At 56.4% G+C, this 71200-nt stretch overlaps 1 long non-coding RNA gene across 2 annotated transcripts; it reads left to right on the forward strand.

The window, feature by feature from the left end:
* Positions 1-7587: 7587 nt before the first annotated feature.
* LOC125754755 (uncharacterized) lies at positions 7588-57240 on the forward strand. 2 transcript variants are annotated; one of them, XR_007409561.1, is made up of 3 exons: positions 7588-7610; positions 46723-46759; positions 57166-57240. It is a non-coding gene; the product is annotated as an uncharacterized LOC125754755 (long non-coding RNA). The 2 variants fall into 2 exon arrangements; XR_007409562.1 differs by lacking the exon at positions 7588-7610 and adding an exon at positions 20271-20310 and having other exon boundaries at positions 46740-46759.
* Positions 57241-71200: the final 13960 nt, after the last annotated feature.

Genomic DNA, 71200 nt, shown 5'->3' on the forward strand with positions numbered 1-71200 from the left:
AAACTAGAAACACTGCAGCCACTAGGTCCACATGATGTCCATGTGGGAACGAGAATCACCAGTTACAGGTGAGGACCAGGTGGGGATCCGACTCACCATGTCCAGGTGAGACCCAGGTGGGAACCAGTGTCACCATGTCCAGGTGTGGCTCAGGTGAAGACCAGAGTTAATAGATCCGTATGGGTCACTGTTAGTGAACAGTGTAACCATATCCTGATGCTACCCAGGTGGGGAACGGAGACATCAGTTCAAGGTGTGGTCCCGATGGGAACCACAGTCACCAGGTCAGGTGAGGCCATGCTTAGGATCATAGTCACCAGTTACAGGTGAGGCCCAGGTGGAGCCAGAGTCACCTGGTACAGAAGAGGCCAAAGTCAGGACCAGAGTTACCAGGTTCAGGTCAGTCCCAGTGGGGAATAGAGAAACCATGTCCCGATGATGCCCAGGTAGAACCAGAGTCACCAGGTCCAGATGAGGCGCAGGTGGGGAGCATGTTCACTAGGTCCGAGTGAGGCCCAGTTGAGGACCAGAGTCACCAGGTCAAGTTGAGGCCGAGAGGGGTACCAGATTCACCTGGTCTAGGTGACTTCCAGATGGGGTGCAGAGTCACCATGTCAGACTGAGGCCCAGAGAGGTTCCAGAGTCATCATGTCCAGTTGAGGCTCAGGTGTGGAACAGAGTAACCAGGTACCAATGATGCCAAGGTGAGGACCAGAGTCACCAGATCTGGGTGAGGCCCAGATAGGATCAGAGTCACCAGTTCCAGGTAAGGCCAAGAATGAGTCCACAGCAATCAGGTCAAGGTGGGGTGACAAAGTAACCAGGACTGGATGAGACCAGCCGGGGACCAGATTAACCAGGTTCATGTGATTCCCAGGTGGTGACCCGAGTTAGGAGTTCCGGGTGAGGACCAGGAAGGGACCAGATTCACCAGGTCCAATTGAGGCCCACGTGGGAACCTGTGTCACCAGGCATGAGTGAGGCCAAGGTGACAACGCCACTCACCAGGTCCAGGTGAGGCCATCCTGCAGGCCATGCAGAGGAAACATGTGCCGATGATGCCCAGGTAGGGACTAGAATTACCAGGTCAAAGTGATGCCAACCTGGAGGCCATGTTTCGAACCATGTCCCGATGATGCCCAGGTAGGGACCAGAGTTACCAGGTCCAGATGAGGCAAACCTGCAGGCCATGCAGTGGAACAATGTCCCGATGATGCCCAAGGAGTGACCAGAGTCACCATGTCCAAATGAGGCCCAGATGGAGCATATTCACTAGGTCCAGGTGAGGCCCTGTTGAGGACCAGAGTCACCATTTCCGGTTGAGGCCTAGAGGGGTACCAGAATCACCTGTTCCAGGTGACATCCAGATGGGGACCAGGGTCACCAGGTCAGGGTGAGGCCCAGAGAGCTTCCAGAGTCATCACGTCCAAGTGAGGCTCAGGTGTGGAACAGTGTCACCAGGTACGAATGATGCCCAGGTGAGGACCAGAGTCACCAGGTCTCGGTGACGCTCAGATAGGATCAGAGTCACCAGTTCCAGGTGAGGCCAAGAGAGAGTCCACAGCAATCAGGTCCAGGTGGGGAACAAAGTCACCAGGACTGGGTGAGGCCCAGATGGGTACCAGATTCACCAGGTCCATGTGAGGCCCAGGTGGTGACCAGAGTCCCAGGGTCTGGGAGAGGACCAGGTAAGGACCAGATTCACCAGGTCCAAGAGGCCCACGTGGGGACCTGAGTCACCAGGTATGGGTGAGGCCCAGGTGGCAACCCTACTCACCAGGTCCAGGTCAGTCCAACCTGCAGGCCAGAGTCACCAGATCCAGGTGAGGGCCTAGTGGGGACAGGAGTCACCAGGTAAATGTGAGTCTACAAGAACACAACAGTGAACAGGTCCAGGTGTGGTTCATGTGGGAACGAGAGTCACCAGGTCCAGGTGAGACCCAGGTGGGGACCACAGTCACCAGGTCCAGATTGAGGCCTAGGTGGGGGGACCAGAGTCATTGGGACCAATTGAGGCCAAAGTGTGGAGCAAAGTTATCATGTCCATGTGAGGCCCAGGTGGGGAACAGAGGTACAATGTCCGAAAGATGCCAGGTGGGAACAGAGTCACAATGTCCAGACGAGGCCTAAGTGAGGAGCAGATTCACCAGATCCTGTTGAGGCCCAGTTGAGGACCAGTGTCCCCAGCTCCGGGTGAGTTCCAGAGGGGGACCAGTGTCACCCGGTTCTGGTGATATCCAGGTGGGGACCAGAGTCACTACGTCAGGGTGAGGCCCAGAGTGGGACGAGAATCACTAGCTCCAGATGAGACCCCGATGTGGAACTGAGAACCCTGGTCCCATGATGCCCATATGAGGACCTGAGTCACCAGGGCCAGGTGAGGTCCCCGTGGGAACCAGTCACCTCGTCCAGGTGAGGCCCTGGTGGGACCACAGTCACCAGGTCCAGGTGAGGCCCAGGTATATAGAGAGTATCCAGGTCCCAATGATGCCCAGGTAAGGACCAGATTCAACAGGTCCAGGAGAGGCCCAAATATGGATCAGAGTCATTGTGTTCCAGGTGAGGCCCGATGGAGACCACAGGAACCAGGTCCAGGAGTGCCCCTTATGCGAAACAGAGCCGCCATATCCAGGTGAGGTCCAGGTGGGACCACAGTCAAAAGGTCCAGGTGTGGCCCAGGTGGCGACCAGTCACCAGATCCAGGTGAGGACCAGCTAAGGACCAGATTCACCAGGCCCAAGTGAAGCCCAAGGGGTGACCAGAGTCACCAGCTAAGGGTGAGGTCCAGAGGGGGAACCAGAGTAACCAGTTTAGTTTGAGGCCCAGAATGGGACCAGAGGTCCCTGGTCAAAGTGAGGCCCAGATGTGGAATAGAGTATCCAGGTCCAAATGATGCCTGGGTGAGGACCAGAGTCACTAGGGCCATGCAGGCCCAGATGGGGAACAGAATCACTAGGTCCTGGTGAGGCATAGAATAAGACCACAATCACCAGTATCAGGTGTTACCCTTCTGGGAACCAGAGCCACTCTATCCAGCTGAGTACCAGGTCCATGTGAGCCCCACGTCAGGACCAGATTCATCAGGTCGAATTGAGGTATAGCTGGGGAGAAAAGTCACCAGGTCTGGGTGCGGCCTAGGTCGGGAAAGATTCAGCAGTTCTGAGTTAGGTCAAAGTGGGGACGAGAGACACCAGGTCCAGGTGAGGCCAAAATGAGGACCAGAGTCACCAGATCCAGTTGAGGTCCATGTTGGAAAGAGAGTCACCAGGTCCAGGAGAGGTCCAGGTGGGGACCAGAGTCACCAGTTCCAGGTGAAGTCCAGGTGGGTACCAGAGTCACCAGATCCAGGTGAAGCCCAGGTGGGGACCAGAGTCTCTAGGTCCAGTGAAGCCCAGGGGAGGACCAGAGTTACCAGGTAGACGTGAGGCCCCGGTGGGGATCAGAGGCAACAGGTCCACGTGAGGCCGACTTCGGGACCATGGACAACAGGTCTACCTGAGGCCCAGGTGTGGAACACAGTAATCATGTCCAGGTGAGTCCTCGGTGGTGACAAGAGTCACCACGTCCACGTGAGGCCCAGGTGGGGACCAAAATCACCAGGTACAGGGGAGGCCCTTGAAAGAACCAGAGTCAACAGTTCGAGGTCACGCGCAGGTGGCAACCTGGGTCAGCACGTCCAAGTCAGGCCAAAGTGGGGTTCACAGTCACTAGGGCACGGTGACCCCCAGAGGGGAACAGAGTCACCTGGTCCAGGTGAGGTCCAGTTGTGGAACACAGCCACCGGGTCCCAATTTTGCCCAGTTGAGGACCATGGTCAACAGGGGCAGCTGATGCCCAGATGGGTACCGGAGTCCCCAAATCCAGGTGAAGCCCAGTGGGGACCACAGTCACCAGATCCAGGGTAGTCACAGATGCAGACCAGAATCGCCAGGTCCAGGTGAGGTGCAGGTGGCAACCACACTCACAAGGTCCCGGTGAGGCCCTGGTGGGGACCAGAGTCACGAGGTACATGAGAAGCTAGAAACACTGCAGCCACCAGGTCCCCATGATGTCCAGGTGGGAACGAGAATCACCAGTTACAGGTGAGGACCAGGTGGGGATCCGACTCACCATGTCCAGGTGAGACCCAGGTGGGAACAGTGTCACCATGCCCAAGTGTGGACCAGGTGAGGACGAGAGTTAATAGGTCCGGCCGGGTCACTGTTAGTGGACAGTGTAACCATATCCTGATGCTACTCAGGTGGGTACCAGATACAAGGTCCTGCAGAGTCCCAGTTGGGTCCAGAGACATGAGGACCAGGTGAGGTACCGATGGAAACCACAGTCACCAGGTCAGGTGAGGCCATGCTTAGGATCAGAGTCACCACTTACAGGTGAGGTCCAGGGGGAGCCAGAGTCACATGGCACAGAAGAAGCCAAAGTCAGGACCAGAGTTACCACGATCAGGTCAGTCCCACTGGGAATAGAGTAACCACGTCCCGATGATGCCCAGGGAGAACCACAGTTACCAGGTCCAGGTGCAGCCAACCTTAAGGCCATGCAGTGGAACGATGTCCCGATGATGCCCAGGTAGTGAAGAGAGTCACCAGGTCCAAATGAGGTCCAGATGGTGCATATCCAATCTGTCCAGGTGAGGCCCAGTTGAGGACCAGAGTCACCAGACCTGGTTGATGCCTAGAGGGTTACCAGAATCACCTGGTCCAGGTGACATCCAGATGGGTCCAGAGTCACCAGGTCAGGGTGAGGCCCAGAGAGGTTCCAGAGTCATCATGTCCAGGTGAGGCTCAGGTGTGGAACAGAGTCACCAAGTACCAAAGATGCCCAGGTGAGGACCAGAGTCAACAGGTCCAGGAGAGCCCCAAATATGGATCAGTGTCATTGTGTTCCAGGTGAGGCCAGATGGATACCACAGTAACCAGGTCCAGGAGAGCCCCATATGGGAACCAGAGCCACCAGATCCAGGTGAGTCCAGGTGGGACCACAGTCACAAGGTCCAGTTGAGGCCCAGTTGGGACCAGAGACATTAGGTCCAGGTGAGGTCCCGATGGGAACCACAGTCACCAGGTCAGGTGAGGCCATGCTTAGGATCAGATTCACCAGTTACAGGTGAGGCCCAGGTGGAGCCAGAGTCACCAGGTCCAGATGAGGCAAAGGTGGGGAGCATATTCTCTACGCCCCGTTGAGGCCCAGTAGAGGACAAGAGTCACCAAGTCTAGTTGAGGTCTAGAGGGGCTACCAGATTCACCTGGTCTAGGTGCCGTCCAGATGGGGACCAGAGTCACCATGTCAGTGAGAGGCCCAGAGGGGATCCAGAGTCATCATGTCCAGGTGAGTCTCAGGTGTGGAACAGAGTATCCAGGTCATAACGGTCCAGCAGGTGAGGACCAGAGTCAACAGATCTGGGTGAGGCCCAGTTAGGATCAGAGTCAACAGTTCCAGGTGAGGCTAAGAAGGAGTCCACAGCAATCAGGTCCAGGTGGGGAAAAAAGTCACTAGGACTGGGTGAGGCCCAGATGGGGACACAGATTCACCAGGTCCAGGAGATTCCCAGGTGGTGACCAGAGTTACCAGATTCACCAGGTCCAGGTGATTCCCAGGTGGTGACCAGAATTACCAGATACACCAGGTCCAAGTGAGGCCCATGTAGGGGCCTGTGTCACCAGGTATGGGTGAGGCCCAAGTGGCAACCCCACTCACCAGGTCCAGGTGAGGCCAACCTGCAGGCCATGCAGTGGAACCAGGTCCCCATGATGCCCAGGTAGGGACCAGAGTAACCAGGTCCAAATGAGGCCAAGATGGAGCATATTCACTAGGTCCAGCCGAGGCCCATTTGAGGACCAGAGACCAGATCTGGTTGAGGCCTAGAGTGATACCAGAATTACCTGGTCCAGGTGACATCCAGATGGGGACCAGAGTCACCAGGTCAGGGTGAGGCCCAGAGAGTTTCCAGAGTCATCATGTCCAGGTGAGGCTCAGGTGTGGAACAGAGTCACCAGGTACCAATGATACCCAGGTGAGGACCAGAGTCACCAGGCCTGAGTCACGCGCAGAGAGGATAGAGTCACCAGTTCCAGGTGAGGCCAAGAAAGAGTCCAAAGCAATCAGGTCCAGGTGGGGAACAAAGTCCCCAGGACTGGGTGAGGCCCAGATGGGAAAGAGATTCACCAGGTCAAGGTCAGGCCGAGGTGGTGACCAGAATCCCCGGGTCTGGGAGAGGACAATGTAAGGACCAGTTTAACCAGGTCCAAGAGGACCACGTGGGTTCCTGAGTCACCAGGTATGGGTGAATCTCAGGTGGCAACCCCACTCACCAGGTCCAGGTGAGGCCAACCTGCAGGCCACAGTCAGCAGATCCAGGTGAGGCCCTAGTTGGGACCGGTGTCACCAGGTAAATGTGAGTCTACAAGAACACCACAGTCACCAGGTCCAGGTGTGGTGCATGTGGGAACGAGAGTCACCAGGTGCAGGTAGGACCCAGGTGGGGACCACAGTCACCAGGTCAAGATTGAGGCCTAGGTGGGGGGACGAGAGTCATCAGGAGCATTTGAAGCCAAAGTGTGGATCAAAGTTATCATGTCCAGGTGAGGCCCAGGTGGGGAACAGAGTAACCATGTCCCATTGATGCCAGGTGGGAAAAGAGTCACAAGGTCCAGATGAGGCCTAAATGAGGAGTAGATTCACCAGGTCCTGTTGAGGCCCAGTTGAGGACCAGTGTCCACAGCTCCGGGTGTGTCACCCGGTTCTGGTGATATCCAGGTGGGGACCAGAGTGACCACGTCAGGGTGAGGCGCAGGTGGCAACCTGTGGGAACCAGTCACCTCGTCCAGGTGAAGTCCAGGTGGGACCACAGTCACAAGGTCCAGGTGAGGCGCAGGTGGCAACAGGATTCACCAAGTCCAGGTGAGGCCCAGGTGGCGACCAGTCACCAGATCCAGGTGGGGAACAGCTAAGACCAGAAAATCCAGGCCCAAGTGAAGCCCAACGGGTGACCAGAGTCACCAGGTCAGGGTGAGTCCCAGAGGGGGAACCAGAGTAACCAGTTTAGTTTGAGGCCCAGAATGGGACCAGAGGTCCCTGGTCAAAGTGAGGCCCAGGTGTGGAATAGAGTATCCAGGTCCCAATGACGCCTGGGTGAGGACCAGAGTCACTAGGGCCATGCAGGCGCAGATGGGGAACAGAATCACTAGGTTCTGGTGAGGCATGGAATAAGACCACATTCAGCAGTGTCAGGTGAGCCCCTTGTGAGAAGCAGAGCCACTCTATCCAGCTGAGTCCCAGGTCCATGTGAGGCCCACGTGAAAACCAGATTCATCAGGTCGAATTGAGGCATAGCTGGGGACAAGCGCCACCAGGTCTGGATGCGGCCTAGGTGGGGCAAGATTCAGCAGTTCTGAGTTAGGTCAAAGTGGGGACGAGAGGCACCAGGTCCAGGTGAGGCCAAACTGAGGACCAGAGTCACCAGATCCAGGTGAGGTCCATGTTGGAAAGAGAGTCACGAGGTCCAGGAGAGGTCCAGGTGGGGTCCAGAGTCACCAGATCCAGGTGAAGTCCAGGTGGGGACCAGAGTCACCAGATCCATGTGAAGCCCAGGTGGGGACCACAGTCACTAGGTCCAGATGAGGCCCAGGTGAGGACCAGAGTTACCAGGTATACGTGAGGACCCGGTGGGGATCAGAGGCAACAGGTCCATGTGAGGCAGGCTTGGGGACCATGGTCAACAGGTCTACTTGAGTCCCAGGAGTGGAACACAGTAAGCAGGTCCAGGTGAGTCCCCATTGGTGACAGGAGTCACCACGTCCAGGTGTGGCCCAGGTCCGACCAGGATCACCAGGTCCATGGAAGGCCCTTGAAAGAACCAGAGTCAACAGTTCGAGGTCAGGCGCAGGTGGCAACCAGGGTCAGCAGGTTCAAGTCAGGCCAAAGTGGGGTTCACAGTCACTAGGGCACGGTGAGACCCAGAGTGGGACCAGTGTCACCTGGTCCAGGTGAGGTACAGTTGTGGAACACAGTCACCGGGTCCCAATTTTGCACAGTTGAGGACCATGGTCAACAGGGCCAGGTGAGGCCCAGATGGGGACCGGAGTCCCCAAATCCAGGTGAAGCCCAGGTGGGGACCACAGTCACCAGATCCAGGGTAGTCTCAGGTGCAGACCAGAATCACCAGGTCCATGTGAGGTGCAGGTGCCAACCACACCAACCCGGTCCCGGTGAGGCCCTGGTGGGGACCAGAGACACGAGGTACATGAGAAGCTAGAAACACTGCAGTCACCAGGTCCACATGATGTCCATGTGGGAACGAAAATCACCAGTTCCAGGTGAGGACCAGGTGGGGATCTGACTCACCATGTCCAGGTGAGACCCAGGTGGGAACCATTGTCACCATGTCCAAGAGTGGACCAGGTGAAGACGAGAGTTAATAAGTCCGGCCGGGTCACTGTTAGTGGACAGTGTAACCATATCCTGATGCTACTCAGGTGGGTACCAGATACAAGGTCCTGGTGAGTCCCAGTTGGGACCAGAGACATGAGGACCAGGTGAGGTACCGATGGAAACCACAGTCACCAGGTCAGGTGAGGCCATGCTTAGGATCAGAGTCACCACTTACAGGAGAGGTCCAGGGGGAGCCAGAGTCACATGGCACAGAGGAGGCCAAAGTCAGGACCAGAGTTACCACGATCAGGTCACTCCCACTGGGAATAGATTAACCACGTCCTGCTGATGGCCAGGTAGAACCACAGTTACCAGGTCCAGGTGCGGCCAACCTAAAGGCCATGCAGTGGAAACATGTCCCGATGATGCCCAGGTAGGGAAGAGAGTCACCAGGTCCAAATGAGGCCCAGATGGTGCATATTCAATAGGTCCAGGTGAGGCCCAGTTGAGGACAAGAGTCACCAGACCTGGTTGAGGCCTAGAGGGGTACCAGAATCACCTGGTCCAGGTGACATCCAGATGGGTCCAGAGTCACCAGGTCAGGGTGAGGCCCAGAGGTTCCAGAGTCACCATGTCCAGGTGAGGCTCAGGTGTGGAACAGAGTCACCAGGTAGCAGTGATGCCTAGGTGAGGACCAGAGTCACCAGGACTGGGTGACGCGCAGATAGGATCAGAGTCACCAGTTCCAGGTGAGGCCAAGAAAGAGTCCACAGCATTCAGGTCCAGGTGGGGAACAAAGTCACCAGTACTGGGTGAGGCCCAGATGGGGACCAGATTCAACAGGTCCAGGTGAGGCCGTGTTGGGGACCAGCGATCCCGGGTCTCGGACAGAACCAGGTAAGGACCAGATTCACCAGGTCCAAGTGAGGCCCACGTGGGTACCTGTGTCACCAGGTATGTGTGAGCCCCAGGTGGCAACCCCACTCACCAGGTCCAGGTGAGTCCAATCTGCAGGCAATGCAGAGGAACCGTGTTCCGATGATGCCCAGGTAGGGACCAGAGTCACCAGGTTCAAATGAGGCCCAGATGAAGCATATTCACTAGGTCCTGGTGAGGCCCTGTTGAGGACCAGAGGCACCAGATCTGGTTGAGGCCTAGGGGGGAACCAGAATCACCTGGTCCAGGTGACATCCAGATGGGGACCAGAGTCACCAGGACAGGGTGAGGCCCAGAGTGGTTGCAGAGTCATCATGTCCAGGTGAGGCTCAGGTGTGGAACAGAGTCACCAGGTACCAATGATGCCCAGGTGAGGACCAGAGTCACCAGGTCTGGGTGACGCGTAATAGGATCAGACTCACCAGTTCCAGGTGAGGCCAAGAAGGAGTCCACAGCAATCAGGTCCAGGTGGGGAACAAAGTCACCAGGACTGGATGAGGCCCAGATTGGGACCAGATTCACCAGGTCCAGGTGATTCCCAAGTGGTGACCAGAGTTACCAGTTCCGGGTGAGGACCAGGTAAGGCCCAGATTCACCAGGTCCAAGTGAGGCCCACGTGGGGACCTGTGTCACCAGGCATGGGTGAGTCTCAGGTGACAACCCCACTCACTAGGTCCAAGTGTGGCCAACCTGCAGGCCATGCCGAGGAACCATGTCCCGATGATGCCCAGGTGGGGTCTAGAGTTATCAGGTCAAGGTGAGGCACACCTGCAGGGCATGCAGTGGAACCATGTCCCGGTAATGCCGAGGTAGGTATAAGAATCACCATGTCCAAATGAGGCCCAGATGGAGCATATTCTCTAGGTCTAGGTGAGGCCCAGTGGAGGACCAGAGTCACCAGGTCTAGTTGAGGCATAGAGGGGTACCAGATTCACCTGGTCTTGGTGATATCCAGATGGGGACCAGAGTCCCCATGTCAGCCTGAGGCCCAGAGGGGATCCAGAGTCATCATGTCCAGGTGAGGCTCAGGTGTGGAACAGAGTATCCAGGTCATAGTGGTCCACAGGTGAGTACCAGAGTCACCAGATCTGGGTGAGGCCAGTTAGGATCAGAGTCACCAGTTCCACGTGAGGCCAATAAAGATTTCACAGCAATCAGGTCCAGGTGGGGAACAAATTCACCAGGACTGGGTGAGGCCCAGATGGGGGCCAGATTCACAAGGTCCAGGAGATTCCCAGATGATGACCAGAGTTACCAGTTCCGGGTGAGGACCAAGTAAGGACCATATTCACCAGGTCCAAGTGAGGCCCACGTGGGGACCTGTGTCACCAGGTATGGGTGAGGCACAGGTGGCAACCCCACTCACCAGGTCAAGGTGAAGCCAAACTGCAGGAAAAGCAGAGGAACCGTGTCACGATGATGCCCAGGTAGGGACCAGATTTACCAGGTCCAGGTGAGGGCACCTGCAGGCCATCCAGAGGAACCATGTCCCGATGATGCCCAGGTAGGGACTAGAGTTACCAGGTCCAGGTGAGGCCAACCTGCTGGCCATGCAGTGGAACCATGTCCCGATGATGCCCAGGTAGGGACCAGAGTTACCAGGTCCAGGTGAGACCAACCTTCAGGTCATGTAGTGGAGCCATGTCCCGATGATGCCCAGGAAGGGACAAGAGTCACCAGGTCCAAATGAGGCGACAGATGGAGCATATTCACTAGGTCCAGGTGAGGCCCAGTTGAGGACAAGAGTCACCAGATCTGGTTGAGGCCTAGAAAGGTACAAGAATCAACTGGTACAGGTGACATCCAGATGGGGACCAGAGTCACCAGGTCAGGGTAAGGCCCAGAGAAGCTCCAGAGTCATCATGTCCAGGTGAGTCTCAGGTGTCGAACAAAGTGTCCAGGTCATAGTGGTCCACAGGTGAGAACCAGAGTGACCAGATCTGGGTGACGCGCAGATAGGATCAGAGTCACAAGATCCAGGTGAGGCCAAGAAAGAGTCCACAGCAATCAGGTCCAGGTGGGGAACACAGTCACCAGGACTGGGTGAGGCCCAGATGGGGAGCAGATTCAACAGGTCCAGGTGAGGCCCAGGTGGTGACCAGAGTCCCCGGGTCTGGGAGAGGACCAGGTAAGGACCAGATTCACCAGGTCCAAGAGGCCCACGTGGAGACCTGAGTCACCAGGTATGGGGTGGCAACCCCACTCAACAGGTCCAGGTGAGGCCAACCTTCAGGCCAGAGTCACCAGATCCACGTGAGGCCCTAGTGGGGACCGGAGTCACCAGGTAAATGTGCGTCTACAAGAACACCACAGTCACCAAGTCCAGGTGTGGTTCATGTGGGAACGAGAGACACCAGGTCCAGGTGAGAACCAGGTGGGGACCACAGTCACCAGGTCCAGATTGAGGCCTACGTGGGGGGACCAGAGTCATCAGGACCAGTTGAGGCCAAAGTGTGGAGCAAAGTTATCATGTCCAGGTGAGGCCCAGGTGGGGAACAGAGTAACCATGTCCCATTGATGCCAGGTGGGAAAAGAGTCACAAGGTCCCGGTGAGGCGCAGGTGGCAACAGGATTCACCAAGTCCAGGTGAGGCCCAGGTGGCGAACAGTCACCAGATCCATGTGCGGACCAGCTAAGGACAGGTTCACCAGGCCCAAGTGAAGCCCAAGGGGTGACCAGATTTACCAGGTAAGGGTGAGATCCAGAGGGGAACCAGAGTAACCAGTTTAGTTTGAGGCCCAGAATGGGACCAGAGGTCCCTGGTCAAAGTGAGGCCCAGGTGTGGAATAGAGTATCCAGGTCCCAATGATGCCTGGGTGAGGACCAGAGTCATTAGGGCCATGCAGGCCCAGATGGGGTTACAGAATCACTAGGTCCTGGTGAGGCATAGAATAAGATCACTGTCAGCAGTATCAGGTGAGGCCCTTGTGGGAACCAGAGCCACTCTATCTAGCTGAGTCCCAGGTCCATATGAAGCCCACGTGAGGACCATATACATCAGGTCGAATTGAGGCATAGCTGGGGACAAGAGTCACCAGGTCTGGGTGCGGCCTAGGTGGGGCAAAATTCAGCAGTTCTGAGTTAGGTCAAAGTGGGGACGAGAGACACCAGGTCCAGGTGAGGCCAAACTGAGGACCAGAGGCACCAGATCCAGGTGAGGTCCATGTTGGAAAGAGAGTCACCAGGTCCAGGAGAGGTCCAGGTGAGGACCAGAGTCACTAGGTGCAGATGAGGTCCAGGTGAGGACCAGAGTTACCAGGTACACGTGAGAATCCGGTGGGGATCAGAGGCAACAGGTCCATGTGAGGCCGGCTTAGGGAACATCGTCAACAGGTCCACTTGAGACCCAGGTGTGGAACACAGTGAGCAGGTCCAGGTGAGTCCCCCGTGGTGAGAAGAGTCACCACGTCCAGGTGAGGCCCAGGTGGGGACCAGGATCACCAGGTACAGGGGAGGCCCTTGAAAGAACCAGAGTCAACAGTTCGAGGTCAGGCGCAGGTGGCAACCAGGGTCAGCAGGTCCAAGTCAAGGCAAAGTGGACTTCACAGTCACTAGGGCACGGTGAGACCAAGAGGGGGAGCATAGTTACCTGGTCCAGGTGAGGTCCAGTTGTGGAACACAGTCACCAGGTCCCAATTTTGCCCAGTTGAGGACCATGGTCAACAGGGCCAGGTGAGGCCCAGATGGGGACCGGAGTCCCGAAATCCAGGTGAAGCCCAGGTGGGGACCACAGTCACCAGATCCAGGGTAGTCTCAGGTGCAGACCAGAATCACCAGGTCCAGGTGTGGTGCAGGTGGCAACCAAACTCAACAGGTCCCGGTAAGGCACTGGTGGGGACCAGAGTCACGAGGTACATGAGAAGCTAGAAACACATGGGATCCCTGGGTGGCGCAGCGGTTTGGCGCCTGCCTTTGGCCCAGGGCGCTATATGGAGACCCGGGATCGAATCCCACGTCGGGCTCCCGGTGCATGGAACCTGCTTCTCCCTCTGCCTGTGTCTCTGCCTCTCTCTCTCTCTGTGACTATCATAAATGAATAAAAATTAAAAAAAAAGATGCTAGAAACACTGCGGCCACCAGGTCCACATGATCTCCTGTGGGAAAGAGAATCACCAGTTACAGGTGAGGACCAGGTGGGGATCCGACTCACCATTTCCAGGTGAGACCCAGGTGGGAACCAGTGTCACCATGTCCAGGTGTGGCCCAGGTGAAGACCAGAGATAATAGGTCCGGGTGTGTCACTGATATTGAACAGTGTAACCATATCCTGAAGCTACCCAGTGGATTCCAGAGACACCAGGTCCTGGTGAGGCCCAGGAGGGACCAGAGACATGAGGTCCAGATGAGGTCGCGATGGGAACCACAGTCACCAGGTCAGGTGAGGCCATGCTTAGGATCAGAGTCACCAGTTACAGGTGAGGCCCAGGTTGAGCCAGAGTCACCTGGTACAGAAGAGGCCAAAGTCAGGACCAGAGTTACCAGGATCAGGTCAGTCCCAGTGGGGAATAGAGTAACCATGTCCCGATGATGCGCCGGTAGAACCAGAGTCACCAGGTCCAGATGAAGCACAGGTGGGGAGCATGTTCACTAGGTCCCGGTGAAGCCCAGTTGAGGACCAGAGTCACCAGGTCAAGTTGAGGCCAAGAGGGGTACCAGATTCACCTGGTCTAGGTGACTTCCAGATGGGGACCAGAGTTACCATGTCATACTGAGGCCCAGAGAGGTTCCAGAGTCATCATGTCCAGGTGACGCTCAGGTGTGGAACAGAGTATCCAGGTCATAATGGTCCACAGGTGAGGAAAGGAGTCACCAGATCTGGGTGAGGACCAGTTAGGATCAGAGTCACCAGTTCCAGGTGAGGTCAAAAAAGGGTCCACAGCAATCAGGTCCAGGTGGGGAACAAAGTCACCAGGAATGGGTGACGCCCAGATGGGGACCAGATTCACCAGGTCCACGTGATTCCCAGGTGGTGACCAGACTTACCAATTCCGGGTGAGGACCAGGTAAGGACCAGATTCACCAGGTCCAAATGAGGCCCACGTGGGGACCTGTATCACCAGGCATGGGTGAGGCCCAAGTGCCAACCACAGTCACCAGGTCCAAGTGAGGCCATCTTGCAGGCCTTGCAGTGGAACCATGTCCCGATGATGCTCATCTAGGGACCAGAGTTACCAGGTCCATGTGAGGCCAAACTGCAGGCCAGAGTCACCAGATCCAGGTGGGGACCGGAGTCACCAGGTAAATGTGAGTCTCCAAGAACACCACAGTCACCAAGTCCAGGTGTGGTTCATGTGGGAACGAGAGTCACCAGGTCCAGGTGAGACCCAGGTGGGGACCACAGTCACCAGGTCCAGATTGAGGCCTAGGTGGGGGGACGAGAGTCATCAGGACTATTTGAGGCCAAAGTGTGGAGCAAAGTTATCATGTCCAGGTGAGGCCCAGGTGGGGACAGAGTAACCATGTCCTATTGATGCCAGGTGGGAAAAGAGTTACAAGATCCAGACGAGGCCTAAGTGAGGAGTAGATTCACCAGGTCCTGTTGAGGCCCAGATGAGGACCAGTGTCCCCAGCTCCGGGTGTGTCACCCGGTTCTGGTGATATCCAGGTGGGGTCCAGAATCACCAGTCAGGGTGAGGCCCAGAGGGGGACGAGAATCACTAGGTCCAGGTGAGGCCCCAATGTGGAACTGAGAAACCCGGTCCCATGATGCCCATATGAGGACCTGAGTCACCAGGTCCAGGTGAGGTCCATGTGGGAACCAGTCACCTCGTCCAGGTGAGTCCCAGGTGGGACCACAGTCACCAGGTCCTGGTGAGGCCCAGGTATATAAGAGAGTATCCAGGTCTCAATGATGCCCAGGTAAGGACAAGAGTCAACAGGTCCAGGAGAGGACCAAATATGGATCAGAGTCTTTGTGTTCCAGGTGAGGCCAGATGGAGACCACAGGAACCAGGTCCATGAGAGCCCCATATGGGAACCAGAGCCACCAGATCCAGGTGAACTCCAGTTGGGACCACTGTCACAAGGTCCAGGTGAGGCGCAGGTGGCAACAGGATTCACCAAGTCCAGGTGAGGCCCAGGTGGTGACCAGTCACCAGATCCAGGTGAGGACCAGCTAAGGACCAGATTCACCAGGTCGAAGTGAAGCCAAAGGGGAGACCAGAGTCACCAGGTAAGGGTGAGGCCCAGAGGGGGAACCAGAGTAACCAGTTTAGTTTGAGGCCCAGAATGAGACCAGAGGTCCCTGGTCAAAGTTAGGCCCAGAATTAGAATAGAGTATCCAACTCCCAATGATGACTGGGTGAGGACCAGAGTCACTAGGGCCATGCAGGCCCAGATGGGGTACAGAATCACTAGGTCCTGGTGAGGCATAGAATAAGACCACAGTCAACAGTATCAGGTGAGCCCCTTGTGGAAACCAGAGCCACTCTATCCATCTGAGTCCAAGGTCCATGTGAGGCCCACGTGAGGACCAGATTCATCAGGTCGAATTGAGGCATAGCTGGGGACAAGAGTCACCAGGTCTGGGTGAGGCCCAGGTGGGGCAAGATTCAGCAGTTCTGAGTTAGGTCAAAGTGGGGACGAGAGACACCAGGTCCAGGTGAGGCCAAACTGAGGACTAGAGTCACCAGATCCAGGGGAGGTCCAGGTGGGGACCAGAGTCACCAAATCCAGGTGAAGTCCAGGTTGGGACCAGAGTCACTAGGTCCAGATGAGGCCCAGGTGAGGATCAGTGTCCACAGCAATCCGGTCCATGTGGGAACGAGAATCACCAATTACAGGTGAGGACCAGGTGGGGATCTGACTCACCATGTCTAGGTGAGACCGAGGTGGGAACCAGTGTCACCATGTCCAGGTGTGGACCAGGTGAAAACCAGGGTTAATAGGTATGGCTGGGTCACTGTTAGTGAACAGTGTAACCATATCCTGATGCTACTCAAGTGGGTACCAGATACAAGGTCCTGGTGAGGCCCAGGTGGTACCAGAGACATGAGGTCCAGATGAGGTCACGATGGAAACCACAGTCACCAGGTCAGGTGAGGCCAGTTCTTAGGATCAGAGTCACCACTTACAGGTGAGGCCCAGGTGGAGCCAGAGTCACCTTGTACAGAAGAGGCCAAAGTCGGGACCAGAGTTACCACGATCAGGTCTGTCCCACTGAGGAATAGAGTAACCACGTCCCTATGATGCCCAGGTAGTACCAGAGTCACCAGGTCCAGATGAGTCACAGGTGGGGACCTGAGTAAAGAGGTACACGTGAGGCCCCGGTGGGGATCAGAGGCAACAGGTCAATGTGAGGCTGCCTTGGGGACCATGGATAACAGGTCTACTTGAGGCCCAGGTGTGGAACACAGTAAGCAGGTCCAGGTGAGTCCCCGGTCTTGACAAGTGTCACCATGTCCAGATGAGGCCCAGGTGGGGACAAGGATCACCAGGTACAGGGGAGGCCCTTGAAAAACCAGAGTCAACAGTTCGAGGTCAGGCGCAGGTGGCAACCAGGGTCAGCAGGTCAAAGTCAGGCCAACGTGGGGTTCACAGTCACTAGGGCAAGGTGAGACCCAGAGGGGGACCAGAGTCACCTGGTCCAGGTGAGGTCCAGTTATGGAACATAGTCACCGGGTCCCAAGTTGCCCAGTTGAGGACCATGGTCAACAGGGCCAGGTGAGGCCCAGATGGGGACCGGAGTCCCCAAATCCAGGTGAAGCCCAGATGGGGACCACAGTCACCATATCCAGGGTAATCTCAGGTGCAGACCAGAATCACCAGGTCCAGGTGAGTTGCAGGTGGCAACCACACTCACCAGGTCCATGTGAGGCCAACCTGCAGGCCATGCAGTGGAAACATGTCCCGATGATGCCCAGGTAGGGACCAGAGTCACCAGGTCCAAATGAGGCCCAGATGGATCATATTCACTAGGTCCAGGTGAGGCCCAGTTGAGGACCAGAGACACCAGATCTGGTTGAGGACTAGAGGGTTACCAGATTCACCTGGTCAAAGTGACATCCAGATGGGGACCAGAGTCACCAGGTCAGGGTGAGGCCCAAGAAGATACAGAGTCATCATGTCCAGGTGAGGCTCAGGTGTGAAACAGAGTCACCAGGTATCAATCATGCCCAGGTGAGGACCAGAGTCACCAGGTGTGGTAGACGCGCAGATAGGATCAGAGTCACCAGTTCCAGCTGAGGCCAAGAAAGAGTCCACAGCAATCAGGTCCAGGTGGGGAACAAAGTAACCAGGATTGGGTGAGGCCCAGATGGGGACCAGATTCACCAGGTCCAGGTGAAACCCAGGTGGTGACCAGAGTCCCCGGGTGTAGGAGAGGACCAGGTAAGGACCAATTCACCAGGTAGAAGAGGACCACGTGGGGACCTGAGTCACCAATTATGGGTGAGGCCCAGGTGGCAACCCCACTCACCAGGTCCAGGTGAGGCAAACCTGCAGGCCAAAGACACCAGATCCATGTGATGCCCTAGCGGGGACCAGAGTCACCATGTAAATGTGAGTCTACAAGAACACCACAGTCACCAGGTCCAGGTGTGGTTCATGTGGGAACGAGAGTCACCAGGTCCAGGAGAGACCCCGGTGGTGACAAGAGTCACCAGGTCCAGGGGAGGCCCAGGTGGGAACCAGGATCACCAGGTATAGGGGAGGCCCTTGAAAGAACCAGAGTCAAAGTTCGAGGTCAGGCACAGGTGGCAACCAGGGTCAGCAGGACCAAGTCAGGCCAAAGTGGGGTTCACAGTCACTAGAGCACGGTGAGACCCAGAGGGGGACCAGAGTCACCTAGTCCAGGTGATGTCCAGGTGTGGAAACAGTCACCGGGTCCCAATTTTGCCCAGTTGAGGACCATGGTCAACAGGGCCAGGTGAGGCCCAGATGGGAATCGGAGTGCCCAAATCCAGGTGAAGCCCAGGTTGGGACCATAGTCACCAGATCCAGGGTAGTCTCAGGTGCAGACCAGAATCACCAGGTCCAGGTGAGGTACAGGTGGCAACCACACTCACCAGGTCCCGGTGAGGCCCTGGTGGGGACCAGAGTCACGAGGTACATGAGAAGCTAGAAACACTGCAGCCACCAGGTGAACATGATGTCCATGCTGGAATGAGAATCACCAGTTACAGGTGAGGACAAGGTGGGGATCCGACTCACCATGTGCAGGTGAGACCCAGGTTGGAACCAGTGTCACCATGTCCAGGTGTGTCCCAGGTGAAGACCAGAGTAAATAGGTCCGGCTGGGTCACTGTTAGTGAACAGTGTAACCATATCCTGATGCTACCCAGGTGGGTACCAGAGACACCATGTCCTGGTGAGACCCAGGTGGGACCAGAGACACTAGGTCCAGGTGAGGTCCCGATGGGAACCACAGTCACCAGGTCAGGTTAGGCCATGCTTAGGATCAGAGTCACCAGTTGCAGGTGAGGCCCAGGTGGAGCCAGAGTCACCTGGTACAGAAGAGGCCAAAGTCAGGACCAGAGTTACCAGGATCAGGTCAGTCCCAGTGTGGAATGGAGTAACCATGTCCCGATGATGCCTAGGTAGAACCAGAGTTACCAGGTCCAGAATAGGCGCAGGTGGGGAGCATATTCACTAGGTCCCGGTGAGGCCCAGTTGAGGACCAGAGTCACCAGGTCTAGTTGAGGCCTAGAGGGTTACCAGATTCACCTGGTCTAGGTGACATCCAGATGGGGACCAGAGTCACCATGTCAGGCTGAGGCCCAGAGTGGATCCAGAGTCATCATGTCCAGGTGAGGCTCAGGTGTGGAACAGAGTATCCAGGTCATAATGGTCCACAGGTGAGGACCAGAGTCACCAGATCTGGGTGAGGCCAATTAGGATCAGAGTCACTAGTTTCAGGTGAGGGCCAAGAATGAGTACACAGCAATCAGGTCCAGGTGGGAATAAAGTCACCAGGACTGGATGAGGCCCAGATGGGGACCAGATTCACCAGGCCCAGGTGATTCCCTAGTGGTGACCAGAGTTACCAGTTCCGGGTGACCACCAGGTAAGGACCAGATTCACCAGGTCTAAGAGGCCCACGTGGGGACCTGTTTCACTAGGCAAGGGTGAGACCCAGGTGAGAAACCCACTCACCAGGTCCAGGTGAGGCCAACCTGCAGGCCATGCAGTGGAACCATGTCCCGATGATGCCCAGGTAGGGACCAGAGTTACCAGGTCCAGGTGAGGCCAACCTGCAGGTCATGCAGTGAAACCATGTCCCGATGATGCCCAGGTAGGGACCAGAGTCACCAGGTCCAAATGAGGCCCAGATGGAGCATATTCACTAGGTCCAGGTGAGGCCCATTGAGGACCAGAGTCACCAGACTTGGTTGAGGGCTAGAGGGGTACCAGAATCACTTGGTCCAGGTAACATCCAGATGGGGGCCAGAGTCACCAGGTCAGGTTGAGTTCCAGAGAGCTTCCAGAGTCAAGATGTCCAGGGGAGCCTCAGGTGTGGAACAGAGTCACCAGGTACCAATGATGCCCAGGTGAGGACCAGAGTTACCAGGTACACGTGAGGCCCCGGTGGGGATAAGAAGCAACAGGTACATGTGAGTCCGGCTTGGGGACCATGGTCAACAGGTTTACTTGAGGACCAGGTGTGGAACACAGTAAGCAGGTCCCGGTGAGGCCCCGGTGGTGACAAGAGTCACCACGTCCAGGTGAGGCCCGGTGGGGACCAGGATCACCAGGTACAGGGGAGGCCCTTGAAAGAACCAGAGTCAACAGTTCGACGTCAGTCGCAGGTGGGAACCAGGGTCAGCAGGTCCAAGTCAGGCCAAAGTGGGTTTCACAGTCACTAGGGCACGGTGAGACCGAGAGGGGGACCAGAGTCACGTGGTCCAGGTGAGTTCCAGTTGTGGAACACAGTCACCGCGTCCCAATTTTGCCCAGTTGTGGACCATGGTCAACAGGGCCATGTGAGCCCCAGATGGGGACCGGAGTCCCCAAATCCAGGTGAAGCCCAGGTGGGGACCACAGTCACTAGATCCAGGGTAGTCTCAGGTGCAGACCAGAATCACCAGGTGCAGGTGAGATGCAGGTGGCAACCACATTGACCAGGTCCCGGTGAGGGCCTGGTGGGGACCAGAGTCACGAGTTACATGAGAAGCTAGAAACACTGAAGCCACCAGGTCCACATGATGTCCATGTGGAAACGAGAATCACCAGTTACAGGTGAGGACCATTGGGAATCTGAGTCACCATGTCCAGGGGAGACCCAGGTGGGAACCAGTGTCACCATGTCCAGGTGTGGCCCAGGTGAAGACCAGAGTTAATAGGTCCGGCTGGGTCACTGTTAGTGAACAGTGTAACCATATCCTGATGCTACCCAGGTGGGTACCAGAGACACCAGGCCCTGGTTTGGCCCAGGTTGGACCAGAGACATGAGGTCCAGGTGAGGTCCCGATGGGAACCACAGTCACCAGGTCAGTTGAGGCCATGCTTAGAATCAGAGTCACCAGTTACAGGTGAGGCCCAGTTAAAGCCAGAATCACCTGGTACAGAGAGGCCAAAGTCAGGACCAGAGTTACCAGGATCAGGTCAGTCCCAGTGGGGAATAGAGTAACCATGTCCCGATGATGCCCACGTAGAACCAGAGTCACCATGTCCAGATGAGGCGCAGGTGGGGAGCATATTCACTAGGTCCCGGGGAGGCCCACTTGAGGACTAGAGTCACCAGGTTTGGTTGAGGCCTAGAGGGGTACCAGATTCACCTGGTCTAGGTGACATCCAGATGGGGACCAGAATCACCATGTCAGGGGGAGGCCCAGAGTGGATCCAGAGTCATCATGTCCAGGTGAGGCTCAGGTGTGGAAAGAGTATCCAGGTCATAATGATCAACAGGTGAGGACCAGAGTCACCAGATCTGGGTGACGTGCAGATACGATCAGAGTGACCAGTTCCAGGTGAGGCCAAGAAGGAGACCACAACAATCAGGTCCAGGTGGCGAACAAGTCACCAGGAATGGGTGAGGCCCAGATGGGGACCAGATTCACCAGGTCCAGGTGAGGCCCAGGTGGTGAGCAGAGTCCCCGGGTCTGGGAGAGGATCAGGTAAGGACCAGATTAACATGTCAAAGATGCCCACGTGGGGACCTGAGTCACCAGGTTTGGGTGAGGCCCAGGTGGCAACCCCACTCACCAGGTCCAAGTGAGGCCAACCTGCAGGCCAGAGTCACCAGATCCAGGTGAGGCCCTACTGGGGACTGGAATCACCAGGTAAATGTGAGTCTACAAGTACACCACAGTCACCAGGTCTAGGTGTGGTTCATGTGGGAACGAGAGTCACCAGGTCCAGGTGAGACCCAGGTGGAGACGACAGTCTCCAGGTCCAGATTGAGGCCTCGGTTGGGTGACCAGGGTCATCAGGACCAGTTGAGGCCAAAGTGCAGAGCAAAGTTATCATTTCCATGTGAGGCCCAGGTGCGGAACAGAGTAACCATGTCCCATTGTTGCCAGGTGGGAAAAGAGTCACAAGGTCCAGACGAGGCCTAAGTGAGGAGTAGATTCACCGGTCCTGTTGAGGCCGAGTTGAGGATCAGTGTCCCCAGCTCCAGGTGAGTCCCAGAGGGGGACCACTGTCACCCGGTTCTGGTGATATCCAGGTGGGGACCTGAGTCACCACGTCAGGGTGAGGCCCAGAGCGGGACGAGAATCACTAGGTCCAGATGAGGCCCCGATGTGGAACTGAGAAACCAGGTCCCATGATGCCCATATGAGGACCTGAGTAACCAGGTCCAGGTGAGGTCCTTTGGGAACCAGTCACCTCGTCCAGGTGAGGCCCAGGTTGGACCACAGTCATAATGTCCAGGTGAGTCCCAGGTATATAAGAGAGTATCCAGGTCCCAATGTAGCCCAGGTAAGGAGCAGAGTCAACAGGTCCAGGAGAGGCCCAAATATGAATCAGAGTCATTGTGTTCCAGGTGAGGCCAGATGGAGACCACAGGAACCAGGTCCAGGAGAGGCCCAAATGGCAACCAGAGCCACCAAATCCAGGTGAGGTCCAGGTGGGACCACAGTCACAAGGTCCAGGTGAGGAGCTGGTGGCAACAGGATTCACCAAGTCCAGGTGAGAACCAGGTGGGGACCAGTTACCAGATCCAGGTGCGGACCTGCTAAGGACCAGATTCACCAGGCCCAAGTGAAGCCCAAGGGGTGACCAGAGTCACCAGGTAAGGGTGAGGCCCAGAGGGGAACCAGAGTAACCAGTTTAGTTTGAGGCCCAGAATGGGACAAGAGGTCCATGGTAAAAGTGAGGCCCAGGTGTGGAATAGAGTATCGAGTTCCCAATGATGCCTGGGTGAGGACCAGAGTCACTAGGGCCATGCAGGCCCAGATGGGGAACAGAATCTCTAGGTCCTTGTGAGGCATAGAATAAGAACACAGTCACCAGTATCAGGTGAGCCCCTTGTGGGAACCAGAGCCACTCTATCCAGCTGAGTCCCAGGTCCATGTGAGGCCCACGTGAGGACCAGATTCATGAGGTCGAATTGAGGCATAGCTGGGGACAAGAGTCACCAGGTCTGCGTGCGGCCTAGGTGGGGCAAATTCAGCAGTTCTGAGTTAGGTCAAAGTGGCGACGAGCGACACCAGGTCCAGGTGAGGCCAAACTGAGGACCAGAGTCACCAGATCCAGGTGAGGTCCATGTTGGAAAGAGAGACACCAGGTCCAGGAGAGGTCCAGGTGGGGACCAGTGTCACCAGATACAGGTGAAGTCCAGGTGGGGACCAGAGTCTCCAGATCCAGGTGAAGCCCAGGTGGGGACCAGAGTCACTAGGTCCAGATGAGGCCCAGTGAGGATCAGAGTTACCAGGTACAAGTGAAGCCCCGGCGGGGACCAGAGCCAAAAGGTACACGTGAGGCTGGCTTGGGGACCATGGTCAAGAGGTCTACATGTGGCCCAGGTGTGGAACACTGTAAGCCTGTCTAGGTGAGTCCCCAGTGGTGACAAGAGTCACCACATCCAGTTGAGGCCCAATTGGGGACCAGGATCACCAGGTACAGGGGAGGCCTTTGAAAGAACCTGAGTCAACAGTTCGAGGTGAGGCGCAGGTGGCAACCAGGGTCAGCAGGTCCAAGTCAGTCCAAAGTTGGGTTCACAGTCACTAGGGCATGGTGAGACCCAGAGGGGGACCAGAGTCACCTGGTCCAGGTGAGGTCCAGTTGTGGAACAAAGTCACCGGGTCCCAATTTTGTCCAGTTCAAGACCATGGACAACAGGGCCAGGGGAGGTCCGGATGGGGATCGGAGTCCCCAAATCCAGGTGAGGCCAGGTGCGGACCACAGTCACAAGATCCAGGGTAGTCTCAGGGGCAGACCAGAATCACCAGGTCCTGGTGAGGTGCAGGAGGCAACCACACTCACCAGGTCCCGGTGAGGCCCAGGTTCGGACCAGATTCTCGAGGTACATGAGAAGCTAGAAACACTGCAGCCACCAGTTCCACGTGATGTCCATGTGGGAACGAGAATCACCAGTTACAGATGAGGACCTGGTGGGCATGTGACTCACCATGTCCAGGTGAGACCATGGTGGGAACCAGTGTCACCATGTCCAGGTGTGGACCCGGTGAAGACCAGAGTTAACAGGACTGGCTGGGTCACTGTTAGTGAACAGTGTAACCATATTCTGATGCTACTCAGGTGGGTACCAGATACAAGATCCTGGTGAGGCCCAGGTGGGACCAGAGACATGAGGTCCAGGTGAGGTACCGATGGAAACCACAGTCACCAGGTCAGGTGAGGCGATGCTTCGGATCAGAGTCACCACTTACAGGTGCGGTCCAGGTGCAGCCAGAGTCAAATGGTACAGAAGAGGCCAAAGTCAGGACCAGAGTTACCACGATCAGGTCAGTCCCACTGGGGAATAGAGTAACCACGTCCCGATGATGTCCAGGTATAACCAGAGTTACCAGGTCCAGGTGCGGCCAACCTGAAGGCCATGCAGTGGATCCATAGCCCGATGATGCCCAGGTAGGGACCAGAGTCACCAGGTCCAACTGAGTCCCAGATGGAGCATATTCACTAGGTCCAGGTGAGGCCCAGTTGAGGACCAGAGTCCCCAGACCTGGTTGAGGCCTAGAGGGTTCCCAGAGTCACCTGGTCCCGGTGACATCCAGATGGAGATCAGAGTCACCAGGTCAGGGTTAGGCCCAGAGTGGTTCCAGAGTCATCATGTCCAGGTGAGGCTCAGGTGTGGAACAGAGTCACCAGGTACCAATGATGTCCAGGTGAAGACCAGAGTGACCAGGTCTGGGCGACGCGCAGATAGGATCAGAGTCACCAAGTCCAGGTGAGGCCAAGAAAGAGTCCACAGCAATCAGGTCCGGGTGGGGAACAAAGTCACCAGGTCTGGGTGAGGCCCAGATGGGGAACAGATTCATTCACCAGATCCAGGTGAGGTCCAGGTGGGACCAGAGTCACAAGGTCCAGGTGAGGCGCAGGTGGTAACAGGATTCACCAAGTCCAGGTGAGGCCCAGGTGGCGACCAGTCACCAGATCCAGGTGAGGATCAGCTAAGGACCAGAATCACCAGGCCCAGGTGAAGCCCAAGGGGTGACCAGCGTCACCAGGTAAGGGTGAGGCCCAGAGGGGGAACCAGAGTAACCAGTTTAGTTTGAGGCCCAGAATGGGACCAGAGGTCCCTGGTCAAAGTGAGGCCCAGGTGTGGAGTAGAGTATCCAGGTCCCAATGATGCCTGGGTGAGGACCAGAGTCACTAGGGCCATGCAGGCCCAAATGGGTAACAGAATCACTTGGTCCTGGTGAGGCATAGAATAAGACCACAGTCAGTAGTATCAGGTGACCCCCTTGTGGAAACCAGAGCCACTCTATCCAGCTGAGTCCCAGGTCCATGTGAGGCCCACGTGAGGACCAGATTCATCAGGTCGAATTGAGGCATAGTGGGGACAAGAGTCACCAGGTCTGGGTGCAGCCTAGGTGGGGCAAGATTCAGCAGTTCTGAGTTAGATCCAAGTGGGGACGAGAGACACCAGGTCCATGTGAGGCCAAACTGAGGTCCAGAGTCACCAGATCCAGGTGAGGTCCATGTTGGAAAGAGAGTCACCAGGTCCAGGAGAGGTCCAGGTGGGTCCAGAGTCACCAGATCCAGGTGAAGTCCCGGTGGGGACCAGAGTCACCAGATCCAAGTGAAGCCCAGGTGGGGCCCAGAGTCACTAGGTCCAGATGAGGCCCAGGTGAGGACCAGAGTTACCAGGTACACGTGAGGCCACGGTGGGGATCAGAGGCAACAGGTCCATGTGAGGCCGGCTTGGGGACCATGGTCAACAAGTGTACTTGAGGCCCATGTGTGGAACACAGTAACCAGGTCCAGGTGAGTCCCTGGTGGTGACAAGAGTAACGAGGTACATGAGAATCTAGAAACACTGCAGCCACCAGGTCCACATGATGTCCATGTGGGAACGAAAATCACCAGTTACAGGTGAGGAACAGGTGGGGATCCGACTCACCATGTCCAGGTGAGACTTAGGTGGGAACCAGTGTCACAATGTCCTGGTGTGCCCCAGGTGAAGACCAGAGTTATTAGGTCCTGCTGGATGAGTGTTAGTGAACAGTGTAACCATATCCTGATGCTACCCAGGTGGGTACCAGAGACACCAGGTCCTGATGAGGCCCAGGTGTAACCGGAGACATGAGGTCCAGGTGAGGTCCCGATGGGAACCACAGTCACCAGGTCAGGTGAGGCCATGCTTAGGATCAGAGTCACCAGGTTCAGGTGAGGCCCAGGTGGAGCCAGAGTCACCTGGTACAGAAGAGGCCAAAGTCAGGACCAGAGTTACCAGGATCAGGGCAGTCCCAGTGGGTAATACAGTAACCATGTCCCAATGATGCCCAGGTAGAATCAGAGTCACCAGGTCCATCGAGGCGCAGGTGGGGAGAATATTAAGTAGGTCCAGGTGAGGCCCAGATGAGGACCAGAGTCACCAGGTCTAGTTGACGCCTAGAGGGGTACCAGATTCACCTGGTCTAGGGGACGTCCAGATGGGGACCAGAGTCACCATGTCATGGTGAGGCCTTGAGTGAATCCAGAGTCATCATGTCCAGGTGAGGCTCAGGTGTGGAACAGAGTATCCAGGTCATAATGGTCCACAGGTGAGGACCAGAGTCACCAGATCTGGGTGAGGCCCAGCTACGATCAGAGTCACCACTTCCAAGTGAGGCCAAGAAGGAGTCCACAGCAATCAGGTCCAGGTGGGGAACAAAATCACCAGGACTGGGTGAGGCCCAGATGGGGACCAGATTCACCAGGCCCAGGTGATTCCCAGGTGGTGACCAGAGTTAGCAGTTCCGGGTGAGGAGCAGGTAAGGACCAGATTCACCAGGTCCAAGTGAGTCCCACGTGGGCACCTGGGTCACCAGGTATGGGTGAGGCCCAAGTGGCAACCCCACTCACCAGGTCCAGGTGAGGCCACCCTGCAGGCAATGCAGAGGAAGAGTGTCCCGATGATGCCCAGGTAGAACCACAGTTACCAGGTCCAGGTGCGGCCAACCTAAAGGCCATGCAGTGGAACCATGTCCCGATGATGCCCAGATAGGGAAGAGAGTCACCAGGTCCAAATGAGGCCCAGATGGAGCATATTCAATAGGTCCAGGTGAGGCCCAGTTGAGGACCAGCGTCACCAGAACTGGTTGAGGCCTAGAGGGGTACAAAAATCACCTGGTCCATGTGACATCCAGATGGAGACCAGAGTCACCAGGTCAGGGTTAGGCCCAGAGTGGTTCCAGAGTCCAGAGCCTCATGTCCAGGTGAGGCTCAGGTGTGGAACAGAGTCACCAGGTACCAATGACGCCCAGGTGAGGACCAGAGTCACCAGGTCTGGGTGACACGCAGATAGGATCAGAGTCACCAGGCCCAGGTGAGGCCATGAAAGAGTCCACAGCAATCAGGTCAAGGTGGGGAACAAAGTCACCAGGACTCGTGGAGGCCCAGATGGGGACCAGATTCACTAGGCCCAGGTGATTCCCAGGTGGTGACCAGAGTCCCCAGGTCTGGGAGAGGACCAGGTAAGGACCAGATTCACCAGGTCCAAGAGGCCCACGTGGAGACCTGAGTCACCAGGTATGGGTGAGGCCCAGGTTGCATCCCACTAATCAAGTCCAGGTGAGGCCAACCTGCAGGCCAGAGTCACCAGGCCCAGGGGAGGCCCAAGGGGTGACCAGAGTCATCAGGTAAGGGTGAGGTTAAGAGGGGGAACCAGAGTAACCAGTTTAGTTTGAGGCCCAGAATGGGACCAGCGGTTCCTGGTAAAAGTGAGGCCCAGGTGTGGAATAGAGTATCCTGGTCCCAATGCGCCTGAGTGAGGACCAGAGTCACTAAGGCCATGCAGGCCCAGATGGGGAACAGAATCACTAGGTTCTGGTGAGGCATAGAATAAGACCACATTCTGAAGTACCAGGTGAGCCCCTAGTGGGAACCAGAGCCACTCTTTCCAGCTGAGTCCCAGGTAAATGTGAGGTCCACGTGAGGACCAGATTCATCAGGTCGAATTGAGGCATAGCTAGGGACAAGAGTCACCAGGTCTGGGTGCGTAATAGGTGGAGCAAGATTCAGCAGTTCTGAGTTAGGTCAAAGTGGGCAAGAGAGACACCAGGTCCAGGAGAGGTCCAGATTCGGACCAGAGTCACCAGATCCAGGTGAGGTCCCTGTTGGAAAGAGAGTCACCAAGTCCAGGAGAGGTCCAGGTGGGGACCAGAGTCACCAGATCCAGGTGAAGCCCAGGTGGGGACCAGAGTCACTAGGTCCAGATGAGGCCCAGGTGAGGATCAGAGTTACCAGATACACGTGAGCCCCCGGCGGGGATCAGAGTCAAAAGGTCCACGTGAGGCCGGCTTGGGGACCATAGTCAACAGGTATACCTGAGGCCCAGGTGTGGAACAAAGTAATCATGTCAAGGTGAGTCCCCGGTGGTGACAAGAGTCACCACGTCCAGTTGAGGACGAGTTGGGGACCAGGATCACCAGGTACAGGGGAGGCCCTTGAGAGAACCAGAGTCAACAGTTTGAGGTCAGGCGCAGGTGGCAACCAGGGTCAGCAGGTCCAAGTCAGGCCAAAGTGGGGTTCACAGTCACTAGGGCACAGTGAGACCCAGAGGGGGACCAAAGTCACCTTGTCCAGGTGAGATCAACTTGTGGAATACAGTCACCGGGTCCCAATTCTACACAGTTGAGGACCATGGTCAACAGGGCCAGTTGAGGCCCAGATGGGGACCGGAGTCCCCAAATTCAGGTGAAGCCCAGGGGGGGACCACAGTCACCAGATCCAGGGTAGCCTCAGGTGGACACCAGAATCACCAGGTCCTGGTGAGGTGCAGGTGGCAACCACACTCACCAAGTCCTGGTGAGGCCCTGGTGGGGACCAGAGTCACGAGGTATATGAGAAGCTAGTAACACTGCAGCCACCAGGTCCACATGATGTCCATGTGGGAACGAGAATTACAAGTTACAGGTGAGGACCAGGTGGGGATCTGAGTCACCATGTCCAGGTGAGACCCTGGTGGGAACCAGTGTCACCATGTCCAAGTGTGGACCAGGTGAAGACGAGAGTTAATAGGTCCGGCCGCGTCACTGTTGGTGAACAGTGTAACCATATCCTGATGCTACTCAGGTGGGTACCAGATACAAGTCCTGGTGAGTCCCAGTTGGGACCAGAGACATGAGGTCCAGGTGAGGTACCGATGGAAACCACAGTCACCAGGTGAGGAGAGGCCATGCTTAGGATCAGAGTCACCACTTACAGGTGAGGTCCAGGGGGAGCCAGAGTCACATGGCACAGAAGAGTCCAAAATCAGGACCAGAGTTACCACGATCAGGTCAGTCCCACTGGGAATAGAGTAACCACGTCCCGATGATGCCCAGGAAGAACCACAGTTACCAGGTCCCGGTGCGGCCAACCTAAAGGCCATGCAGTGGAACCTTGTCCCGATGATGCCCAGGTAAGGAAGAGAGTCACCAGGTCCAAATGAGGCCCAGATGGAGCATATTCACTAGGTCCAGACGAGGCCCAGTTGAGGACCAGAGACACCAGATCTGGTTTAGACCTAGAGGGGTACCAGAATCACCTGGTCCAGGTGACATCTAGATGGGGACCAGAGTCTCCAGGCCTGAGTCACGCGCAGAGAGGATAAGAGTCACCAGTTCCAGGTGAGGCCAAGAAAGAGTCCACAGCAATCAGGTCCGGGTGGGGAACAAAGTCACCAGGTCTGGGTGAGGCCCAGATGGGGAACAGATTCATTCACCAGGTCCAGGTGAGGCCCAGGTGGTGAGCAGAGTCCCCGGGTCTGGGAGAGGACCAGGTACGTACAGATTCACCAGGTCCAAGAGGCCCACGTGGTGACCTGAGACACCAGGTATGGGTGATGCCCAGGTGGCAACCCCACTCACCAGGTCCAGGTGAGGCCAACCTGCACGCCAGAGTCACCAGATCCACGTGAGGCCCTAGTGGGGACAGGAGTCACCAGGTAAATGTGAGTCTACAAGAACAACACAGTCACCAGGTCCAAGTGTGGTTCATGTGGGAACTTAGTCACCAGGTCCAGGTGAGACCAAGGTGGGCACCACAGACAGCAGGTTCAGATTGAGGACAAGGTGGGGCGACCAGTGTCATCAGAACCAGTTGAGGCCAAAGTGTGGAGCAAAGTTATCATGTCCAGGTGAGGCCCAGGTGTGGAACAGAGTAACAATGTCCCTTTGATGCCAGGTGTGAAAAGAGTCACAAGGTCCAGACGAGGCCTAAGTGAGGAGTAGATTCACCAGGTCCTGTTGAGGCCCAGTTGAAGACCAGTGTAACCAGCTCCGGGGAAGTCTCAGAGGGGGCGAGTCACCCAGTACTGGTGATATCCAGGTGGGGACCAGAGTCACCACGTCAGAGTGAGGCCCACAGCGGGACGAAAATCACTAGGTCCAGGTGAGGCCCTGATGTATAACTAAGAAACCAGGTCCCATGATGCCCGTATGAGGACATGAATCACCAGGTCCAGTTGAGGTCCCTGTGGGATACTGTCACCTCGTCCAGGTGAGGCTCAGGGGGACCACAGTCACCAGTTCCAGGTTAGGCCCAGGTATATAAGAGAGTATCCAGGTCCCAATGATGCCTAGGTAAGGCCCTGAGTCAACAGGTCCAGGAGAAGCCCATATATGGATCAGAGTCATTGTGTTCCTGGTGAGGCCAGATGGAGACCACAGGAACCAGGACCAGGAGAGCCCCATATGGGAACCAGAGCCACCAGATCCAGGTGAGGTCCAGGTGGGACCAGAGTCACAAGGTCCAGGTGAGGCGCAGGTGGTAACAGGATTCACCAAGTCCAGGTGAGGCCCAGGTGGCAACCAGTCACCAGATCCAGGTGAGGATCAGCTAAGGACCAGAATCACCAGGCCCAGGTGAAGCCCAAGGGGTGACCAGCGTCACCAGGTAAGGGTGAGGCCCAGAGGGGGAACCAGAGTAACCAGTTTAGTTTGAGGCCCAGAATGGGACCAGAGGTCCCTGGTCAAAGTGAGGCCCAGGTGTGGAGTAGAGTATCCAGGTCCCAATGATGCCTGGGTGAGGACCAGAGTCACTAGGGCCATGCAGGCCCAAATGGGTAACAGAATCACTTGGTCCTGGTGAGGCATAGAATAAGACCACAGTCAGCAGTATCAGGTGACCCCCTTGTGGAAACCAGAGCCACTCTATCCAGCTGAGTCCCAGGTCCATGTGAGGCCCACGTGAGGACCAGATTCATCAGGTCGAATTGAGGCATAGTGGGGACAAGAGTCACCAGGTCTGGGTGCAGCCTAGGTGGGGCAAGATTCAGCAGTTCTGAGTTAGATCCAAGTGGGGACGAGAGACACCAGGTCCATGTGAGGCCAAACTGAGGTCCAGAGTCACCAGATCCAGGTGAGGTCCATGTTGGAAAGAGAGTCACCAGGTCCAGGAGAGGTCCAGGTGGGTCCAGAGTCACCAGATCCAGGTGAAGTCCCGGTGGGGACCAGAGTCACCAGATCCAAGTGAAGCCCAGGTGGGGACCAGAGTCACTAGGTCCAGATGAGGCCCAGGTGAGGACCAGAGTTACCAGGTACACGTGAGGCCACGGTGGGGATCAGAGGCAACAGGTCCATGTGAGGCCGGCTTGGGGACCATGGTCAACAAGTGTACTTGAGGCCCATGTGTGGAACACAGTAACCAGGTCCAGGTAAGTCCCTGGTGGTGACAAGAGTAACGAGGTTCAAGAGAATCTAGAAACACTGCAGCCACAAGGTCCACATGATGTCCATGTGGGAACGAAAATCACCAGTTACAGGTGAGGACCAGGTGGGGATCCGACTCACCATGTCCAGGTGAGACCTAGGTGGGAACCAGTGTCACCATGTCCTGGTGTGCCCCAGGTGAAGACCAGAGTTATTAGGTCCTGCTGGATGAGTGTTAGTGAACAGTGTAACCATATCCTGATGCTACCCAGGTGGGTACCAGAGACACCAGGTCCTGATGAGGCCCAGGTGTAACCGGAGACATGAGGTCCAGGTGAGGTCCCGATGGGAACCACAGTCACCAGGTCAGGTGAGGCCATGCTTAGGATCAGAGTCACCAGGTTCAGGTGAGGCCCAGGTGGAGCCAGAGTCACCTGGTACAGAAGAGGCCAAAGTCAGGACCAGAGTTACCAGGATCAGGGCAGTCCCAGTGGGTAATACAGTAACCATGTCCCAATTATGCCCAGGTAGAATCAGAGTCACCAGGTCCATCGAGGCGCAGGTGGGGAGAATATTAAGTAGGTCCAGGTGAGGCCCAGATGAGGACCAGAGTCACCAGGTCTAGTTAATGCCTAGAGGGGTACCAGATTCACCTGGTCTAGGGGACGTCCAGATGGGGACCAGAGTCACCATGTCATGGTGAGGCCTTGAGTGAATCCAGAGTCATCATGTCCAGGTGAGGCTCAGGTGTGGAACAGAGTATCCAGGTCATAATGGTCCACAGGTGAGGACCAGAGTCACCAGATCTGGGTGAGGCCCAGCTACGATCAGAGTCACCACTTCCAAGTGAGGCCAAGAAGGAGTCCACAGCAATCAGGTCCAGGTGGGGAACAAAATCACCAGGACTGGGTGAGGCCCAGATGGGGACCAGATTCACCAGGCCCAGGTGATTCCCAGGTGGTGACCAGAGTTAGCAGTTCCGGGTGAGGAGCAGGTAAGGACCAGATTCACCAGGTCCAAGTGAGTCCCACGTGGGCACCTGGGTCACCAGGTATGGGTGAGGCCCAAGTGGCAACCCCACTCACCAGGTCCAGGTGAGGCCACCCTGCAGGCAATGCAGAGGAAGAGTGTCCCGATGATGCCCAGGTAGAACCACAGTTACCAGGTCCAGGTGCGGCCAACCTGAAGGCCATGCAGTGGAACCATGTCCCGATGATGCCCAGATAGGGAAGAGAGTCACCAGGTCCAAATGAGGCCCAGATGGAGCATATTCAATAGGTCCAGGTGAGGCCCAGTTGAGGACCAGCGTCACCAGAACTGGTTGAGGCCTAGAGGGGTACAAAAATCACCTGGTCCATGTGACATCCAGATGGAGACCAGAGTCACCAGGTCAGGGTTAGGCCCAGAGTGGTTCCAGAGTCCAGAGCCTCATGTCCAGGTGAGGCTCAGGTGTGGAACAGAGTCACCAGGTACCAATGACGCCCAGGTGAGGACCAGAGTCACCAGGTCTGGGTGACACGCAGATAGGATCAGAGTCACCAGGCCCAGGTGAGGCCATGAAAGAGTCCACAGCAATCAGGTCAAGGTGGGGAACAAAGTCACCAGGACTCGTGGAGGCCCAGATGGGGACCAGATTCACTAGGCCCAGGTGATTCCCAGGTGGTGACCAGAGTCCCCAGGTCTGGGAGAGGACCAGGTAAGGACCAGATTCACCAGGTCCAAGAGGCCCACGTGGAGACCTGAGTCACCAGGTATGGGTGAGGCCCAGGTTGCATCCCACTAATCAAGTCCAGGTGAGGCCAACCTGCAGGCCAGAGTCACCAGGCCCAGGGGAGGCCCAAGGGGTGACCAGAGTCATCAGGTAAGGGTGAGGTTAAGAGGGGGAACCAGAGTAACCAGTTTAGTTTGAGGCCCAGAATGGGACCAGCGGTTCCTGGTAAAAGTGAGGCCCAGGTGTGGAATAGAGTATCCTGGTCCCAATGCGCCTGAGTGAGGACCAGAGTCACTAAGGCCATGCAGGCCCAGATGGGGAACAGAATCACTAGGTTCTGGTGAGGCATAGAATAAGACCACATTCTGAAGTACCAGGTGAGCCCCTAGTGGGAACCAGAGCCACTCTTTCCAGCTGAGTCCCAGGTAAATGTGAGGTCCACGTGAGGACCAGATTCATCAGGTCGAATTGAGGCATAGCTAGGGACAAGAGTCACCAGGTCTGGGTGCGTAATAGGTGGAGCAAGATTCAGCAGTTCTGAGTTAGGTCAAAGTGGGCAAGAGAGACACCAGGTCCAGGAGAGGTCCAGATTCGGACCAGAGTCACCAGATCCAGGTGAGGTCCATGTTGGAAAGAGAGTCACCAAGTCCAGGAGAGGTCCAGGTGGGGACCAGAGTCACCAGATCCAGGTGAAGCCCAGGTGGGGACCAGAGTCACTAGGTCCAGATGAGGCCCAGGTGAGGATCAGAGTTACCAGATACACGTGAGCCCCCGGCGGGGATCAGAGCCAAAAGGTCCACGTGAGGCCGGCTTGGGGACCATAGTCAACAGGTCTACCTGAGGCCTAGGTGTGGAAAAAAGTAATCATGTCAACGTGAGTCCCCGGTGGTGACAAGAGTCACCACGTCCATTTGAGGACGAGTTGGGGACCAGGATCACCAGGTACAGGGGAGGCCCTTGAGAGAACCAGAGTCAACAGTTCGAGGTCAGGCGCAGGTGGCAACCAGGGTCAGCAGGTCCAAGTCAGGCCAAAGTGGGGTTCACAGGCACTAGGGCACAGTGAGACCCAGAGGGGGACCAAAGTCACCTTGTCCAGGTGAGATCAACTTGTGGAATACAGTCACCGGGTCCCAATTCTACACAGTTGAGGACCATGGTCAACAGGGCCAGTTGAGGCCCAGATGGGGACCGGAGTCCCCAAATTCAGGTGAAGCCCAGGTGGGGACCACAGTCACCAGATACAGGGTAGTCTCAGGTGGACACCAGAATCACCAGGTCCTGGTGAGGTGCAGGTGGCAACCACACTCACCAAGTCCCGGTGAGGCCCTGGTGGGGACCAGAGTCACGAGGTACATGAGAAGCTAGTAACACTGCAGCCACCAGGTCCACATGATGTCCATGTGGGAACGAGAATTACAAGTTACAGGTGAGGACCAGGTAGGGATCTGAGTCACCATGTCCAGGTGATACCCAGGTGGCGACCAGTCACCAATTCCAGGTGAAGACCTGCTAAGGACGAGATTCACCAGGCCCAGGTGAAGCCCAAAGGGTGACCAGAGTGACCAGGTAAGGGTGAGTCCCAGAGGGGGAACCAGAGTAACCAGTTAAGTTTGAGGCCCAGAATGCGACCAGAGGTCCCTGGTCAAAGTGAGGCCCAGGTGTTGAATAGAGTATCCAGGTCCCAATGATGCCTGGGTGAGGACCAGAGTCACGGGGGCCATGCAGGCCCAGATGGGGAACAAAATCACTAGGTCCTGCTGAGGCATAGAAAAAGATCCCAGTCACCAGTATCAGGTGAGCCCTTTGTGGGAACCAGAGCCACTCTATCCAGCTGAGTCCCAGGTCCATGTAAGGCCCACGTGAGGACCAGATTCATCAGGTCGATGAGGCATAGCTGGGGACAAGAGTCACCATGTCTGGGTGCGGCCTAGGTGGGGGAAGATTCAGCAGTTCTGAGTTAGGTCAAAGTGGGGACGACAGACACCAGTTCCAGGTGAGGCCAAACTGAGGACCAGAGTCACCAGATCCAGGTGAGGTCCATGTTGGAAAGAGAGTCACCAGGTCCAGGAGAGATCCACGTGGGGACCAGAGTCACCAGATCCAGGTGAATTCCAGGTGGGGACCAGAGTCACCAGATCGAGTTGAAGCCCAGGTGAGGACCAGAGTCACTAGGTGCAGAAGAGGCCCAGGTGAAGACCAGAGTTACCAGGTACACGTGAGGCGCTGGTAGGTATCAGAGGCAACAGGTCCATGTGAGGCAGGCTTGGGGACCATGGTCAAGAGTTCTACTTGAGGCCCAGTGTGGAACACTGTAACCAGGTCCAAGTGAGTCCCCGGTGGTGACAAGAGTCACCAGGTCCAGGTGAGGCCCAGGTGGGAACCAGGATCACCAGGTCAAGTTGAGGACTAGAGGGGTACCAGAATCACCTGGTCCAGGTGACATCCAGATGGGGACCAGAGTCACCATGTCAGGCTGAGGCCCAGAGGGGATCCAGAGTCAACATATTCAGGTGAGGCTCAGGTGTGGAACAGAGTATCCAGGTCATAATGGTCCACAGGTGAGGACCAGAGTCACCAGATCTGGGTGAGGCCCAGTTAGCATCAGAGTCAGCAGTTCCAGGTTAGCCAAGAAGGAGTCCACAGCAATCAGGTCCAGGTGGGGAAGAAAGTCAACAGGACTGGATGAGGCCCAGATGGGGACCAGATTCACCAGGCCCAGGTGATTCCCATGTGGTGACCAGAATTACCAGTTCCGGGTGACCAACAGGTAAGGACCAGATTCACCAGGTCCAAGTGAGGCCCACGTGGGGACCTGTGTCACTAGACAAGGGTGAGGCCCAGGTGACAAACCCACTCACCAGATCCAGGTGAGGCCAATCTGCAGGCCATGCAGAAGAACCAGGTCCCAATGATGCCCAGGTAGGGACGAGAGTTACCAGGTCCAGGTGAGGCCAACCTCCAGGACATGCAGTGGAATCATGTCCCGATGATGCCCAGGTAGGGACCAGAGTTACCAGGTCCAGGTGAGGCCAACATGCAGGTCATGCAGTGGAACCATGTCCCGATGATGCCCAGGTAGTGACCAGAGTCACCAGGTCCAAATGAGGCCCAGATGGAGCATATTCACTAGGTCCAGGTGAGGCCCAGTTGAGGACCAGAGTCACCAGATCTGATTGAGGCCCAGAGGGGTACCATAATCCCCTGGTCCAGGTGACATCCATATGGGGACCAGAGTCACCAGGTCAGGTTGATAGCCAGAGAGATTCCAGAGTCATCATGTCCAGGGGAGCCTCAGGTGTGGAACAGAGTCACCAGGACCAATGATGCCCAGGTGAGGACCAGAGTCACCAGGTTCACGTGAAGCCCCGGTGGGGATCAGAGGCAACAGGTCCATGTGAGGCCGGCTTGGGCACCATGGTCAACAGGTCTATTGAGGCCCAGGTGTGGAACACAGAAAGCAGGTCCAGGTGAGTCCCCAGTGGTGACAAGAGTCACCACGTCCAGGTGATGCCCGGTGGGGACCAGGATCACCAGGTACAGGGGAGGCCCTTGAAAGAACCAGAGTCAACAGTTCGACGTCAGGCGAAGGTTCCAACCAGGGTCAGCAGGTCAAGTCAGGCCAAAGTGGGTTTCACAGTCACTAGAGCACGGTGAGACCCAGAGGGGAACAGGAGTCACGTGGTCCAGGTGAGTTCCAGTTGTGGAACACAGTCACCGCATCCCAATTTTGCCCAGTTGAGGACCATGGTCAACAGGGCCAGGTGAGCCCCAGATGGGGACCGGAGTCCCCAAATCCAGGTGAAGACCAGGTGGGGACAACAGTCACTAGATCCAGGGTAGTCTCAGGTGCAGACCAGAATCACCAGGTGCAGGTGAGATGCAGGTGGCAACCATACAGACCATGTCCCGGTGAGAACCTGGTGGGGACCAGAGTCACGAGGAACATGAGAAGCTAGAAACACTGCAGCCACCAGGTCCACAGGATGTCCATGTGGAAACGAGAATCACCAGTTACAGGTGAGGACCAGGTGGGGATATGAGTCACCATGTCCAGGGGAGACCCAGGTGGGAACCAGTGTCACCATGTCCAGGTGTGGCCCAGGTGAAGACCAGAGTTAATAGGTCCGTCTGGGTCACTCTTAGTGAACAGTGTAACCATATCCTGATGCTACCCAGGTGGGTACCAGAGACACCAGGCCGTGGTGAGGCCCAGGTGGGACCAGAGACATGAGGTCCAGGTGAGGTACATATGGGAACCACAGTCACCAGGTCAGGTGAGGCCATGCTTAGAATCAGAGTCACCAGTTACAGGTGAGGCCCAGTTAGAGCCAGAATCACCTGGTACAGAGAGGCCAAAGTCAGGACCAGAGTTACCAGGATCAGGTCAGTCCCAGTGGGGAACAGAGTAACCATGTCCCGATGATGTCCAGATAGAACCAGCGTCACCAGGTCCAGATGAGGCGCAGGTGAGGAGCATGTTCACTAGGTCCCGGTGAGGCCCAGTTGAGGACCAGAGTCACCAGGTCTAGTTGAGACCTAGAGGGGTACCAGATTCACCTGGTCTAGGTGACATCCAGATGGGGACCAGAGTCACCATGTCAGGCTGAGTCTCAGAGGGGATCCAGAGGCAGCATGTCCAGGTGAGGCTCAGGTGTGGAACAGAGTATCCAGGTCATAATGGTCCACAGGTGAGGACCAGAGTCACCAGATCTGGGTGAGGCCCAGTTAGGATAATAGTCACCAGTTCCAGGTGAGGCCAAGAAGGAGTCCACAGCAATCAGGTCCAGGTGGGGAAGAAAGTCAACAGCACTGGGTGAGGCCCAGATGGGGACCAGATTCACCAAGTCCAGGTGATTCCCAGGTGGTGACCACGGTTACCAGGTCCGGGTGAGGACCAGGTAAGGACCAGATTCACCAGGTTCAAATGAGGCCCACGTGGGGACCTGTGTCACCAGGTATGGTTGAGACCCAGGTGGCAACCTCACTCACCAGGTCCGGCTGAGGCCAACATGCAGGCCATGCAGAGGAAACGTGTCCCGATGATGTCGAGGTAGGGACCAGAGTTACCAGGTCCAGGTGAGGCCAGCATGCAGGCCAGAGTCACCAGATCCAGGTGAGGCCCTAGTGGGGACGGGAGTCACATGGTAAATGTGAGTCTACAAGAACACCACTGTCACCAGGTCCAGGTGTGGTTCATGTGGGAACGGGAGTCACCAGGTCCAGCTGAGACCCAGTTGGGGACGACAGTCACCAGTCCAGATTGAGACCTAGGTTGGGGGACGAGAGTCATCAGGACCAGTTGAGGCCAAAGTGTACAGCAAAGTTATCATGTCAAGGTGAGGCCCAGGTGGGGAACAGAGTAACCATGTCCCATTGAGGCCAGGTGGGAAAAGAGTCACAAGGTCCAGACGAAGCCTAAGATTGGAGTAGATTCACCAGGTCCTGTTGAGGCCCACCTGAGGACCAGTGTCACCAGCTCCGGGTGTGTCACCCGGTTCTGGTGATATCCATGTGGGGACCAGTGTCACAAGTCAGGGTGAGGCCCTGAGGGGGACGAGAATCACTAGGTCCAGTTGAGGCCCCGATGTGGAACTGTGAAACCAGGTCCCAAGATGCCCATATGAGGACCTGAGTCACCAGGTCCAGGTGATGTCCCTGTGGGAACCAGTCACCCCGTCCAGGTGAGGCTCAGGTGGGACCACAGTCACCAGGTCCTGGTGAGGCCCAGGTATATAAGAGAGTATCCAGGTCCCAATGATGCCCAGGTAAGGACCAGACTCAACAGGTCCAGGAGAGGCCCAAATATGGATCAGAGTCATTGTGTTCCAGGTGAGGCCAGATGGAGACCACAGGAGCCAGGTCCAGGAGAGCCCCATATGGGAACCAGAGCCACCAGATCCAGGTGAGTTCCAGGAGGGACCACAGTCACAAGGTCCAGGTGAGGCGCAGGTGGCAACATGATTCACCAAGTCCAGGTGAGGCCCACGTGGTGACCTGTCACCAGATCCAGGTGCGGACCAGCTAAGAACCAGATTCACCAGCCGCAAGTGAAGCCCAAGGGGTGACCAGAGTCACCAGGTAAGGGTGAGGCCCCTAGGGGGAACCAGAGTAACCAGTTTAGTTTGAGGCCCAGAATGGGACCAGAGTTCCCTGGACAAAGTGAGGCCCAGGTGTGGAATAGAGTATCCAGGTCCCAATGATGCCTGGGTGAGGACCAGAGTCACTAATGCCATGAAAGCCCAGATGGGGAACAGAATCACTAGATCCTGGTGAGGCATAGAATAAGAACACAGTCACCAGTATCAGGTGAGCCCCTTGTGGGAACCAGAGCCACTCTATCCCGCTGAGTCCCAGGTTCATGTGAGGCCCACGTGAGGACCAGATTCATCAGGTCGAATTCAGGCATAGCTGGGGACAAGAGTCATGAGGTCTGGGTGCGGCCTAGGTGGGGCAAGATTCAGCAGTTCTGAGTTAGGTCAAAGTGGGGACGAGAGACACCAGTCCAGGTGAGGCCAAACTGAGACAAGAGTCACCAGATACAGGTGAGTTCCAGGTGGGGACCAGAGTCAGGAGATCCATGTGAAGTCCAGGTGGGGACCAGAGTCATTAGGGGCAGATGAAGCCCAGGTGAGGACCAGAGTTACCAGGTACACGTGAGGCCCCGGTGGGGATCAGAGGTAACAGGTCCATGTGAGGCGAGCTTGGGGACTATGGTCAAGAGGTGTAATTGAGGCCCAGGTGTGGAACACAGTAAGCAGGTCCAGATGAGTCCCCGGTGGTGACTAGAGACACCACGTGCAGGTGAGGCCCAGGTGGGCATCAGGATCACCGGGTACAGGGGAGGCCCTTGAAAGAACCAGAGTCAACAATTCGAGGTCAGGCACAGGTGACAACCAGGGTCAGCAGGTCGAAGTCAGGCCAAAGTGGGGTTCACAGTCACTAGAGCACGGTGAGACCCAGAGGGGGACCAGAGTAACCTGGTCCAGGTGAGGTCCAGGTGTGGAACACAGTCACCGGGTCCCAATTTTGCCCAGTTGAGGAACATGGTCAACAGGGCCAGGTGAGGCCCAGATGGGAATCGGAGTGCCCAAATCCAGGTGAAGCCCAGATTGGGACCATAGTCACCAGATCCAGGGGAGTCTCAGGTTCAGACCAGAATCACCAGTTCCAGGTGAGGTGCAGGTGGCAACCACACTCACCAGGTCCCGGTGAGGCCCTCGTGGGGACCAGAGACACGAGGTACGTGAGAATCTAGAAACACTGCAGCCACCAGGTCCACATGATGTCCATTTGGGAACGAGAATCACCAGTTAGAGGTGAGGACCCTGTGGGGATCCGACTCACCATGTCTAGGTGAGACCCAGGTGGGAACCAGTGTCACCATGTCCAGGTGTGGCCCAGGTGAAGACCAGAGTTAATAGGTCCGGCTGGGTCACTGTTAGTGAACGTTGTAACCATATCCTGATGCTACCCAGGTGGGTACGAGAGACACCAAGTCCTGGTGAGGCCCAGGTGAGACCAGAGACATGAGGACCAGGTGAGGTCCCATGGGCACCACAGACATCAGGTGAGGTGAGTCCATGCTTAGGATCAGATTCAACAGTTACAGGTGAGGCCCAGGTGGAGCCAGAGTCACCTGGTACAGAAGAGCCAAAAGTCAGGACCAGAGTTACCAGGATCAGGTCAGTCCCAGTGGGGAATAGAGTAACCATGACCCGATGATGCCCAGGTAGAACCAGAGTCACCAGGTCCAGATGAGGCGCAAGTGGGGAGCATATTCACTAGGTCCCGGTGAGGCCCAGTTGAGGACCAGTGTCACCAAGTCTAGTTGAGGCCCAGAGGGGTACCAGATTCACCTGGTCTTGGTGACATCCAGATGGGTACCAGAGTCTTCAGGTCAGGGTGAGGCCCAGAGTCGTTCCAGAGTCAACATGTGCAGGTGAGGCTCAGGTGTGGAACAGAGTCACCAGGTACCAATGATTCCCAGGTGAGGACCAGAGTCAACAGGTCTGGGTGAGGCGCAGATAGGATCAGAGACACCAGTTCCAGGTGAGGCGAAGAAACAGTCCAAAGCAATCAGGTACAGGTGGGGAACAAAGTCACCTGGACTGGGTGAGGCCCAGATGGGACCAGATCCACCAGGTCCAGGTGAGCCCAGGTGGTGTCCAGAGTCCCCGAATCTGGGAGAGAAACAGGTAACGACCAGATTCACCAGGTCCAAGAGTCTCACGTTGGGACCTGAGTCACCAGGTATGGGTGAGACCCAGGTGGCAACCCCACACACCAGGTCCAGGTTAGGGCAACCTTCAGGCCATGCAAAGCAACAATGTCCCGATGATGCTCAGGTAGGGACCAGAGTGACCAGGTCCAGATGAGGCGCAGGTGGGGAGCATGTTCACTAGGTCCCGGTGAGGCCCAGTTGAGGACCAGAGTCACCAGGTCAAGTTGAGGCCTAGAGGGGTACCAGTTTCACCTGGTCTAGGTGACATCCAGATGGGGACCAGTGTCACCATGTCAGGCTGAGGCCCAGAGGGGATCCAGAGTCATCATATCCAAGTGAGGCTCAGGTTGGAACAGAGTATCCATGTCATAATGGACCACAGGTGAGTACCAGAGTCACCAGTTCTGGGTGAGGCCCAGTTAGGATCAGAGTCACCAGTTCCAGGTGAGGCCAAGAAGGAGTCCACAGCAATCAGGCCCAGATGGGGAACAAAGTCACCAGGACTGGGTGAGGCCCAGATGGGGATCAGATTCACCAGGCCCAGGTGATTCCCAGGTGGTGACCAGACTTACCAGTTCCGGGTGAGGACCAGGTAAGGGTCAGATTCACCAGGTCCAAGTGATGAGCACGTGGGGACCTGTGTCACCAGGTATGGGTGAAGCACTGGTGAAAACCCCACTAACCAGGTCCAGGTGAAGCCAACATGCAGGCCATGCAGAGGAACCATTTCCCAATGATGCCCATGTAGGGAATAGACTTACCGGGTCCAGGTGAGGCCAACCTGCATGCCATGCAGAGAAACCATGTCCCGATGATGCCCAGGTAGGGACCAGATTTACCAGGTCCAGGTGACGCCAACCTGCAGGCCATGCAGAGGAACCATGTCCCGATGATGCAGAGGTAGGGACTAGAGTTCTCAGGTCCAGGTTAGGCCAACCTGCAGGCCATGCAGTGGAACATGTCCCGATGATGCCCAGGTAGGAACCAGATTTACCAGGTCCAGGTGAGGCCAACCTGCAGGCCATGCAATGGACCCATGTCCCGATGATGCCCAGGTAGGGAACAGAGTCACCAGGTCCAAATGAGGCCCAGATGGAGCATATTCACTAGGTGCAGGTGAGGCCCAGTTGAGGATCACAGTCACCAGATCTGATGAGTCCTAGAGGGGTACCAGAATCACCTGGACCAGGTGACATCCAGATGGAGACCAGAGTCACCAGGTCAGGGTGAGGCCAACCTGCAGGTCAGAGTCTCCAGATCCAGGGGAGGCCCTTGTGGGGACCGGAGTCACAGATAAATGTCAGTCTACAAGAACACCACAGTCAACAGGGCCCGGTGCGTTTCAAGTGGTAACGAGAGTCACCAGGTCCAGGTGAGACCCAGGTGGGGACCACAGTCACCATGTCCAGATTGAGGCCTAGGTCGGGGGACCAGAGTCATCAGGACCAGTTGAGGCCAAAGTGTGAAGCAAAGTTATCATGTCCATGTGAGGCCCAGATGGGAAGAGTAACCATGTCCCATTGATGCCAGGTGGGAAAAGAGTCACAACGTCCAGACGAGGCCTAAGTGAGGAGTAGATTCACCAGGTCCTGTTAAGGCCCACCTGAGGATCAGTGTCCCCAGCTCCGGGAGAGTCCCAGAGGGGGACCAGTGTCACCCGTTTCTGGTGATATCCAGGTGGGGACCAGAGTCACCACGTCAGGGTGAGGCCCAGAGGGGGACGAGAATCACTAGGTCCAGGTGACGCCCCGATGTGGAACTGAGAAACCAGGTCCCATGATGCCCATATGAGGACCTGAGTCTCCAGGTCCAGGTGAGGTCCCTGTGGGAACCAGTCACCTCGTCCAGGTGAGGCCCAGGTGGGACCACAGTCACCAGGTCCAGGTGAGGCCCAGGTATATAAGAGAGTATCCAGGTCCCAGTGATTCCCATGTAGAACCAGAGTCACCAGGTCCAGATGAGACGCAGGTGGGGAGCATGTTCACTAGGTCCCCGTGAGGTCCAGTTCAGGACCAGAGTCACCAGGTCAAGTTCAGTCCTAGAGGGATACCAAATTCACCTAGTCTAGGTGACATCCGAATGGGGACCAGAGTCATCATGTCAGGGTGAGGCCCAGAGTGGATCCAGAGTCATCATGTCCAGGTGAGGCTCAGGTGTGGAACAGAGTATCCAGGTCCTAATGGTCCATAGGTGAGGACCAGAGTCACCAGATCTGGGTGAGGCCCAGTTAGGATCAGAGTCACCAGATCCAGGTGAGGCCAAGAAGGAGTCCACAGCAATCAGGTCCAGGTGGGGTGACAAAGTCACCAGGACTGGATGAGGACCAGATGGGGACCAGATTAACCAGGTTCATGTGATTCCCAGGTGGTGACCCGAGTTAGGAGTTCCGGGTGAGGACCAGGTAAGGACCAGATTCACCACGTCCAAGTGAGGCCCACGTGGGGACCTGTGTCACCAGGTATGGGTGAGCCCCAGGTGGCAACCCCACTCACTAGGTCCAGGTGAGGACAACCTGGAGGCCATGCAGAGGAACCGTGTCCCGATGATGCCCAGGTAGGGACCAGAGTTACCAGGTCCAGCTGAGGCCAACCTACAGGCCATGCAGTGGATCCATGTCCCGATGATGCCCAGGTAGGGACTAGAGTCACCAGGTCCAAATGAGGCCCAGATGGAGCATATTCAATAGGTCCAGGTGAGGCCCAGTTGCGAACCAGAATCACCAGACATGGTTGAGGCCGAGAGGGGTACCAGAATCACCTGGTCCAGGTGACATCCAGATGGAGACCAGAGTCACCAGGTCAGGGTTAGGCCCAGAGTGGTTCGAGAGTCCAGAGCCTCATGTCCAGGTGAGGCTCAGGTGTGGAACAGAGTCACCAGGTACCAATGATGCCCAGGTGTGGACCAGAGTCACCAGGTCTGGGTGACAAGCAGATAGGATCAGAGTCACCAGGTCCAGGTGAGGCCATGAAAGAGTCCACAGCAATCAGGTCAAGGTGGGGAACAAAGTCACCAGGACTGAGTGAGGCCCAGATGGGGTCGGAATCACCAGGTCCAGGTGAGGCCTACGTGGTGACCAGAGTCCCCGGGTCTGGGAGAGGAGAAGGTAAGGACCAGATTCACCAGGTCCAAGAGGCACAGGTGGAGACGTGAGTCACCATGTATGGGTGAGACCCAAGTGGCATCCCCACTAACCAGGTCCATGTGAGGCCAACCTGCAGGCCAAGTCACCCGATTCACGTGAGGCCCTAGTGGGGACTGGAGTCACCAGTTAAAAGTGATTCTACAAGAAAAACACAGTCACCAGGACCTGGTGTGGTTCATGTGGGAACGAGAGTCACCAGGTCCAGGTGAGACCCAGGTGGGGACCACAGTCACCAGGTCCAGATTGAGGCCTAGGTCGGGGGACCAGAGTCATCAGGACCAGTTGAGGCCAAAGTGTGGAGCAAAGTTATCATGTCCATGTGAGGCCCAAGTGGGAAGAGTAACCATGTCCCATTGATACCAGGTGGGAAAAGAGTCACAAGGTCCAGACGAGGCCTTAGTGAGGAGTAGATTCACCAGGTCCTGTTGAGGCCCACCTGAGGACCAGTGTCCCCAGCTCCGGGTGACTCCCAGAGGGTGACCAGTGTCACCCGTTTCTGGTGACATCCAGGTGGGGACCAGAGTCACCACATCAGGGTGAGGCCCAGAGGGGGACGAGAATCACTAGGTCCAGTTGAGGCCCCGATGTGGAACTGAGAACCCTGGTCCCATGATGCCCATATGAGGACCTGAGTCACCAGGTCCAGGTGAGGTCCCTGTGGGAACCAGTCACCTCGTCCAGGAGAGGCCCAGGTGGGACCACAGTCACCAGGTCCAGGTGAGGCCCAGGTATATAGAGAGTATCCAGGTCCCAATGATGCCCAGGTAAGGACCAGAGTCAACAGGTCCAGGAAAGGACCATATATGGATCAGAGTCATTGTGTTCCAGGTGAGGCCAGATGGAGACCACAGGAACCAGGTCCAGGAGAGCCCCATATGGGAACCAGAGCCAACAGATCCAGGTGAGGTCCAGTTGGGACCACAGTCAGAAGGTCCAGGTGAGGCGCAGGTGGCAACAGGATTCACCAAGTCCAGGTGAGGCCCAGGTGGCCACCAGTCACCAGATCCAGATGCGGACCAGCTAAGGACCAGATTCACCAGGCCCAAGTGAAGCCCAAGGCGTGACCAGAGTCACCAGGTAAGGGTGAGTCCCAGTGGGGAACCAGAGTAACCAGTTTAGTTTGAGGCCCAGAATAGGACCAGAGGTCCCTGTTCAAAGTGAGGCCCAGATGAAGAATAGAGTATCCAGGTCCCAATGATGCCTGGGTGAGGACCAGAGTCACTAGGGCCATACAGACCCAGATGGGGAACAGAATCACTAGATCCTGGTGAGGCATAGAATAAGACCACAATCACCAGTATCAGGTGTGCCCCTTGTGGGAACCAGAGCCACTCTATCCAGCTGAGTCCCAGGTCCATGTGAGCCCCACGTCAGGACCAGATTCATCAGGTTGAATTGAGGCATAGCTGGGGACAAGAGTCACCAGGTCTGTGTGCGGCCGAGGTGGGGCAAGATTCAGCAGTTCTGAGTTAGGTCAAAGTGGGGACCAGAGACACCAGTCCAAGTGAGGCCAAACTGAGGACAAGAGTCACCAGATCAAGGTGAGGTCCATGTTGGAAAGAGAGTCATCAGGTCCAGGAAAGCTCCAGGTGGGGACCAGAGTCACCAGATCCAGGTGAGGTACAGGTGGGGACCAGAGTCACTAGGTCCTGATTAGACCCAGGTGAGGATCAGAGTTACCAGATACACGTGAGCCCCCGGCGGGGATCAGAGCCAAAAGGTCCACGTGAGGCCGGCTTGGGGACCCTCGTCAACATGTCTACCTGAGGCCCAGGTGTGGAACAAAGTAATCATGTCCAGGTGAGTCCCCGGTGGTGACAAGAGTCACCACGTCCAGTTGAGGACCAATTGGGGACCAGGATCACCAGGTACAGGGGAGGCCCTTGAGAGAACCAGAGTCAACAGTTTGAGGTCAGGCGCAGGTGGGAACCAGGGTCAGCAGGTCCAAGTCAGGCCAAAGTGGGGTTCACAGTCACTAGGGCCCAGTGAGACCCAGAGGGGGACCAGAGTCACCTGGTCCAGGTGAGATCCAGTTGTGGAATACAGTCACCGGGTCCCAATTCTGCACAGTTGAGGACCATGGTCAACAGGGCCAGTTTAGGCCCAGATGGGGACCGGAGTCCCCAAATTCAGGTGAAGCCCAGGTGGGGACCACAGTCACCAGATCCAGGGTAGTCTCAGGTGGAGACCAGAATCACCAGGTCCTGGTGAGGTGCAGGTGGCAACCACACTCACCAAGTCCCGGTGAGACCCTGGTGGGGACCAGAGTCACGAGGTACATGAGAAGCTAGTAACACTGCAACCACCAGGTCCACATGATGTCCATGAGGGAACGAGAATTACAAGTTACAGGTGAGGAGCAGGTGGGGATATGAGTCACCATGTCCAGGTGAGACCCTGGTGGGAACCAGTGTCTCCATGTCCAAGTGTGGACCAGGTGAAGACGAGAGTTAATAGGTCCGGCCGCGTCACTGTTGGTGAACAGTGTAACCATATCCTAATGCTACTCAGGTGGGTACCAGATACAAGTCCTGGTGACTCCCAGTTGGGACCAGAGACATGAGGTCCAGGTGAGGTACCGATGGAAACCACAGTCACCAGGTGAGGTGAGGCCATGCTTAGGATCAGAGTCACCACTTACAGGTGAAGTCCAGGAGGAGCCAGAGTCACATGGCACAGAAGAGGCCAAAGTCAGGACCAGAGTTACCACGATCAGGTCAGTCCCACTGGGAATAGAGTAACCACGTCCCCATCATGCCCAGGTAGAACCACAGTTACCAGGTCCAGGTGCGGCCAACCTAAAGGCCATGCAGTGGAACCTTGTCCCGATGATGCCCAGGTAGGGAAGAGAGTCACCAGGTCCAAATGAGGCCCAGATGGAGCATATTCACTAGGTCCAGACGAGGCCCAGTTGAGGACCACAGACACCAAATATGGTTTAGACCTAGAGGGGTACCAGAATCACCTGGTCCAGGTGACATCCAGATGGGGACCAGAGTCTCCAGGCCTGAGTCACGCGCAGAGAGGATAAGAGTCACCAGTTCCAGGTGAGGCCAAGAAAGAGTCCAAAGCAATCAGGTCCTGGTGGGGAACAAACTCACCAGGACTGGTTGAGGCCCAGATGGGGTAGAGATTCACCAGGTCCAGGTGAGGCCCAGGAGGTGACCAGAATCCCCGGGTCGGGGAGTTTACCATCTAAGGACCAGATTCACCAGGTCCAAGAGAACCACGTGGGTTCCTGAGTCATCAGGTATGGGTGAAGCTCAGGTGGCAACCCCACTCACCAGGTCCAGGTGAGGCCAACCTCCAGCTAGAGTCACCAGATCCACGTGAGGCCCTAGTGGGGACCGGTGTCACCAGGTAAATGTGAGTCTACAAGAAAACAACAGTCACCAGGTCCAGGTGTGTTTCATGTGGGAACGAGAGTCACCAGGTCCAGGTGAGACCCAGGTGGGGACCACAGTCACCAGGTCCAGATTGAGGCCTCGGTGGGGGGACGAGAGTCATCAGGAGCAGTTGAGGCCAAAGTGTGGAGCAAAGTTATCATGTCCAGGTGAGGCCCAGGTGGGGAACAGAATAACCATGTCCCATTGATGTCAGGTGAGAAAAGAGTCACAAGGTCCAAACGAGGCTTAAGTGAGCAGTAGATTCACCAGGTCCTGTTGAGGATCAGCTGAGGACCAGTGTCCCAGCTCCGGGTGAGTCCCAGAGGGGGACCAGAGTCACCCGGTTCTGGTGATATCCTGGTGGGGACAAGAATCACCACGTCCGGGTGAGGCCCAGATGGGGACGAGAATCACTAGGTCCAGATGAGGCCTCGATGTGGAACTGAGAAACCAGGTCCCATGAAGCCCATATGAGGATCTGATTCACCAGGTCCAGGCGAGGTCCCTGTGGGAACCAGTCACCTCGTCCAGGTGAGGTCCAGGTTGGACCACAGTCACAAGGTCCAGGTGAGGCGCAGGAGGCAACAGGATTCACCAAGTCCAGGTGAGGCCCTGGTGGCGACCAGTCACCAGATCCAGGTGCGGAACAGATAAAGACCAGATTCTCCAGGCCCAAGTGAAGCCCAATGGGTGACCAGAGTCACCAGGGCAGGGTGAGGCCCAGAGGGGGGACCAGAGTAACCAGTTTAGTTTGAGGCCCAGAATGGGACCAGAGGTCCCTGGTCAAAGAGAGTCCCAGGTGTGGAATAGAGTATCCAGGTCACAATGACGCCTGGGTGAGGACCAGAGTCACTAGGGTCATGCAGGCCGAGATGGGGAACAGAATCATTAGGTCCTGGTGAGGCATAGAATAAGACCACAGTCACCAGTATCAGGTGAGCCCCTTGTGAGAACCAGAGCCACTCTATCCAGCTGAGTCCCAGGACCAGGTGAGTCCCACGTGAGGACCAGATTCATCAGGTCGAATTGAGGCATAGCTGGGGACAAGAGTCACCAGGTCTGGGTGCGGCCTAGGTGGGGCAAGATTCAGCAGTTCTGAGTTAGGTCAAAGTGGGGACGAGAGACACCAGGTCCAGGTGAGGCCAAACTGAGTACCAGATTCACCACATCCAGGTGAGGTCCATGTTGGAAAGGGAGTCACCAGGTCCAGGAGAATCCAGGTGGGGTCCAGAGTCACCAGATCCATGTGAAGTCCAGGTGGGGACCAGGGTCACCAGATCCATGTGAAGCCCAGATGGGGACCAGAGTCACTAGGTCCAGATGAGGCCCAGGTGAGGACCAGAGATACCAGGTACACGTGAGGATCCGGTGGGGATCGGAGGCAACAGGTCCATGTGAGGCAGGCTTGGGGACCATGGTCAACAGGTCTACTTGAGACCCAGGTGTGGAACACAGTAAGCAGGTCCAAGTGATTCCCCATTGGTGACAGGAGTCACCACGTCCAGTTGTGAGCCAGGTCCGACCAGGATCACCAGGTCCAGGGAAGGCCCTTGAAAGAACCAGAGTCAATAGTTCGAGGTCAGGCGCAGGTGGCAACCAGGGTCAGCAGTCCAAGTCAGGCCAAAGTGGGGTTCACAGTCACTAGGGCACGGTGAAACCCAGAGGGGGACCAGAGTCACCTGGTCCAGGTGAGGTCCAGTTGTGGAACACAGACACCGGGTCCCAATTTTGCACAGTTGAGGACCATGTCAACAGGGCCAGGTGAGGCCCAGATGGGGACCGGAGTCCCCAAATCCAGGTGAAGCCCAGGTGGGGACCACAGTCACCAGATCCAGGGTAGTCTCAGGTGCAGACCAGAATCAACAGGTCCATGTGAGGTGCAGGTGGCAACCACACTCACCCGGTCCCGGAGAGGCCCCGGTGGGGACCAGAGACACGAGGTACATGAGAAGCTAGAAACACTGCAGCCACCAGGTCCACATGATGTCCATGTGGGAACGAAAATCACCAGTTACAGGTGAGGACCAGGTGGGGATCCGACTCACCATATCCAGGTGAGACCCTGGTTGGAACCAGTGTCACCATGTCCTCGTGTGCCCCAGGTGAAGACCAGAGTTGTTAGGTCAGGCTGGTTGAGTGTTAGTGAACAGTGTAATCATATCCTGATGCTACCCAGGTGGGTACCAGAGACACCAGGTCCTTGTGAGGCCCAGGTGTAACCGGAGACATGATGTCCAGGTGAGGTCTCGATGGGAACCACAGTCACCAGGTCAGGTGAGCCCATGCTTAGGATCAGAGTCACCAGGTACAGGTGAGGCCCAGGTGGAGCCAGAGTCACCCGGTACAGAAGAGACCAAAGTCAGGACCAGAGTTACCAGGATCAGGTCAGTCCCAGTGGGTAATACAGTAACCATGTCCCAATGATGCCCAGGTAGAATCAGAGTCACCAGGTCCAGCGAGGCGCAGGTGGGGAGAATATTCACTAGGTCCAGGTGAGGCCCAGATGAGGACCAGAGTCACCAGGTCTAGTTGACGCCCAGAGGGGTACCAGATTCACCTGGTCTAGGGGACATCCAGATGGGGACCAGAGTCCACATGTCAGGGTGAGGCCCAGAGGGCATCCAGAATCATCATGTCCAGGTGAGGCTCAGGTGTGGAACAGAGTCACCAGGTACCAATGATGCCCAGGTGAGGACCAGAATCACCAGGTATGGGTGACGCGCAGATAGCATCAGAGTCACCAGTTCCAGATGCGGCCAAGGGAGAGTCCACAGCATCAGGTTCAGGTGGGGAACAAAGTCACCAGGACTGGGTGAGGCCCAGATGGGGACCAGATTCACCAGGTCCAAGTGAAGCCCAGGTGGTGACCAGAGTCCACGGGTCTGGGGGAGGACCAGGTATAGACCAGATTCACTAGGTCCAAGAGGCCCAAGTGGGGACCTGAGTCACCAAGTATGGGTGAGGCCCAGGTGGCAAACCCACTCACCAGGTCCAGGTGAGCCCAGCCTGCAGGCCAGAGTCACCAGATCCAGGTGAGGCCCTAGTGGGGATCGGAGTCAACAGGTAAATGTGAGTCTACAAGAGGACCACAGTGACCAGGTCCAGGTGTGGTTCATGTGGGAACGAGAGTCACCAGATCCAGGTGAGACCCAGGTGGGGACCACAGTCACCAGGTCCAGATTGAGGCTTAGTTGGGGGGACCAGAGTCATCGGGACCAGTTGAGGCCAAAGTGTGGAGCAAAGTTATCATGTCCAGGTGAGGCCCAGGTGGAGAACAGTGTAACCATGTCCCATTGATGCCAGGTGGGAAAAGAGTCACAAGGTCCAGACGAGGCCTAAGTCAGGAGTAGATTCACCAGGTCCTGTTGAGGCCCAGCTGAAGACCAGTGTCCCCAGCTCCGGGAGAGTCCAAGAGGGGGACCAGAGACACCCGGTTCTGGTGATATCCAGGGGTGACCAGAGTCACCACGTCAGGGTGAGGCCCAGAGGGGGACGAGAATCACTAGGTCCAGGTGAGGCCCCGATGTGGAACTGAGAAACCAGGTCCCATGATGCCCATATGAGGACCTGAGTCATCAGGTCCAGGTGAGGTCCCTGTGGGAACCAGTCACCTCGTCCAGGTGAGGCCCAGGTGGGACCACAGTAACCAGGTCCAGGTGAGGCCCAGGTATATAAGAGAGTATCCAGGTCCCAGTGATGCCCAGGTAAGGACCAGCGTCATCAGGTCCAGGAGAGGCCCAAATATGTATCAGAGTCATTGTGTGCCAGGTGAGGCCAGATGGAGACAACACGGACCAGGTTCAGGAGAGCCCCATATGGGAACCAGAGCAACCAGATCCAGGTGAGGTCCAGGTGGGACCACAGTCACAAGGTCCAGGTGAGGCGCAGGTGGCAACAGGATTCACCAAGTCCAGGTGAGACCCAGGTGGTGATCAGTCACCAGATCCAAGTGAGGACCAGCTAAGGACCAGATTCAACAGGCCCAAGTGAAGCCCAAGGGGTGACCAGATTTACCAGGTAAGGGTGAGGCCCAGAGGGGGAACCAGAGTAACCAGTTTAGTTTGAGGCCCAGAATGGGACCAGAGGTCCCTGGTCAAAGTGAGGACCAGGTGTGGAATAGAGTATCCATGTCCGAATGATGCCTGGTTGAGGACCAAAGTCACAAGGGCCATGCAGGCCCAGATGGGGAACAGAATCACTAGGTCCTGGTGAGGCATAGAAAAAGACCACATTCAGCAGTATCAGGTGAGCCCCTTGTGGGAACCGGAGCCACTCTATCCAGCTGAGTCCCAGGTCCATGTGAAGCCCACGTGAGGACCAGATTCATCAGGTCGAATTGAGGCATAGCTGGGGACAAGAGTCACCAGGTCTGGGTGCGGCCTAGGTGGAGCAAGATTCAGCAGTTCTGAGTTAGGTCAAAGTGGGGACGAGAGACACCAGGTCCAGGTGAGGCCAAACTGAGTACCAGATTCACCACATCCAGGTGAGGTCCATGTTGGAAAGATAGTCACCAGGTCCAGGAGAGGTCCATGTGGGGACCAGAGTCACTAGATCCAGGTGAAGTCCAGGTGGGGACCAGAGTCACCAGATCGAGGTGAAGCCCAGGTGGGGACCAGAGTCACTAGGTGCAGATGAGGCCCAAGTGAGGACCAGAGTTACCAGGTACACGTGAGGATCCGGTGGGGATCAGAGGCAACAGGTCCATGTGAGGCCGGCTTGGGGACCATGGTCCACAGGTGCACTTGAGACCCAGGTGTGGAACACAGTAACCAGGTCCAGGTGAGTCCCCCGTGGTGACAAGAGTCACCCCGTCCAGGTGAGGTCCAGGTGGGGACCAGGATCACCAGTTACAGGAGAGGCCCTTGAAAGAACCAGAGTCAACAGTTCGAGGTTAGGCGCAGGTGGCAACCAGGGTCAGCAGGTCCAAGTCAAGCCAAAGGGGACTTCACAGTCACTAGGGCACGGTGAGACCCAGAGGGGAGCATAGTCACCTGGTCCATGTGAGGTTCAGTTGTGGAACACAGTCACCAGGTCCCAATTTTGCGCAGTTGAGGACCATGGTCAACAGGGCCAGGTGAGCCCCAGATGGGACCGGAGTTCCCAAATCCAGGTGAAGTCCAGGTGGGGACCACAGTAACTAAATCCAGTGTAGTCTCAGGTGCAGACCAGAATCACCAGGTGCAGGTGAGATGCAGGTGGCAACCACACTGACCAGGTCCCGGTGAGGCCCTGGTGGGGACCAGAGTCACGAGGTACATGAGAAGCTAGAAACACTGCAGCCACCAGGTCCACAGGATGTCCATGTGGAAACGAGAATCACCAGTTAAAGATGAGGACCAGGTGGGGATCCGAGTCACCATGTCCAGGTGAGACCCAGGTGGGAACCAGTGTCACCATGTCCAGGTGTGGCCCAGGTGAAGACCAGAGTTAATAGATCCGGCTGGGTCACTGTTAGTGAACAGTGTAACCATATCCTAATGCTACCCAGGTGGGTACCAGAGACACCAGGCCCTGGTGAGGCCCAGGTGGGACCAGAGACATGGGTCCAGGTGAGGTCCGGATGGGAACCACAGTCACCATGTCAGGTGAGGCCATGCTTAGAATCAGAGTCACCAGTTACAGGTGAGGCCCAGTTAGAGCCAGAATCACCTGGTACAGAAGAGACCAAAGTCAGGACCAGAGTTACCAGGATCAGGTCAGTCCCAGTGGGGAACAGAGTAACCATGTCCCGATGATGCCCAGATAGAACCAGCGTCACCAGATCCAGATGAGGCACAGGTGGGGAGCATATTCACTAGGTCCCGTTGAGGCCCTGTTGAGGACCTGAGACACCAGGTCTAGTTGAGGCCTAGAGGGGTACCAGATTCACCTGATCTAGGTGACATCCAGATGGGGACCAGAGTCACCATGTCAGGCTGAGGCCCAGAGGGGATCCAGAGTCATCATGTCCAGGTGAGGCTCAAGTGTGGAAGAGAGTATCCAGGTCATAATGGTCCACAGGTGAGGACCAGAGTCACAAGATCTGGGTGAGGCCCAGTTAGGATTAGAGTCACTAGTTCCAGTTGAGGCCAAGAAGGAGTCCACAGCAATCAGGTCCAGGTTGGGAAGAAAGTCAACAGGACTGTTGAGGCCTTGATGGGGACCTATTCACCAGGTCCAGGTGATTCCCAGGTGGTGACCAGGGTTACCAGGTCCGGGTGAGGACCAGGTAAGGACCAGATTCACCAGGTCCAAGTGAGGCCCACGGGGGGACCTGTGTCACCAGGTATGGGTGAGCACCAGGTGGCAACCCCACTCACTAGGGCCAGGTGAGGACAACCTGGAGGCCATGCAGAGGAACCGTGTCCCGGTGATGCCCAGGTAGGGACCAGAGTTACCAGGTCCATCTGAGGCCAACCTGCAGGCCATGCAGTGGATCCATGTCCCGATGATGCCCAGGTAGTTACAAGAGACACCAGGTCCAAATGAGGCCCAGATGGAGCATATTCAATAGGTCCAGGTGAGGCCTAGTTGAGGACCAGAGTCACCAGAACTGGTTGAGGCCTAGAGGGGTACCAGAATCACCTGGTCCATGTGACATCCAGATGGAGACCAGAGTCACCAGGTCAGGGTTAGGCCCAGTGTGGTTCCAGAATCCAGAGCCTCATGTCCATGTGAGGCTCAGGTGTGGAACAGAGTCACCAGGTACCAATGATGCCCAGGTGAGGACCAGAGTCACCAGGTCTGGCTGACACGCAGATAGGATCAGAGTCACCAGGTCCAGGTGAGGCCATGAAAGAGTCCACAGCAATCAGGTCAAGGTGGGGAACAAAGTCACCAGGACTGAGTGAGGCCAAAATGGGGACCAGATTCACCAGGTCCAGGTGAGGCCCAGGTGGTGACCAGAGACCCCGGGTCTGGGAGAGGACCAGGTAAGGACCAGATTCACCAGGTAGAAGAGGCCCACATGGGGACCTGAGTCACCAATTATGGGTGAGGCCCAAGAGGCATCCCCACTCACCAGGTCCAGGTGAGGCCAACCTGCAGACCAAGTCACCCGATCCACGTGAGGACCTAGTGGGGACTGGAGTCACCAGTTAAAAATGATTCTACAAAAACAACACAGTCACCAGATCCTGGTGTGGTTCATGTGGGAACGAGAGTCACCAGGTCCAGGTGAGACCCAGGTGGGGACCACAGTCACCAGGTCCAGGTGAGGCCCAGGTGGGACCACAGTCACCAGGACCAGGTGAGGCCTAGGTCGGGGGACCAGAGTCATCAGGACTAGTTGAGGCCAAAGTGTGGAGCAAAGTTATCAGGGCCATGTGAGGCCCAGTTGTGAAAGAGTAACCATGTCCCATTGATGCCAGGTGGGAAAAGAGTCACAAGGTCCAGACGAGGCCTTAGTGAGGAGTAGATTCACCAGGTCCTGTTGATGCCCAGTTGAGGACCAGTGTCCCCAGCTCCGGGTGAGTCCCAGAGGGGGACCAGAGTCACCCGGTTCTGGTGATATCCAGGTGGGGACCAGAGTCACCACGTCAGGGTGAGGCCCAGAGGGGGACGAGAATCACTAGGTCCAGATGAGACCCCGATGTGGAACTGAGAATCCTGGTCCCGTGATGCCCATATGAGGACCTGAGTCACCAGGTCCAAGTGAGGTCCCTGTGGGAACCAGTCACCTCGTCCAGGTGAGGCCCAGGTGGGACCACAGTCACCAGGTTCAGGTGAGGCCCAGGTATATAGAGAGTATCCAGGTCCCAATGATGCCCAGGTAAGGACCAGAGTCAACAGGTCCAGGAGAGAACCAAATATGGATCAGAGTCATTGTGTTCCAGTTGAGGCCAGAAGGAGACCACAGGAACCAGGTCCAGGAGAGCCCCATATGGGAACCAGAGCCAACAGATCAGGGTGAGGTCCAGTTGTGACCACAGTCAGAAGGTCCAGGTGAAGCGCAGTTGGCAACAGGATTCACCAAGTCCAGGTCAGGCCCAGGTGGCCACCAGTCACCAGATCCAGATGCGGACCAGCTAAGGACCAGATTCACGAGGCTCAAGTGAAGCCCAAGGGGTGACCAGAGTCACCAGGTAAGGGTGAGGTTCAGAGGGGGAACCAGAGTAACCAGTTTAGTTTGAGGCCCAGAATGGGACCAGAGGTCCCTGGTCAAAAGTAGGCCCAGGTGTGGCATAGAGTATCCAGGTCCCAATGATGCCTGGGTGAGGACCAGAGTCCCTAGGGCCATGCAGGCCCAGATGGGGAACAGAATCACTAGGTCCTGGTGAGGCATAGAATAAGACCACAATCACCAGTATCAGGTGTGCCCCTTGTGGGAACCAGAGCCACTCTATCCAGCTGAGTCCCAGGTCCATGTGAGCCCGACGTCAGAACCAGATTCATCAGGGCGAATTGAGGCATAGCTGGGGACAAGAGTCACCAGGTGTGGTTGCGGCCTACGTGGGGCAAGATTCAGCAGTTCTGAGTTAGGTGAAAGTGGGGACAAGAGACACCAGGTCCAGGTGAGGCCAAACTTGACCAGAGTCACCAGATCCAGGTGAGCTCCATGTTGGAAAGAGAGTCACCAGGTCCAGGAGAGGTCCAGCTGGGGACCAGAGTCACCAGATTCAGGTGAATTCCAGGTGGGGACCAGAGTCACCAGATCCAGGTGAAGCCCAGGTAGGGACCAGAGTCACTAGGTCCAGATGAAGCCTAGGTGAGGGCCAGAGTTACCAGGTACACGTGAGGCCCTGGTGGGGATCAGAGGCAACAGGTCCATGTGAGGCCTGCTTGGGGACCATGGTCAACAGGTCTACCTGAGGCCCAGGTGGAACACAGTAACCAGGTCCAGGTGAGCTCCGGTGGTGACAAGAGTCACCACGTCCAGGTGAGGCCCAAGTGGGGACCATGATCACCAGGTACAGGGGAGGCCCTTGAAAGAATCAGAGTCAACTGTTCGAGGTCAATCGCTGGTGGCAACCGGGGTCAGCAGGTTCATGTCAGGCCAAAGTGTGGTTGACAGTCACTAGAGTATGTTGAGACCCAGAGGGGGACCAGAGTCACCTGGTCCAGGTGAGGTCCAGTTGTGGAACACAGTCTCTGGGTCCCAATTATGCCCAGTTGAGGACCATGTTCAACAGGGCCAGGTGAGGCCCAGATGGGGACTGGAGTCCCCAAATTCAGTTGAAGCCCTTGTGGGGACCACAGTCACCAGATCCAGGGTAGTCTCAGGTGGAGACCAGAATCAAGAGGTCCTGGTGAGGTGCAGGTGGCAACCACACTCACCAAGTCCCGGTGAGGCCCTGGTGGGGACCAGAGTCACGAGGTACATGAGAAGCTAGAAACACTGCAGCCACCAGGTCCACATGATGTCCATTGGGAACGAGAATTACAAGTTACAGGTGAGGACCAGGTGGGGATCCGAGTCACCATGTCCAGGTGAGACCCTGGTGGGAACCAGTGTCACCATGTCCAAGTGTGGACAAGGTGACGACGAGAGTTAATAGGTCCGGCAGGGTCACTGTTAGTGAACAGTGTAACCATATCCTGATGCTACTCAGGTGGGTACCAGATACAAGGTCCTGGTGAGTCCCATTTGGACCAGAGACATGAGGACCAGGTGAGGTACCGATGGAAACCATAGACACCAGGTCAGGTGAGGCCATGCTTAGGATCAGAGTCACCAGTTACAGGTGAGGCCCAGGTGGAGCCAGAGTCACCTGGTACAGAAGAGGCCAAAGTCAGGACCAGAGTTACCAGGATCAGGTCAGTCCCAGTGGGGAATAGAGTAACCATGTCTCGATGATGCCCAGGTAGAACCAGTCACCAGGTCCAGATGAGGCGCAGGTTGGGAGCATGTTCACTAGGTCCCCGTGAGGCCCAGGTCAGGACCAGAGTCACCAGTAAAGTTGAGGCCTAGAGGGATACCAGATTCACCTAGTCTATGTGACATCCGGATGGGGACCAGAGTCACAAGGTCAGGGTGAGGACCAGAGAGGTTCCAGAGTCATCATGTCCAGGTGAGGCTCAGGTGTGGAACAGAGTATCCAGGTCATAACGGTCCACATGTGAGGACCAGAGTCACCAGATCTGTGTGAGGCCCAGTTAGGATCAGAGTCACCAGATCCAGTTGAGGCCAAGAGGAGTCCACAGCAATCAGGTCCAGGTGGGGAAGAAAGTCAACAAGACTAGGTGAGGCCCAGAGGGGGACCAGATTCACCAGGTCCAGGTGATTCCCAGGTGGTGACCAGGGTTACCAGGTCCGGGTGAGGACCAGGAAAGGACCAGATTCACCAGGTCCAAGTGAGGCCCATGTGGGGACCTGTGTCACCAGATATGGGTGAGCCCCAGGTGGCAACCCCAATCACTAGGGCCAGGTGAGGCCAACCTGGAGGCCACGCAGAGAAACACTGTCCCGGTGATGCCCAGGTAGGGACCAGAGTTACAAGGTCCAGCTGAGGCCAACCTGCAGGCCATGCAGTAGATGCATGTCCCGATGATGCCAAGGTAGGAACGAGAGTCACCAAGTCCAACTGATGCCCAGATTAAGCATATTCACTAGGCCCAGGTGAGGCCCAATTGAGGACCAGAGTCACCAGGTCAAGTTGAGGCCTTGAGGGGTACCAGATCCACCTGGTTTGGGTGACATCCAGATGGGGACCAGAGTCCCCATGTCAGGCTGAGGCCCAGAGGGGATCCAGAGTCATCATGTCCAGGTGAGGCTCAGGTGTGGAACAGAGTATCCAGGTCATAATGGTCCACAGGTGAGTACCAGAGTCACCAGATCTGGGTGAGGCCCAGTTAGGATCAGAGTCACAAGTTCCAGGTGAGGACAAGAAGGGGTCCACAGCAATCAGGGCCAGGTGGGTAACAAAGTCAACAGGACTGGGTGAGGCACAGATGGGGACCAGATTCTCCAGGCCCAGGTGAGGCCCAGGTGGTGATCAGAGTTACAAGTTCCGGGTGAGGACCAGGTAAGGACCAGATTCACCAGGTCGAAGTGAGGCCCACGTGGGGACCTGTGTCAACAGGCATGTGTGAGGCCCAAGTGACAACCCCTCTCACCAGGTCCAGGTGAGGCCAACCTGCAGGCCATGCAGAGGAACCGTGTCCCGATGAAGCCCAGGTAGGGACCAGAGTCACCAGGTCCATATGAGGTCCAGATCGTGTATATTCACTAGGTCCAAGTGAGGCCCATTTGAGGACCAGAGTCACCAGATATGGTTGAGGCCTAGAGGGGTACCAGAATCACCTGGTCCAGGTGACATCAAGATGGGGATCAGAGTCACCAGGTCAGGGTGAGGCCCAGAGAGGTTCCAGAGTCATCATGTCCAGGTGAGGCTCAGGTGTGGAACAGAGTAATCAGGTACCAATGATGCCCAGGTGAGTTCCAGAGTCACCAGATCTGGGTGACGCGCAGATAGGATCAGAGTCACCAGTTCCAGGTGAGGCAAAAAGAGTCCACAGCAATCAGTTCCAAGTGGGGAACAAAGTCACCAGGACTGGGGGAGGCCCAGATAGGACCAGATTCACCAGGCCCAAGGGAGGCCAAGGTGGTGACCAGAGTCCCTGGGTCTGGAAGAGTACCAGGTAAGGACAAGAGTCACCAGGTCCAAGAGGCCCACGTGGGGACGTGGGTCACCAGATATGTGTGAGGCCCAGGTGGCAACCCCACTCACCAGGTTCAGGTGAGGCCAACTTGCAGGCCAGAGTCACCAGATCCAGGTGAGGCCCTAGTGGGTACCGGAGTCACCACGAAAATGTGAGTCTACAAGTACACCACAGTCACCAGGTCCAGGTTTAGTTTATGTGGGAACGAGAGTCACCAAGTCCAGGTGAGACCCAGGAGGGGACCACAGTCACCAGGTCCAGATTGAGGCCTAGGTGGGGGAACCAGAGTCATCAGGACCAGTTGAGGCCAAAGTGTGGAGCAAAGTTATCATGTCCAGGTGAGCCCCAGGTGGGGAACAGAGAAATCATGTCCCATTGATGCCAGGTGGGAAAAGAGTCACAAGGTACAGATGAGGTCTAATTGAGGAGTAGATTCACCAAGTCCTGTTGAGGCCCAGTTTAGGACCAGTGTCCCCAGCTACGGGTGAGTCCCAGAGGGGGACCAGAGTCACCCGGTTCTGGTGATATCCAGGTGGGGACCAGAGTCACCACGTCAGAGAGAAGCCCAGAGGAGGACGAGAATCACTAGGTCCAGGTGAGGGCCCGATGAGGAACTGAGAAACCAGGTTCCATGATGCCCATATGAGGACCTGAGTCACCAGGTCAAGGTGAGGCCAAACTGAGGACCAGAGTCACCAGATCCAGGAGAGGTGCATGTTGGAAAGAGAGTCGCCAGGTCCAGGAGAGTTCCAGGTGGGGACCAGAGTCACCAGATCCAGGTCAAGTCCCGGTGGGGACCAGTCACCAGATCGAGGTGAAGCCCAGGTGGGGAGCAGAGTCACTAGGTGCAGATGAGGCCCAGGTGAGGACCAGAGTTACCAGGTACACGTGAGGCCCCGGTGGGGATCAGAGGCAACAGGTCCATGTGAGGCCAGCTTGGGGACCATGGTCAACAGGTCTACTTGAGGCCCAGGTGTGGAACACTGTAACCAGGTCCAGGTGAGTCCCCAGTGGTGACAAGGGTCACCACGTCCAGGTGAGGCCCAGGTGGGGACCTGGATCACCAGGTCCAGGGGAGGCCCTTGAAAGAACCAGAGTCAACAGTTCGAGGTCAGGCGCAGGTGGCAACCAGGGTCAGCAGGTCCAAGTCAGGCCAAAGTGGGTTCACAGTCACTAGGGCACGGTGAGACCCAGAGGGGGACCAGAGACACCTGTCCAGGTGAGGTCCAGTTGTGGAACACAGTGTCCGGGTCCCAAATTTTGCCCAGTTGAGGACCATGGTCAAAAGGGCCAGGTGAGGCCCAGATGGGGACCGGGGTTCCCAATTCCAGGTGAAGCCCAGGTGGGGACCACAGTCACCAGATCCAGGGTAGCCTCAGGTGCAGACCACAATCACCAGGTCCAGGTGAGGTGCAGGTGGCAACCACACTCACCAGGTCCCGGTGAGGCCCTGGTGGGGACCAGAGTCACGAGTTACATGAGAACCTAGAAACACTGCAGCCACCAGGTCCACATGATGTCCATGTGGGAACGAGAATCTCCAGTTACAGGTGAGGACCAGGTGGGGATCCGACTTACAATGTCCAGGTGAGGCCCATGTGGGAATCAGTGTCACCATGTCCAGGTGTGGCCCAGGTGAAGACTAGAGTTAATAGGTCCGGCTGTTTCACTGTTAGTGTACAGTGTAACCATATCCTGATGCTACCCATGTGGGTACCAGAGACATCAGGTCCTGGTAAGGCCCAGGTGGGACCGGAGACATGAGGTCCAGGTGAGGTCCCGATGGGAACCACAGTCACCAGGTCAGGTGAGGCCATGCTTAGGATCAGAGTCACCAGTTACAGGTGAGGCCCAGGTGGAGCCACAGTCACCTGGTACAGAAGAGGCCAAAGTCAAGACCAGAGTTACCAGGATTAGGTCAGTCCCAGTGGGGAATAGAGTAACCATGTCTCGATGATGCCCAGATAGAACCAGAGTCACCAGGTACAGATGAGGCACAGGTGGGGAGCATGTTCACTAGGTCCCCGTGAGGCCCAGTTGAGGACCAGAGTCACCAGGTCAAGTTGACGCCTAGAGGGATACCAGATTCACCTAGTCTAGGTGACATCCGGATGGGGACCAGATTCATCATGTCAGGGTGAGGCTCAGGTGTGGAACAGAGTATCCAGGTCATAATGGTCCATAGGTGAGGACCAGAGTCACCAGATATGGGTGAGGCCCAGTTAGATTCAGAGTCACCAGTTCCAGGTGAGGCCAAGAAGGAGTCTACAGCAATCAAGTCCAGGTGGGTTGATAAAGTCACCAGGACTGAATGAGGACCAGATGGGGACCAGATTAACCAGGTTCATGTGATTCCCAAGTGGTGACCCGAGTTAGGAGTTCCGGGTGAGGACCAGGTAAGACCAGATTCACATGGTCCAAGTGAGACCCACGTGGGGACCTGTGTCACCAGGCTTGGATGAGGCCAAGGTGACAACGCCACTCACCAGGTCCAGGTGAGGCCAACCTGCAGGCCATGCAGAGGAACCATGTCCCGATGATGCCCAGATAGGGACCAGAGTCACCAGGTCCAAAAGAGGCCCAGATGGAGCATATTCACTAGCTCCAGGTGAGGCCCAGTTGAGGACCAGAGTCAACAGAAGTGGTTGAGGCAGAGAGGGGTACCAGAATCACCTGGTCCAGGTGACATCCAGATGGAGACCAGAGTCAGCAGGCAGGGTTAGGCCCAGAGTGGTTCGAGAGTCCAGAGCCTCATGTCCAGGTGAGGCTCAGGTGTGGAACAGAGTCACCAGGTACCAATGATGCCCTGGTGAGGACCAGAGTCACCAGGTCTGGGTGACGCGCAGATAGGATCAGAGTCACCAGTTCCAGGTGAGGCCAAGAAAGAGATCACAGCAATCAGGTCCAGGTGGGGAACAAAGTCACCAGGACTGGGTGAGGCTCAGATGGGGACCAGATTCACCAGGTCTAGGTGAAGCCCAGGTGGTGACCAGTGTCCCTGGGTCTAGGAAAGGACCAAGTAAGGACCAGATTCACCAGGTAGATGAGGCCCACGTGGGGACCTGAGTCACCAGGTATGGGTGAGGCCCAGGTGGCGACCCCACTCACCAGGTCCAGGTGAGGCCAACCTGCAGGCCAGAGTCACCAGATACAGGTGAGGCCCTAGCGGGGACCAGAGTCACCATGTAAATGTGAGTCTACCAGAACACCACAGTCACCAGGTCCAGGTGTGGTTCATGTGGGAACGAGAGTCACCAGATCCAGGTGAGACCCAGGTGGGGACCACAGTCACCAGTTCCAGATTGAGGCCTAGGTGGGGGGACCAGAGTCATCAGGACCAGTTGAGGCCAAAGTGCGGAGCAAAGTTATCATGTCCAGTTGAGGCCCAGGTGGGGAACAGAATAACCATTTCCCATTGATGCCAGGTGGGAAGAGTCACAAGGTCCAGAAGAGGCCTAAGTGAGGAGTAGATTCACCAGGTCCTGTTGAGGCCCAGTTGAGGAACAGTGTCCCCAGGTCCGGTTGAGTCCCAGATGGGGACCAGAGTCACCCGGTTCTGGTGATATCCAGGTGGGGACCAGAGTCACCACGTCAGGGTGAGGCCCAGAGGGGCCGAGAATCACTAGGTCGAAGTGAGGCCCCGATGTGGAACTGAGAACCCAGGTCCCATGATGCCCATATGAGGACCTGAGTCACCAGGTCCAGGAGAGGTCCCTGTGGGAACCAGTCACCTCATCCAGGTGAGGCCCAGGTGGGACCACAGTCACCAGGTCCAGGTGAGGCCCAGGTATATAAGAGAGTATCCAGGTCCTAATGATGCCCAGGGATGGACCAGAGTCAACAGGTCCAGGAGAGGCCCAAATATGGATCAGAGTCATTGTGTTCCAGGGGAGGCCAGATGGAGATCACAGGAACCAGGTAAAGGAGAGCCCCATATGGGAACCAGAGCCACAAGATCCAGGTGAGGTCCAGGTGGGACCACAGTCACAGGTCCATTTGAGGCATAGGTGGCAACAGGATTCACCAAGTCCAGGTAGGCTGAGGTGGCGACCAATCACCAGATCCAGGTGAGGACCAGCTAAAGACCAGACTCACGGGATCCCTGGGTGGCGCAGCGGTTTGCCGCCTGCCTTTGGCCCAGGGCGCGATCCTGGAGACCCGGGATCGAATCCCACGTCAGGCTCCCGGTGCATGGAGCCTGCTTCTCCCTCTGCCTGTGTCTCTGCCTCTCTCTCTCTCTCTCTCTGTGACTATCCTAAATAAATAAATAAAATATTAAAAAAAAAAAAAAGACCAGACTCACCAGGCCGAAGTGAAGCCCAAGGGGTGTTCAGAGTCACCAAGTAAGGGTGAGGACCAGAGGGGGAACCAGGGTAACCATTTAGTTTGAGGCCCAGAATGGGACCAGAAATCCCTGGTCAAAGTGAGACCCAGATGTGGAATAGAGTATCCAGGTCCCAATGATGTCTGGGTGAGGACCAGAGTCACTAGCGACATGCAGGCCCAGATGTGGAACAGAATAACTAGGTACTGGTGAGGCATAGAATAAGACCACAGTCAGCAGTAACAGGTGAGCCCCTTGTGGGAGCCAGAGCCACTCTATCCAGCTGAGTCCCAGGTCCATGTGAGGCCCACGTGAGGACTAGATTCATCAGGTCGAATTGAGGCATAGTTGGGGACAAGAGTCACCAGGTGTGGGTGCGGCCTAGGTGGGGCAAGATTCAGCAGTTCTGAGTTTGGTCAAAGTGGGACGAGAGACACCAGGTCCAGGTGAGGCCAAAGTGAGGACCAGAGTCACCAGATCCAGGTGAGGTCCAGGTGGGGACCAGAGTCAACAGATCCAGGTGAAGTCCAGGTGGGGACCAGAGTCACTAGGTCCAGATTAGGCCCAGGTGAGGACCAGAGTTACCAGGTAAACGTGAGGACCCGGTGGGAATCAGAGGCAACAGGTCCATGTGAGGCGTGCTTGGGGACCATGGTCAAGAGGTGTACTTGAGGCCCAGGTGTGGAACACAGTAAGCAGGTCCAGGTGAGTCCCCGGTGGTGACAAGGGTCACCACGTCCAGGTGAGACCCAGGTGGGGACCAGGATCACCAGGTAGAGGGGAGGCCCTTGAAAGTACCAGAGTCAACAGTTTGAGGTCAGGGACAGGTGGCAACCAGGGTCAGCAGCTCTAAGTCAGGCCAAAGTGGGGTTCACAGTCACAAGGGCACGGTGAGACCCAGAGGGGGACCACAGTCACCTGGTCCAGGTGATGTCCAGTTGTGGAACACAGTCACTGAGTCCCAATTTTGCCCAGTTCAGGACCATGGTCAACAGGGCCAGGTGAGCCAGATATGGGGACCGGAGACTCAAATCCAAGTGAAGACCAGATCGGGACCACAGTCACCAGATCCAGGGTATTCTCAGGTGCAGGCCAGAATCACCAGGTCCAGGTGAGGTGCAGGTGGCAACCACACTCACCAGGTCCCGGTGAGGCCCTGGTGGGGACCAGAGTCACGAGGTACATGAGAAGCTAGAAACACTGCAGCCACCAGGTCCACATGATGTCCATGTGGGAACGAGAATCACTAGTTACAGGTGAGGACCTGGTGGGGATCCCACTCACCATGTCCAGGTGAGACCCAGGTGGGAACCAGTGTCACTATGTCCAGGTGTGGCCTTGGTGAAGACCAGAGTTAATAGGTCAGGCTGGGTCACTGTTAGTGAACAGTGTAACCATATCCTGATGCTTCCCAGGTGGGTACCAGAGACACCAGGTCCTGGTGAGGCCCAGGTGGAACCAGAGTCACCAGGTCAAGTTGAGGCCTAGAGGGGTACCAGATTCACCTGGTCTAGGTGACATCCAGATGGGGATCAGAGTCACCATCTCAGGCTGAGGCTCAGAGGGTATCCAGAGTCATCATGTCCAGGTGAGGCTCAGGTGTGTAACAAAGTATCCAGGTCATAATGGTCCACAGGTGAGGCCAGAGTCACCAGATCTGGGTGAGACCCAGTTAGGATCCGAGTCACCAGTTCAAGGTGAGGCCAAGAAGAAGTCCACAGCAATCAGGTCCAGGTGCGGAACAAAGTAAACAGTACTGGGTGAGGCCCAGATGGGGACAAGATTCACCTTGTCCAGGTGAGGCCCAGGTGATGACCAGAGACCTCAGGTTGGGAGAGGACCAGGTAAGGACCAGAATCACCAGGTCCAAGAGGCCGACATGGGGACCTGAGTCACCAGGTATGGGTGAGCCCCAGGTGGCATTCCCACTCACCAGTTCCAGGTGAGGCCAACCTGCAGGCCATGTAGTAGAACCATGACCGATGATGCCCAGGTAGGGACCAGAGTCACCAGGTCCAAATGAGGCCAAGATGGAGTATATTCTCTAAGTCCAGGTGAGTCCCAGTTGAGGACCAGAGTCACCAGATCTGGTTGAGGCCTAGAGGGGTACCAGAATCCCCTGGTCCAGGTTACATCCTAATGGGGACCAGAGTCACAAGGTCAGGGTGAGGCCCAGAGTGGTTCCAGAGTCATCATGTCCAGGTGAGGCTCAGATGTGGAACAGAGTATCCAGGTCATAATGGTCCACAGGTTAAGACCAGATTCAGCAGATTTATGTGAGGCCCACTTAGGATCAGAGTAACTAGTTCCAGGTGAGGCCAAGAAGGAGTCCACAGCAATCAGGTCCAGGTGGGGAACAATGTCGCCAGGACTGGGGAGGCCCAGATGGGGACCAGATCACAAGGTCCAGGAGATTCCCAGATGATGACCGGAGTTACCAGTTCCGGGTGAGGACCAGGTAAGGACCAGATTCACCAGGTCGAAGTGTGGCCCACGTGGGGACCCGTGTCACCAGGTATGGGTGAGACCCAGGTGGCAACCACACTCACCAGGTCCAGGTGAGGCCAACCTGCAGGCAATGCAGAGTAACCATGTTCCGATGATGCCCAGGTAGGGACCAGAGTTCCAGGTCCAAAGAGGCCCAGATGGATTATATTCACTAGGTCCAGGTGAGGCCCAGGTGAGGACCAGAGTCACCAGATCTGGTTGACCCTAGAGGGGTACCAGAATCACCTGGACCAGGTGAAATCCAGATGGGGACCAGAATCACCAGGTCAGGGTGAGGCCTAGAGAGGTTCCAGAGTCATCATGTGCAGGTGTGACTCCGGTGTGGAAGAGAGTATCCAGGTCATAATTTTCCATAGGTGAGGACCAGAGTCACCATATCTGGGTGAGGCCCAGTTAGGATCAGAGTCACCAGTTCCAGGTGAGGTCAAGAAGGAGTCCACAGCAATCAGGTCCAGGTGCGGAACAAAGTCATCAGGACTGGGTGAAGCCCAGATGGGGACCAGATTCACCAGGTCCACGTGATTCCCAGGTGGTGACCAGATTTACCAGATTCACCAAGTCCAGGTGATTCTCAGGTGGTGACCAGAATTACCAGATACACCAGATCCAAGTTAGACCCACGTGGGGACCTGTGTCACCTAGTATGGGTGAGGCCCAAGTGGTAACCCCACTCACCAGGTCCAGGTGAGGCCATCCTGCAGGCCTTGCAGTGGAACCACGTCCCGAAGATGCCCATCTAGGGACTAGAGTTACCAGGTCCAGGTGAGGACAACCTGCAGGCAAGAGTCACCAGATCCAGGTGGGGACCAGAGTCTCCAGGTAAATGTGAGTCTACAAGAACACCACAGTCACCAGGTCCAGGTGTGGTTCATGTGGGAACGAGAGTCACCATGTCCAGGTGAGAGCCTGGTGGGGACCACAGTCACCAGGTCCAGATTGTGGCCTAGGTGGGGGGACGAGAGTCATCAGGACCATTTGAGGCCAAAGTGTGGAGCAAAGTTATCGTGTGCAGGTTAGGCCCAGGTGGGGAACAGAGTAACCGTGTCCTATTGATGCCAGGTGGGAAAAGAGTCACAAGGTCCAGATGAGGCCTAAGTGAGGAGTAGATTCACCAGGTCCTGTTGAGGCTCAGTTGAGGACCAGTGTCCCCAGCTCCGGGTGAGTCCCAGAAGGGGACCAGAGTCACCCGGTTCTGGTGATATCCAGGTGGGGACAAGAGTCACCACGTCATGGTGAGGCCCAGAGGGGGACGAGAGTCACTAGGTCCAGATGAGGTCCCGATGTGGAAATGAGAAACCAGGTCCCATGATGCCCATATGAGGACCTGAGTCACCAGGTCCAGGTGAGGTCCCTGCAGGAACCAGTCACCCCGTCCAGGTGAGGCCCAGGTGGGACCACAGTCACCAGGTCCAAGTGAGGCCCAGGTATATAAGAGAGTATCCAGGTCCCAATGATGCCCAGGTAAGGACCAGAGTCAACAGGTTCAGGAGAGGCCCAAATATGGATCAGAGTCATTGTGTTCCAGGTGAGGCCAGATGGAGACCACAGGAACCAGGTCCAGGAGAGCCCCATATGGGAACCAGAGCCACCAGATCCAGGTGAGGTTCAGGTGGGACCACAGTCACAAGGTCAAGGTAAGGTGCAGGTGGCAACAGGATTTACCAAGTCCAGGTGAGGCCCAGGTGGCGACCAGTCACCACATCCAGGTGAAAACCAGCTAAGGTCCAGATTCACCAGCCCCAAGTGAAGCCCACGGGGTGACTAGAGTCACCAGGTAAGGGTGAGGCCCAGAGGGGCAACCAGAGTAACCAGTTTAGTTTGAGGCCCATAATGGGACCAGAGATCCCGGGTCAAAGTGAGGCCCAGGTGTGGAATAGAGTATCCAGGTCCGAATGATGCCTGGGTGAGGACCAGAGTCACTAAGGCCATGCAGGCCCAGATGGGGAACAAAATCACTAGTTCCTGTTGAGGCATAGAATAAGACCACAGTCACCAGTATCAGGGGAGGCCCTTGTGGGAACCAGCGCCACTCTATGCAGCTGAGTCCCAGGTCCATGTGAGGCCCACGTTAGGACCAGATTCATCAGGTCGAATTGAGGCATAGCTGGGGACAAGAGTCATCAGGTCTGGGTGCGGCCTAGATGGGGCAAGATTCAGCAGTTCTGAGTTAGGTCAAAGTGGGGATGAGAGACACTAGGTCCAGGTGAGGCCATACTGAGGACCAGAGTCACCAGATCCAGGTGAGGTCCAGGTGGGGACCAGAGTCACCAGATCCAGGTGAATTCCAGGTGGGGACCAGAGTGACCAGATCCAGGTGAAGCCCAGGTGGGGACGAGAGTCACTAGGTCCAGATGAGACCCAGGTGAGGACCAGAGTTACCAGGTACACGTGAGGCCCCGGTGGGGATCAGAGGCAACAGGTCCATGTGATTCTGTCTTGGGGACCATGGTGATCAGGTATACTTGTGGCCCAGGTGTGGAACACAGTAAGCAGGTCCAGGTGAGTCCCCGGTGGTGACAAGGGTCACCACGTCCAGGTAAGTCCCAGGTGGGGACCAGGATCACCAGGTCCAGGGGAGGCCCTTGAAAGAACCAGAGTCAACAGTTCGAGGTCAGGCGCAGGTGGCAACCAGGGTCAGCAGGTCCAAGTCAGGCCAAAGTGGTGTTCACAGTCACTAGGGTACGGTGAGGCCCAGAGGGGAACCAGTGTCACATGGTCCAGGTGAGGTCCAGTTGTGGAACACAGTCACCGGGTCCCAATTTTGCCCAGATGAGACCTTGATCAACAGGGCCAGGTGAGGCCCAGATGGGGACCGGAGTCCCTAAATCCAGGTGATGTCCAGGTGGGGACCACAGTCACCAGATCCAGGGTAGTCTCAGGTGCAGACCAGAATCACCAGGTCCAGGTGAGGTGCAGGTGGCAACCACACTCACCAGGTCCCGGTGAGGCCCTGGTGGGGACCAGAGTCACGAGGTACATGAGAAGCTAGAAACACTGCAGCCACCATGTCCAGATGATGTCCATGTGGGAACGAGAATCACAAATTACAGGTGAGGACCAGGTGGGGATACGACTCATCATGTCCAGGTGAGACCCAGGTGGGAACGTGTGTCACCATGTCCAGGTGTGGCCCAGGTGAAGACCAGAGTTAATAGGTCCGGCTGGGTCACTGTTAGTGAACAGTGTAACCATATCCTGATGCTACCAAGGATGGTACCTGAGACACCAGGTCCTGGTGAGGCCCAGGTTGGACCAGAGACATGAGGTCCAGGTGAGGTCCCGATGGGAACCACAGTCACCAGGTCAGGTGAGGCCATGCTTAGGATCAGAGTCACCAGTTACAGCTGAGGCCCAGGTGGAGCCAGAGTCACTAAGTACAGAAGAGGCCAAAGTCAGGACCAATGTTACCAGGATCAGGTCAGTCCCAGTGGGGAATAGAGTAACCATGTCCCTATGATGCCCAGGTAGAACCAGAGTCACCAGGTCCAGATGAGGCGCAGGTGGGGAGCATGTTCACTAGGTCCCAGTGAGGCCCAGTTGAGGACCAGAGTCACCAGTTCTGGTTGAGGCCTAGAGGGGTACCAGAAACACCTGGTCCAGGTGACATCCAGATGGGGACCAGAGTCACCAGGTCCAGGTTATTCCCAGGTGGTGAACAGAGTTACGAGTTCCGGGTGAGGACCAGGTAAGGACCAGAGTCACCAGGTCCAAGTGAGGCCCAAGTGGGGACCTGTGTCACCAGGCATGTGTGAGGCCCATGTGACAACCCCCCTCACCAGAAACAAGTGAGGCCAACCTGCAAGCCATGCAGAGGAACCATGTCCAGATGATGCCGAGGTAGGGACTAGAGTTCTCAGGTCCAGGTGAGGCCAACCTGCAGGCCATGCAGTGGAACATGTCCCGATGATTCCCAGGTAGGTATCAGAGTCACCAGGTCCAAATGAGGCCCAGATGGAGCATATTCACTAGGTCCAGGTGAGGCCCAGTTGAGGACCAGAGTCACCAGATCTGGTTGAGGCCTAGAGGGGTACCAGATTCCCCTGGTCTAGGTGAAATCCAGATGGGGACCAGAGTCACCATGTCAGGCTGAGGCCCAGAAGGGATCCAGAGTTATCATGTCCACGTAAGGCACACATGTGGAACAGAGAATCCAGGTCATAATTGTCCACAGGTGAGGACCAGAGTCACCAGGTCTGGGTGACGCGCAGACAGGATCAGAGTCACCAGTTCCAGGTGAGGCCAAGAAGGAGTCCACAGTAATCAGGTCCAGGTGGGGAACAAAGTCACCAGGACTGGGTGAGGCCCAGATGGGGACCAGATTCACCAGGTCCAGGAGAGGCGAGGTGGTGACCAGAGACCCCGGGTCTGGGAGAGTACCAGGTAAGGACCAGATTCACCAGGTCCACGAGGCCCACGTGTGGAACTGAGTCACCAGGTATGGGTGAGGCCCAGGTGGCAACCCCCCTCTCCAGTCCAGGTGAGGCCAACCTGCAGGCCAGAGTCACCAGATCCAGGTGAGTCCCTAGTGGGGACTGGAGTCACCAGGTAAATGTGAGTGTACAAGAAAACCACAGTCACCAGGTCCAGGTGTGGTTCATGTGGGAACGAGAGTCACCAGGTCCAGGTGAGACCCAGGTGGGGACCATAGTCACCAGGTCCAGATTGAGGCATAGGTGGGGGGACCAGAGTCATCAGGATCATTTGAGGCCAAAGTGTGGAGCAAAGTTATCATGTCCAGGTGATGTCCATGTGGGGAACAGAGTAACCATGTCCCATTGATGCCAAGTGAGAAAAGAGTCAGAAGGTACAGAAGAGGCCTAAATGAGGACTAGATTCACCATGTC

The sequence above is a fragment of the Canis lupus genome, unplaced genomic scaffold (assembly GCF_003254725.2).
Source record: "Canis lupus dingo isolate Sandy unplaced genomic scaffold, ASM325472v2 SANDYSCAFF062, whole genome shotgun sequence".
In the NCBI taxonomy this organism is placed as follows: domain Eukaryota; kingdom Metazoa; phylum Chordata; class Mammalia; order Carnivora; family Canidae; genus Canis; species Canis lupus.